The sequence below is a fragment of the Bubalus bubalis genome, chromosome X (assembly GCF_019923935.1).
Source record: "Bubalus bubalis isolate 160015118507 breed Murrah chromosome X, NDDB_SH_1, whole genome shotgun sequence".
In the NCBI taxonomy this organism is placed as follows: domain Eukaryota; kingdom Metazoa; phylum Chordata; class Mammalia; order Artiodactyla; family Bovidae; genus Bubalus; species Bubalus bubalis.
Window position 1 is genome coordinate 140679901 of NC_059181.1, and position 72089 is coordinate 140751989.

The window sequence follows — 72089 nt, forward strand, 5'->3', positions numbered from 1 at the left end:
GTTTAGGCAGAAATTTCTTCTACAAAGACTAAAGTATGGTATTTAGCTCTTCTGATTAGCACAGAGAACTGAGAATGTGACCAGAAGTCAAAGTTAGCCAGTTCTTTGGACATATCCCCTCTCTTCACACCAGTTTGTTCTTCTGGAAAATGAGGACATATCTAACAGTGCTTCTGTATCTGACCAGGCAATGCCAGAAAATGTACCATGAAGTCCCATGAACTGTTTTAATATACCCTTATATATGCAAGACATTTCCTTTTATGTTCTTTTTTTTTTTTTTCTTAAAAAAATTTGCCCCTTACTCTATGTCTCAGGAGGATTTGGTTCTCTTTCCCCCTATGGTTTCCAGAATGTTTCAAAACTCTTCAAATGAAAATATGCGAGTCATGACTTGCGGGTAGCAAGTTAGGACTTGTGGGGACAGTTAGAGGGGAGGGCGAACTCTGAGATCTGCCAGCAATTGTTTTCCCCCGTGATTCGAACGAAGGAAAAGATCATGTTATTTATACAGCATAAGGTTCCAGATTTTCAGGAATGAAATCTGAGCCCAGCATGTCGACATATTGGTCTGGTCTGTCTTGGAATCTACAGTAGATGGATTTCTTTGTGCTGGGAAACATTAGGAAGGTCAATATTCTTTTCTGATTTTTTTTTTTCTGTTAAGAAAAGGGTTCATTCTCACACTCTAAAGCGGTGGTATTAGATATCATCCAGATAATACACTCAATGGTCGTGCTGCCTTTGGTTTCAAACATAAAGCCCCAGGGCAAACAGCTTTTCTGTATTCAGTTACATGTTCTTTACTTCTCAGATAATGTTTTGCCACAAATACTCCTGATTTGGGAGAAAATACAGAAGTGAACAATCAAATGAAATAAAAATAATAGTAATGTTAATAAGTCCCAAATTGCAAAGATCCCAGAGATTGTGTCAACCTGGGCTTCCCAATCAAGGAGGAATTGTCCTGGAAAGGGGAAGTGGATAGAAGTAGCAGATTGGGCAGAAGCCTAAGGGCAGAGGTGGGTGGCAGCCCTGGGTGGGGGAGTGGAGAGCGCCCGGCCAGCTAGGGATCACAAGACTGGGCTTCAAGTCCTGCCCTCCTTCTGATGAGCTCTCCAACAAGGTATAATCACTTTCCCTCCCTGACTTTCAGGTTCCTCATCTTCAAAAGAAAGGGGTTGGCCTAGACCTAGAGGAAAGGGCACAGCTCTGGAGTCAGACAGCTGCAGGTCTGCCTCTTGGCTTGGCCACTGGCCGATGCCTAACGTTGGACATTCTCTGAGCCTCAGTTCCCTTGCCTGGAAACTCAAGGACCATAATACCTTCCTGACTGAGCTATCCTGAGGATTCAAGAGATACTGTTTTCAAAGTGTCTGGCACATAGTAGCCAGCATTCAGGAAACTTTTGTTCCTTTCTGGCATAAGTCCCTTCCAGCCCTAAAACACTCTGGCTCCGATCCAGTTCCTTTGTCTTCCAAATCCAGTCCATGGCTTGGAAAAAGCCCTAATTCCCAATCACTGCGGGAGCACACACACCTGAATTGCTTCTTTCAGTTTTACAAATGGCCACTAAAACTTTCTTCCTGGGAAGTATTTGCCCCAATTCACCATCTCTTAAGAGTGTAGAGTCACCGCTTTTTCTTCTCTGACTCCACTAGGAATTCCCTGCCCCCAGGCGTTGAGAAGGGGGCGGGGAAGGGACAGCCCCGGGGCTGAGCTCCTCTCGGCCTCCTATTCCCCATCCTCCAGGTGTCTGTTTGCAAAGCCCAAGATGTAGCAAGTGTTTCCCGTTGAGGAAAGCACAGACCTAGCTCATCTTCCAGGCTCTGGCTTTGCGATTTAGTGGAGCCCAAAATAGGGTCCCTTGGGGGGCTGGTTTCTTGGTGGTTTGACCAACCTGGCTTGGGTTTGTTTGTGGTGGTCCTTTTTTGGGAACTTCTGGTTCTGAACGCCTTAATTCCAGGGAAGCTTCAGCTATATATTATAAATATAATGTAACATATAAAGTAACATAATGTAATTTTTATTTATTTATAATAGTAATATAACCACATGACAGAACCTTTGAAAAGCAGAGAAAAAGAAAATCCCTCCCTATTCAGTATTAATAACTCTTCAACGCAGACACTGGTAGTACTTTCCTATTTTATTTTTTAAATTTTAAATATTTCCCTATTTATTTCTACACACACACACACACACACTTTGTTGTACTTTGCTTTTCATACTATACACTTTTCTAGGTAGATACTTCATAATTATTATTTTAATACCTGTGGAATACACCTGGGGGATTCCCTGTCACTTCCTTTACACTTTTCTTGTTGGCCCCTTAGGTGGTTTCCAACGTTACTCTATCTTAACTAACACTGAAATGAATATATATTAGTGTAGCACCTTTTCACTCAAATTTCTTACTATTTCCTTAAAGTCATCTCCTAGAAATTGAAATACGGGGTTAACGAGCAGGAACATGTTTATGGTTCCATAAATCTTGCGCAGTTGCTTTCCAAAGGGTTGAGCTGATAATATACTCTGACCTACAGCACGTGATAGTTTTTTCATCACACCCTTCCCAGCACAGGCTATCAGCTTTTAAAAAAAAATGTTGATTTTTTTTTTTTCAGGGTAACTATGCTCTGATTGACAGTGAGAGGAAAAAACACTTTCTTCCTTACCCCTTGAGTTTGACTGGACTTCCCTCCTGGCTCAGCCGGTAAAGAATCCGCTTGAGTTTGATTACTAGGTTTTTTTCTGGTTTTATTTTTCAAGCAAGCCTTCTGAAGTGAGTGGGATTTAAATGAAGAAAGATGGCTTAGTGAATAGAAACTGGGAGGTTGTCCCAGTAATGATGTTAAAGGAGAAATGGCGAAGTGAATGAAAGTTCTCCATGGAAAGGAAAGGACAGGGAAGTCAGGCATGAGTTTGGGAGGGGCTGTACAGTGGAGCCAGGTCCTAGCCGCAGGTGGGAGAAAGATGTACCCGGTTTAGTAGCAGCTGCTGCTGCTGCTGCTGCTAAGTCGCTTCAGTCATGTCCGACTCTGTGCGACCCCATAGACAGCAGCCCACCAGGCTCCCCGGTCCCTGGGATTCTCCAGGCAAGAACACTGGAGTGGGTTGCCATTTCCTTCTCCAATGCATGAAAGTGAAAAGTGAAAGTGAAGTCGCTCAGCCGTGTCTGACTCTTCGCGACCTCATGGACTGCAGCCTACCAGGCTCCTCTGTCCATGGGATTTTCCAGGCAAGAATACTGGAGTGGGGTGCCATTGCCTTCTCCGTTAGTAGCAGTGGTTTGGACCAATGGAAAGCAAAAGAGGCTGGACTCCAGACATGAAATCAGCATCAAGGATTTGGCGAAGAAATGAAAGAGAAGTATATTTTGGACTAGTTGAAGAAATAACGGAGTCTCTCAGGTACAGAGAGGAGGGAATCCCCCACTCTCTCATTGATTGAACGCATTCCCTGAGCCCAGGGAACTTTCTAGAAGCTGTCTCAATGACTCCTCACACTAAACCAAGGAGAGAAGTCATATCACTAGCTTCATTTTACAGATATGGAAACTGAGGATCTGAGGGGTTCAGTGCAGCAGCCAAGGCCTCATATATTTTACGAGTGACCAAAATCAGGGTTTGAAAGCATGCCTTTCCACATCAAACCTAATTCCTTCAGGATCATGAATAAGATTTGGACAAAGGAGGGAAGAGAAACAGCATTTATCCAGATCATGAAAGCCTGGGGGTCAGGCTCACATCTCCAAATTCTTTGAGGAGTAGGGGCTCAGAGCTGTCAGAATCCCAGGCTGCATCTGAGTACGTTGGCCCTGGTGGCCACTGAGCAAGGCTGAACAAGACTTCTGATTTCCAAATCCTCAGTTATTTGAAGGCCAGGTGCCTTAGAGCTTTGTCACTGCCTCATTTGGGATGCCAGCTACTCTTTGGACCAGTGAGATTGCAAGGATTCTTGTTTGCCTAATAGGCTCTCCACTCCACTAGATCAGTGAGAGAATGTCTACTGCTCAATTTCAAGTACCTCCTCTCTCTCTGAATTAAAGTGGAAACTGCCCAGCTTTATTTCATGACTTTCTATTGTGCACAGAGTCTTTGAAAGTATGATTGTGCAACACATATCACTTGGTGATCTGAGTGACAGAGGCGAGCCATGGGACCAGGGAAATGTCTTAGTTGGGCTGCTTTCAAGGTCTGTGTTTCGAGAACCCCCACATCTCAGCAAGGAAGGAAATCCAGCTTGCCCATTGTCTTCAGAGACAACAAACTTTTGTGTAAGACAACAGAAATAACAGATAATTATTATGACCTTCATATTCATTCTGTATCTGAAAGGAAATACTCCAAAATGTTAGCATCAACATGTTACATTGCTGGGTGGTGGTATTACAGCAAAATTCTTCCTTTTTTTTTTTTTTTTTTTAAGGAACAAAAGCCAAGTTTGTTATTTGTTCATTTCTTGCATTTGAAGTTCTCCCCCTTGACGTCATCCTTGGCCTGAAACTCTGCTCAAGTCCTTAACTACCACACGACGGCAACCAGCTACTCCAGGTGGGTTTGCCTCTTGTCAGTTTTACACAGGTCTACCCAATCCCCTAGTTACTTGTCCTCAGCAGCCTTAATTAGGCTGCTTTGGTGTTCAGCACAAAGGGCCTCCATCAGCTGACAGACACAGGCTCATCCCAGTTGGATGCAAGCTCACAAAAGGAGGCTTTAGCAGTTTCTTGAATTCCATTTGCTAGGCCATCCCCAACGGGACAGTCTTCAGCACCCCTTGTAAAGCCATGGCTCTGGGTTTCTAGGGGAGCCAAATCTTGAACTCACTGGAGCCTTCGGGTGACTGAGGGTGGTAGGGAAAAGAGCTAGACTTCTCATTAAGACCTTCCTGTGTTTTGCCCAAATTTCCAAAACAAGGATAATTTGCTTTGAAATTTGGCAAAACAGTAAGAAAACAGCAAGAGTTATTTATTGAAAATGCATTTTATTCAGGAACATTGGGGTGATCAATCACCTAACATTTTTTTAATTTAGCATTTAAAATGTGATGGCTTGGAGCTAGGCACTGGGGGTAGGGAGATTCAAAGGGGAAGGCGTGACTGTTTCCTGGAGGACCAGTTATTTACTGGGTACAATTTTTCATCCTCCAAGAATCCTGGGAGGTAGGTTTTCACTAGTACTGGAAGACCTGGGTTCCATCCCTGGGTTGGGAAGATCCCCTAGAGAATGGAAAGGTTACCCACTCCAGTATTCTGGCCTGGAGAATTCCATGGACTATATAGTCCATGGGGTAGCAAAGAGTTGGACAGGACTGAGTGACTTTCACTTCAGTACTACAGATGAGGAAACCAAGTCACTGAAGGTCTCTGAAAGGGCTTGTTATGGCTAAGACCACATTGTAAATTACTGGAAATTCTGAGCCCACAAGGCAGGTCTGCCTAATTTAGAGTTTGTGCTCATTAATGATATATCACTTTTCTCCTGATGTACACACTCATACAATGTGATTCCTGACCTTTTAGCCCTTGTAGTCTAGTTGAGACGATGAGAAATGCAAATAAAAAACAAATACAAATACTGGCAGTCACTGGTTTATGGACACTCATCACAATCACAAGTCCCTTCTGTATCTCAGCTGGAATCTCCATGTCTGGAGTTTTGGAAGGCTGGGCTGGGCTGTAGGCAATTTGGCTTTTATCCACACCAGCCTTACTACTCAAGTTTTTCTGCTTGGGTCAAGGCTGAAATCCACCATTGCTGTCCTCAGTCATCAAATTGCAAATCTAGGTTTCCTGCCCTTCTGCCTTGAACAATTAAGGCAGTACTTCTCAAGCTTTGACGTGGGGAGGAATCACCTGGGGATCTTATTAAAATGCAGATTTTGAATGCGTAGGTGGAGGGGTGGGAGCTGACAGTCTGCATTTCTAATAAGTTCCCAGGTGATGCTGATCTAGTTAGTTTCAGATTGGGTAGAAGACACGAAGGAGTTAAATGAGCTTGCCTAGCCCTCAGTTTTGTCCTTCCAGCCCCAGGCAAAGTGGTGAGCATCTCTCGACTTCCCTGTGGGCCCAAGGAAGAGGGACGGCCCATCTCTGAGCCTCACCCCACTGAAAAGCAAGCAGTTGACTTAGGTCTGGCTTTGATTGGGGCTAAAAAGGCAGCCGTGTCCCAGGAAAGCCACCAGGCTCCCTGTGGCCTCTGTGTGGGCCAGGCCCGCCCTTCCTCCAGGCCTCTGCCCCCTGCAGCCCCTGCCACTAGCCACAGACCAGGGCACGGGGACGCCCTCTTCCCTGTTGGGTCTAGGAAGCACTTCCTTCCTGTCGGGCCAGTTCACCTCTGTGCCAGGTGCCCAGCTGTGCTGGTGGCCTCTCTCTGGACACCTGTCGTCACCTGTCAGGGTGGTCCGGTCCCAGACAGCAGGCCTGGCAGCAGGCCCTGGTGGACAGGCAGCCTTCCTGGGATGGAATGGATGGATACAAGCCCAGGAGGCGGTGCTGGAGGATTGGTGCAGTCAGAACAGAGGGGCACCGTCTATACTGCATCTCTTTATGCCTAATGGATCATAATTATAATACTTGGAATGTATGTGGGGCCTGCTTTCCAGAAGCGCAAAGCCCAGTAGGGTACTGTGCACGCCTTTGCTAGTCTGGCTACTATCTGTAATGTCGTTTCCATGGGAAATGCTTTTCAATTCCCGCAGTGCCTGATGGCATGTGGGAACTGGCTACACAGGGAGGAAGCTCAGTGTGTGAAGTGATTCCTCACTGAGAGTCAGAGGAGTTCGGAGGAGGGAGGGAGGACCATGGGCTGGGTGTTGACAGAAAACTTCCTAGAGTAGGAGAGCTTGAGCTGTGCCTTTCAGGAGGAAGAGGATTTTGGTAAGTGGGGCAAAGGCACGCAAAGCACTGAGACAGGAATGGGGAGGGGGGCTCATGGGGAATGCTGGGAAAATCGGATCAAGGCATTTTCCTTGTAGTCATGGGATGTCAGGCCAGGTGGGATTGGAAGAAGCGTTGTCTGCAGAGCTTTCAAATTAGAGAAGGAAGGAAGGAGGTGGATAGGAGAAGAAAAACAATTTATAATTAGTACTCTGGGCCAGGTGCTTTACCAAGGGTTTCTCTATTCCTCATAGGACCCCAGAAAGATAGGAGGTATTGCTTTGATGAGGAAATAGCTTCATAGAGGTTAGTGAGGTACTTTCTTTTCTTTTCTTTTAAATTTCATTGGAGTGTAATTGATTTACAATGTTGTGTTAGTTTCAAGTGTACAACGTAGTGACTCAGTTATACATATATTGATTCTTTTCCTGTGGTACATATATACAATGGAATACTGCTGTGCTGTTTTTTCAGTCGTGTCTGACTCTTTGTGACCCTATAGACTGTAGCCCACCAGGCTCCTCTGTCCATGGGATTCTGTAGGCAAGAATACTGGAGTGGGTTGCCATTTCCTCCTCCAGGGGATCTTCCTGACCCAGGGATTGAACCAGTGTCTCTTACATCTCTTGCATTGGCTGGGAGGTTCTTTACCACTAGCGTCAGTTTCCCTGGCTGGGAAGCCCCACAATGGAATACTACTCAGTCATAAAGAACGAAATAATACCATTTGCATCAATATGGATGCAACTAGAGATAATCATACTAAGCTAAGTCAGAAAGACAAATATCATAGGATATCACTCATATGTGGATTCAATTTTTTTAAAATGATAATAAATGAACTTATTTACAAAACAGAAAGACTCACAGATATTGAAAACCAAACTTATGATTACCAAAGTGGAAATGTGGTGGGGGGGAGGGATAAATTAGGAGCTTGGAATTAACATACACACACTATTATATGTAAAATACGTGAGGTTCTTGAATCCATTCAGGTATTAAGTGCTAGAACCAGAATTTGAATTCTAGTCTGTGTGATTCTGTGACACTATGCTTTTCTTACTTCTTCACATGCCCCTGACTCATGTGTTGGGCTTAAAAATATCAAAAGGGAAGTCTATGTTTCTGCAAATGTTCCAAAGTTCCCCTGACCCAGGTCCTTAAAAAGTCAGAGGCCACAGTAACTGTCTTGAAGTCTTACGGCTGTGATAAAAAAAATTCCTATAAACTGGATATCTTAAAACAACATTTTTTTTATGGAAATGTATTTTCTCACAGTTCTGGAGGCCAAGGGTCTGAAATCATGGTGTCAGCAAGGCCATGTTCCTTCTGAAGCTTCTTGGGGAAGATCCTGTGTTGGGGTTCTCCAGAGAAACAGAACCAATAGGACCTGTTGATCCATTGCTGTATCAATCAATTAATTATAAGGAATATGGAGGCTGGCAAGTCCAAAGTCTGCTAAGTGGGCTAGCAAGCTGAAGACCCAGGAGAGCTAATGTCCCAGTTTTGAGTCTGAAGACAGTCTTCTCTAGAACCAGGAAGATCCAGGGTCTCGGATCAAATCAGAAGGCCATCTCCTAGAGAACTGTCTTTTGGTTAAGGGAGTCTAGTCTTTTTGTTCTGTATTCAGACCTTCAGCTGATTAAATGAAGCCCATCTAGAGTATGGAAGGCAACTTGTTTTATTCTAATTCCACCAATTTACATATTAATCTCACCCAAAACACCCTTACAGAAATACCCAGAATAATGTTTGGCTAAATATCTGAGTATCACATGGCCCAGCCAAGCTGACACATGAAATTAACTGTCACACCTTCCTGGCCTCTTCTAGCTTCTGGTGGCTTCAAGCATTCATTGTCTTTTGTCTGCATGGCTCCAATCTCTGCCTCTATCTTCACATGGCTTTCTCCCCTATGTGTCCCAAATCTCCCTCTGTCTCTCATAAGGCCACCTGTCACTGAACTGAGGGCTCCTCCTAGATACGGGATGCATTCATCTCAAGATCCTTAGCCTAATTACATCTGCAAAGACCCTTTTTCCAAATAAGGTCACAATCACAATTTCTGGATGTTAGGACATGGATGTATATTTGGAGGCGGGGGGAACCGTTCAACCCACTACTGTGGAATTCTGCCATGGGAATCTGAGAAGTTCTGGCATGGCCACTTCCCTAACTTCAGGTTAAAAGAAAAACAAACCAAACAAAACTGCCTCACAAAGACTCCAGACTATTAATAATCAACCCAGTGCAAGGAGGTAAGTTGATGACCATCTGGGGTGGATATTTTAAGTATGGTGTCAACTTGGGTGGGGGCCAGGAGATGCTGCTGCCCACTCAGGGGATTTGCGTGGCCTGTCCCTAAGGAAAGTGAGAATGGGGGAAAATGACCAGAGAGTCTTTTTATTTTCTTTAAAAATTTACTTTCTTTATTTTTACAATGTATTTGTGGTTTATTTCACATAAACCTTTCCCACAGTAGCCAAATATAGAAGGCTTCACTTTTTATATCTTCAATTTTTTTCAATTCTATAAATATTGAAACATTTAACATAAGAAAATTTGAAGTACAGAGATAAATGCCTCCCAATTTCTCTGCCCTAATACAAGTGGTTTCTTTTCTTCATGTTCTCTTTTGTCATGGTCTATAAACGTCTTAGCCACTTTGTGAAGTATTTCCTTATTTCTTCATCAGGCTTTCACATTCCTTTCCCCTCACAAAAGCATTTTACGAATTACAACACCTTTCAGTTTGTTTGTAAAATTTCCACTTAGACTGAATCTCCTTGAAAGTAGGGGATCATGTCTTTTCCCCTTTGTGAAAAGCACTATACCTGGGACATATTAAGTGTTCAATAAGTGTTCTCAAAGCAATTAATACATGTATGTGCATACTCATGATAAACATGTAATTTTATAATTTGCTTTTCTTAACATCACAGTACACATTTGTACATTGTTTATTTTTCACATAATATACTTTAATAGTTTCCTAATAGTCCTTTCTATTCCATTAATGGACAGTCATTTGCTAATCATTGCCCTGTTAATGGCAATGGTTGCTTTCAGCCTCACACTGTTCATAATTACACTGAATCGAATACCTTTATACACCTGTTAGTTTTTGCAGTGAATGAAATTTCCAAGACTGAGATCAACATTTCTTTTTAGTTCTTGGTAACATGTTGCTTCTCAAGGAGGTTAAACCAATTTGCATTCACTTTGTATGGAGGTGACAATTTTAACCACAATTTTGTCAGCATTGTGGTTTTTTATTTTAGTATTGTTTTAAAATTATGTTTGTAATTGTTTTCAAATATTATCTCATTTTTCATTTTGTCCATCCCATTTCAATAAAATTTAATGAGTACATTTAATTTGAGTTCTATATGTAATTCAGAGCTTCCCTGGTAGCTCTGATGGTAAGGAATCTGCCTGCAGTGCAGGAGACCTGGGTTCGATCCCTGGAGAAGGGAGTGGCAATCCAGTCCAGTATTCTTGCCTGGAGAATTCTATGGACAGAGGAGCCTGGCTGGCTATAGTCCATGGGGTCGCAGAGGGTCAGACATGACTGAGTGACTATACTACTTTACTACTTTCATGTAATTCACACTCTTCACTTTTTTTTAATATTTATTTTTTCATTTGGCTGCTCTGGGTCTTAGTTGCAGCATATGGGATCGAATCTGGGCCCCTTGCACTGGGAGCATGGAGTCTCAAGTCACTGGACCACCAGGGAAGTCCCTCATCTTCACTCTTGAAGGATCCTTTCACTGGTTACAGAATTCTGGGTTGACAATATTTTGTCTTTAGCACTTTAAAGATGTTGTGCCACTGCCTTCTGGCCTTCATGATTTCTGATAAGACCATGGTCGTTTGAATAATTATTCCCCCATATATAATATTTTGTTTCTCTCTGGCTACACATAAGATTTACTTTTTATCCTTGGCTTTCATCCACTTGATTATGCTGGATTAGACATAAGTTTCTTCATATTTATTCTGTTTGAGATTCACCAAATTGGAAGTTTCTGGTCATTACTAAATTTTTTTCTTCTCTCCGGGGCTAATTACCTGTATATTAGATCTTTTGATAATGTCCCACAGATCCCTGAGGCTTTGCTCATTTTATTTTCTGACCTTTATTCTCCTTTGGATTGGAGAATTTCTCCTAATCTTCCCATTCACTGACTCTTTCTCTGTCTTTCCATTCTGCTTTTGAGTGCATTGAGGTTTCTTTCTAGTTTCAGTTTTAGAATTTCTTAGATTAAAAAACATAGTTTCTATTTTCTTTCTTGATTTCCTTCTTTTCCTCACTCATGAGCATATTTTCCTTTACCCCATTGACTGTAGTTAAAATAGCTCTTTTAAAGTTCTTGTCTGATAATTTCAGCATCTAGGTCATCTCTGTGTTGAACTCAATGGGTTATCTTTTCTCTTGAGAATCAATGGGTCACATTTTCCTGGTTTTTTTTTTTTTTTTTTTTTTGTATGTTGTGTAATTTCATATTGTATACCACGCATTGTAATTGTTAGCTTGTGGATACTCTGGATTATACTATATTCCTCCAAAAAGGGTTGACACTTTTTTGTTTTAGTAAGCAATTAACTTAGTTAGCCTCAGACTGCAAACTCTGCCTCACCTATGGAGGTTATCAGCTCAATTAGCAGTTCAAATCTTTTAGCCTTAACTGTGAAAAGACTTGAGTCTACCCCCAGGAATGCATGGTTCAAAGGCCCAGGGTTCAGCCAGAAACCTTGGCTGAGTTTATGCATGGAATATGGGGACTTCCTATTCTGCTTCTCTAATTTATAGGGTTCCCATGGCATTTTCAGATGGCTATAGTTACCCTGGGTTCTGACATCATTTGGTTTTTCAGGGCAGAAAGATGGCAGAGTTTCTGATGAAGTCTGTGCTCAAGGTCAAGCTGTAAAGATGGAAACTCACCCCATATCCCAGGCTTTCCTTTTCAGCTTCCATCCAGAATATGCCCCTTTTTTCTCTCTCTAGAATCTCTAGATTTCTTTTTTTTCTTTTTCTTGGTCATTTTCCTCAGAGTTTATAGTTGATATCTTCAGGGAGGTGGTTCTGTTAATGACTTATTCTACCATACTGGAAGTGGAAACTTTTCAATTTTTGAATAAAAAAGGACATTGGAAAATTTACCTCTAGTTAAAAAATTAATATACATGCATTTAAAAATGACATGACATAGAAAAACACAAAGAAGAAAGTAAACCTACTGTTAACATTTTGGTATATTTCCTTCCAGTTTTTTTTAATGTGTATATATATCCAATGTGCTTATTTAAGCATAGAAATATGTATATTTCTTATAACTAAAACAGGAACATACTATAGATATATTATAACCTGCTTCTCCTCCCAAACCAATATAGCAATATATAATAAACACTGAAAAAGAGCTGTTTAGGGTTTAAGAATAAAGAGTTGGTGAGCTTACTGAAGACAGATTGAAAAATGAGAACTTTGATCTAAAAGGGCATGGTGCTGAGAGGTGGTACCTTTTGAGGATGAGGTCCACAGAAGGGTCTCAAGACCCTGTCCTTGCAGGCATAATAGTATAGAGGGAACAGTGTCTTTTCTCAACCCTAAGTACCTGGGGAGGGGCTGAGGATTTGGGATAGGGCTGTGGTTTCTTCTGCTGACTCCTGGCTGTTAGAGACTGATGGGAGGAAGTCCCAGCCCTCGAGTTTGTGGTGGATTAGGCAGGCCACACAGGCAGATCTGTAGGACACTGGAAGCCACCACAGTTCCTGGGTGGCCTGTCCAGCTGCAGGTCCTGACCATGCAGTACTAACTGCACATGGAGGAGATGAGGAGTGGGGTTCTGAGTTAGTGGAGCTGAGCTAACATTTGCTGCATTGATTAGAATTTTCAGGTGTTATCAACTATAGCTGAGGTGGACTTCCTTCAGATTCAAATTATCCGATGAGAATCTACTCCTTGTTCTTTAGAATCAGTCTCCCTTTGTATCGATTTGACCTGAGATACTCACTACTCTTCACTGCTTATCCATTTTTCATTAGATTGTCAGAGCTCCACTCAATTTTGTTAGCCACTGACTTCAAACTCACTGTATTCTAATCTGAGCTCATCATTTCCCTTCAGCTTATTGGGTTTCCTATTTTTGTTTAGGACACTACCCATAGGTCACCCAGTTGCCAAGAATCTTTGCTAACTCTTCCCTCTCTCCCAGGCTTCCATCTTCCAATCAGTTGCTGCATCTCAATGACTTTGATTTCTTGAAGTGGAGCCACTAAAGTCTTTTCAGTAGAGGGTAGGATGTGATGAGCTGTGGGCTTTATTAATAGTATGTAAAAGAACTCTGTGTATGTGTGGTGGGAGGAGAGACAGATGTAAGGCAGAGAGTCCAGTTTAGAAAACAGCAAAAGACTACAAAAGAGATGAGAATAGAAACTGTGACATGGAGGAGAGGATTTCAAGAGGCAACTCATAAATGAAATATGTAAACATTTTCAAAACCAGAAGAACTCTTAAAAGTTGAAAAGATGGTTAATGTAGTTCAAGATATACTTATTTAAAGTACGTTTTTAAAGAAAGTATAGTATACACATGAAAAGTGAAGTGTCATCTTGATGAACTATCACAATCTGAACACACCTCTGTAACTATTACCCAGATCAAGAAACGGCGCATGACCAGCACCATAGAAGCCCCCTTAATGTCCCCTTCCAGTAATTTAGTCCCCCTCCAAGGTTAGTCATTAACCTTGGCATTAACTAATGCCATAGAATAATTTTGTCTGTCTTTTAACTTCATATGAATGAAATTCTATAGGGTAGATTATTTTGTCTGGCTTCTTGCATGCAACAGTATTTTTTTGGTGAGATTTATACATGTGTTGCTGTTGTTGTTTTAATAGAAATAGTTCTTTGCTTCTCAGTGCTGCTGCTAAGTCGCTTCAGTCGTGTCCAATTCTGTGCGACCCCATAGACGGCAGCCCACCAGGCTCCCCGGTCCCTGGGATTCTCCAGGCAAGAACACTGGAGTGGGTTGTCATTTCCTTCTCCAATGCATGAAAGTGAAAAGTGAAAGTGAAGTCGCCCAGTCGTGTCCAACTCTTAGCAACCTCATAGACTGCAGCCTATCAGGCTCCTCCGTCCATGGGATTTTCCAGGCAAGAGTACTGGAGTGGGGTGCCATTGCCTTCTCCGTTCTCAGTGCTACATAGAATTTAATCTATTGCTTATAATTATTTATGTTTCCAACTGGAAACTATTATGAATAGTGCTATATGAACATGCTTGTATATGTCTTTTTGGTACATGTGTCTATACACTTATGTTAGGAATATATTTAGGAGTGAATTTTGCTTGTTTCATAGGACAATATATATCTATATTTATGATACTGCCATATACTTATCCAATGTATTTGTACCAATTTATACTCTGCCTAGCAATGTAAGAGAATTCCAGTTCCAACACTTGGTATTATCTACCTTTTATTTTATTTTAGCCACACAGTGTGGCATGTGGATCTTAGATCCTCAACCAGGGATCAAACTTGTGCCTCTGCAGTGGAAATGCCAAGTCCTAACCATTGGACCACCAATTTAAACAGCTGAGTATGGCAGAAGCTGACACAACATTGTAAAGCAAGAATCCTGCAATTAAAAATAAATTTTAAAAATTGAAACCAATATTATCTAATTATCTTTATTTTTAAAATATTTTATTTTTTATTGACCTATAGTTGATTTACAATATTGTGTTACTTTCAGATGTATAGCACAGTGATTCAGTTATATAAAAATATATATTCTTTTTTTCAGATTCTTTTCCCTTATAGATTATCACAAAATATTGAGTACAGTTCCCTGTGCTGTGCAGTAGGTCCTTGGTGTTTGTCTTATCTGCCTTTTAAAATTTTAGCTATTCTGATAGTGTCTTTTGCTGCCCTTTTACTAGAGACAACCAAGCAGCATCAAATGTATTCATTTGCTCTGAATTAAAAGTGAGTCAAATTAAAGTGAGAGCCTGTCCTCAAGCAGCTCTCAATCCAGTGGGAGACTCCCTGACATGTAAACAAATAATTGCAACATAAAATATGTGCTACTGTAAGTACCAGAGTGGAGGCAAGATAATGTGTTTTGTTAGTATAGAGGAAGTAGTTGGCTGTGTTCACAGTTGGAGGCCCAGACTGGAGGGGCCTAGAAGAAAGAAGGATACAAGTTAGTTGACTATTAAAATAGAACAACTGGGAGGTGAATAAAAAAACAAAGCCACTGGAACTGTCAAGTAGTTAGAATTGACATGACATGACTAAATAAATGACTACTAAGACATGGGCTTGCCTGGTGGCTCAGAAGGTAAAGAATCTACCTGTAACACAGGTGACCCGGGTTCAATCCCTGGGTCAGGAAGATCCCCTGGATAAGGAAATGGTAACCCACTCCAGGATTCTTGCCTGGAGGGGCTTCCCTGATAGCTCAGTTGGTAAAGAATCCACCCACAATGCAGGAGACCCCAGTTTGATTCCTGGGTTGGGAAGATCCGCTGGAGAAGGGATAGGCTACCCACTCCAGTATTCTTGGGCTTTCCTGGTGGCTCAGCTGGTAAAGAATCGGCCTGCAATGCGGAAGACCTGGGTTCCATCCCTGGGTTGGGAAGATCCCCTGGAGAAGGGAAAGGCTACCCACTCCAATATTCTGGCCTGGAGAATTCCATGGACTGTATAGTCCATGGGGTCGCAAAAGATCAGACACGACTGAGTGACTTTCACTTCACTTCACTTCATTCTTGCCTGGAGAATCCCACAGACAGAGGAGCCTGGTAGGCTACAGTCCATGGGGTCGCAAAGAGTTAGATACGACTGAGCAACTTTCAAAAAATGAATAGGGGATGGAATTAACAGACAGTGATATTAAGGAAGCAGAATGGACAGGGAGACATCCCGTGCAATATGGAAAATCAGAAACTTAATCAATGGCGACTCCAGGTTTTGGATCCAGGTGTCTGAGTGGATGTTATTGTTATAGGTGAAGAAAGAGCTTGAGAGTGGGAGGTGGGAAAGATATCTTCAGTTTGGACATGCCGAGTTTGAAAGGCCTGTGGGCTGTCTAGGTGGAGCTATCATCAGTAGACATTTGGACATAGGGGCTTGGAGCTCATAAGAAAGTGATGGGAGAGAACTGTGGATATTTTTGAACATTATTTACTTGGCTGCACTGGGTCTTAGTTGTGGCATGTGGAATCTTTTTTTTTTTTTTCTTTTTAATTGCCCATGTGGAGACTTTTAGTTGCTGCATGTGGGATCTAGGTCCCTGCTACTGCTGCTAAGTCACTTTAGTCATGTCCGACTCTGTGTGACCCCCATAGACGGCAGCCCACCAGGATCCCCCATCCCTGGGATTCTCCAGGCAAGAACACCCTGACCAGGGATCAAATCTGGGCCCCCTGCATTGGGAGGACAGAGTCTTAGCCACTGGGCCACCAGGGAAGTCCTGTGCTGTGGATATTATTTGAGGGATATTTGGTGTTTTGGAGTATCTGAACCATGGGAATGCATGAGATCAACAGGGAGATTGTGAGCAAGCTTAGGACAGAACCCTGTGGAATCTCACCTTTAAAAGGCAAATGGTAGAAGATGACCTTCTCCAAATTGAGGCTTCTGCATACTTCTAGGTTGGGGACAGGAAGCAAGCACAGAGGGAAAGGCTGAAGACACAGGAAGGAGACATGATGAGCAACGACTCAGAAGTGGGGAGGGACACCTGTTGCTGACCCTGGGGAAGAAATGAAGAAAGGGTAGGTTTGGAAACATGTACCTATAAATAAGTTTGAAGACAAGGGAAGAAATAAAAAGTTCATACATTATGGCGTGTATCTTGGTGAGGACATCTGCCCAGTGTCCTGCTAAGAGTGAAGGCGGCAGAGCTGGGGCCTGGGATTTGAGGAGTGCTAAGACCTGCCTCTTGAGAAACCTGTATGCAGGTCAGGAAGCAACAGTTAGAACTGGACATGGAACAACAGACTGATTCCAAATAGGAAAAGGAGTATGTCAAGGCTATATATTGTCACCCTGCTTATTTAACTTATATGCAGAGTACATCATGAGAAACGCTGGGCTGGAGGAAGCACAAGCTGGAATCAAGATTGCCAGGAGAAATATCAATAACCTCAGATATGCAGATGACACCACCATTATGGCAGAAAGTGAAGAAGAACTAAAGAGTCTCTTGATGAAAGTGAAAGAGGAGAGTGAAAAAGTTGGCTTAAAACTCAACATTCAGAAAACTAAGATGGCATCCGGTCCCATCACTTCATGGCAAATAGATGGGGAAACAGTGGAAACAGTGGCTGACTATTTTTGAGGGCTCCAAAATCACTGCAGATGGTGATTGCAGCCATGAAATTAAAAGACGCTTACTCCTTGGAAGGAAAGTTATGACCAACCTAGACAGCATATTAAAAAGCAGAGACATTATTTTGTCAACAAAGGTCCGTCTAGTCAAGGCTATGGTTTTTCCAGTAGTCATGTATGGATGTGAGAGTTGGACTATAAAGAAAGCTGAGCACTGAGGAATTGATGCTTTTGAACTGTGGTGTTGGAGAAGATTCTTGAGAGTCCCTTGGACTGCAAGGAGATCCAACCAGTCCATCCTAAAGGAGATCAGTCCTGGGTGTTATATTGGAAGGACTGATGTTGAAGCTGAAACTCCAATACTTTGGCCACCCGATGCGAAGAGCTGACTCATTTGAAAAGACCCTGATGCTGGGAAAGATTGAGGGCAGGAGAAGAAGGGGGTGACAGAGGATGAGATGGTTGGATGGCATCACCGGCTCAATGGACATGGATTTGTGTAGACTCCGGCAGTCGGTGATGGACTGTGCTGTCGTTCATGGGGTCACAAAGAGTTGGACACGACTGAGCGACTGAACTGAAAGTTTGGATTAGTCATTGTGGTGAATGGGAGGTACAGAGGACTCCTATCAACAATAAGATTGCAGAGTAGCCTTGAAGTCTTTACAAGGTCAGCTACCATGTAAGTCAAGGTTCCCCAACTCAGGGAGAGCCTTGGTTAAAAACAAGCAAATAACCCTCCTGGGGCCAACACCCTAGGAATCCACTTTCTGCTGAGCTTCAGGACTCTTCCATTTTGCTGAAGGGGTATCAGGAGAAGTGGCTTTTAGTGGAGATTAAGGAGGACTGGGGGAAATTCTCAACATGTCATTGAGTGATGGGAAGAGGAAATGAGGCCCTGTCTGGTGTGATATCTTTCTGCTAGGTTTCTCATCTGTCTCTGCTCTGGTCACTTCTCTCTCCTGCCTGTGGCTGGATTCCCTTACCTTGCTTTAAGTCTTGAGATCCAGCTGCGTACCTTTGTGCCCATCCCTGGTGGCAGCCAGCAGTGAGGTACTCGGTTGGCCAAAAATTCGTGCAGGGTTTTCCCAAGCAAACTTTTTGGCCAACCCGATAGTAGCACTCCCAATTTTCTTAGTTGACACCTGGGGAATTTGGGGCCATCAAGCCAGAATGAATTCAGTCAGCCTTTGCCTCCACCTTGTCTTTGCTTTTTGTGCTGCCTGGAATTCTCACCCAGCCATCAGCACATCCTGTTCTTAGATTTTAAACCAGCTAGTGCAAAAGTGAAGGCAACTTACAGACCATAGGTTACACTTGAGAAACACAGGCCTAGAGGCATCATCTTTCCAGTTAGATGAGGGGTGGAGCTCTTGATCCAATGGGACCTCCAATGAAGATCCCATTACAGTGTTAGCAAAATGTTGGATGTTAACCAAAAACTGTCCATCAACTTGCAACTCCAGCAATTATAGCTTCCACATGGGAATTTTTACTCTAGATGGGACTACATTTCATCCAGGGAGGGCTATCTGGATGGCTCTTATTCAGGATGCAGGTGTGTTGGGTGATTTAAGTAGTTAACATTTGTGAAACATGTCGTGCTTTTTCAATGCAAGGTGGTTTGAGAAGAGTCTACTATTGTTAACATTGTCTTCTTTTTGAGACACTCCAGAAGTCAGAGTGTTTTTGCACTAATTTCAGGATTGGACCAAGTTAATCCATTTCTGCAAAATGCCCAAGGAGCCAGAATGACTTGGAAATGAAGGACAAAAGGGACCCTCTGAAGATTCAAAGACCTCTCAGGACAATTGATGCCAAGAAATGGTAAGCAAATTAGCACTTTGGCTAACTAAAAAATAAATACTAGAAATAGTCAGTGAAAATGGCCCATCACCTTGATAAACAGTCAGTCTGTTTGAGTAGCATTTCCAGTGTTAATTGGGGTCTGGTGACTCAGTGCCTTGGTGGCCAAAAATCAGTTGTGGAAAAAAAAACAAAAAACAAAGAGAAGGTACTGAGAGGCCAGGCCCAGGGCCCAGGGCTTCTCCCATCTGCACGCAGCCCCCAGGCCAGCCCTTTGGAACACCAGATGTTTATGCTCTACTTCCTGACCTCCCTTCCAAATGGCAGTTCTTGGGGTCCCACTGAAGGGCTTTGCAGGCTGTTTGTTATTTGTGTGGAGTGCTGTGGATTTGATTTTTTCCTGAAATGACTTCCTGACAGACTTGTTTCCCAAAATGACAGTATTTCACTAGGAAATGGTTTGAAATCAAGGGCCAAGAGGTGGACAAGTTCTCCACTGTTCTCCACAGGCCTGAGACCCCAACAGTGGCCTGGGCCTATGGGCAGGGAGGGAGAGCGATCTCTATGAACTGAGGAAGATCTTCGGTTTAAAGCAGCGTATTTTTTAAGAGTCCTTGAGGAGACACGAGCTTGGGAGTGCTTTGCCTTCCCCAGTGTGGAAACCATGCCAAGGGTAACGAGAGGAGTAAACGAAAATGTTGAGCCTGGCAGCATGAAAGACTGAGTAAGCCCATAATTCAGTCATTTGTGAAGTGGCTGGAGAAATCGCCTTCTTGTTGGCAGAGCAGTCCCATGTAGGTGATGACATGTCAGTAATAAAGTGCCTGTCACTCCCACTTGCGTCAGGCCTCTGGTTCTGGATGCCACAGGGAAGAAGGGACTGCTTAATGGCACAAACAGAACCATTGATTGAAAGGCCTGATCCAGTGCTTTCAGCTCTCTGAACAGCCAGCTCTGGCTGTCTTTGAGATGCTGGCCCTCGCTGTGGACAAAGTAGTGGCTTCTATATGAGTCACATCCCTTCCCATAAGCCCGCCTCTTTGGGGAAACCCCATTAGCTTGGCGCTAAACAGACTCAAGTCAAAACTGGTCAGAAACTACAAGCCCCATATTCTGTACCCAATATGGTGCCAGGCAGACAGGGGAGAAGTAGTACATCTGCTTACTGTGGGGAGAAGAGAGACACACAGTACACATAGAAAATGTTAGGACGGGCATAGACCCAAGCAGTGGAATTTACTGCAGGAGAGGGTTCACAGCTTTATGGAGTCACCAGTGAAGGTTTGTGAGGGAGATGAAGAGGGTGGAAGGAGGTCCAGTGGAGGATTAGAGTGTGAGCAAAGATGATGAGGCATGTGCAGGATCGATGAGGATGAAGTGAGGGAGGGAAATGGTTGGAGACAGGTTGGAGTTAGAGTTGGGCTCAGGGAGGATTCAGTGCCACAGTGAGGCCTTTGGAATGTGATACCTGGGCAATATAGAGGGCCCTGGGGCCCTCTCTTTAGGAAGACAGGGGCTTCCTAAAGAGAGAATTGTTTGTGGCAAATGCCTGTGGCTCTGTGTGCAGGACTTGGAGTTGTGGGAAGGGGACATCGCAACCACGCAGCGGTTAATGCTTAGCCTAGGCTGAGGGCTGGGAAGACTCGAGTGCGTGCTAAGTCACTTCAGTCGTGTCTGACTCTTTGAGACCCCACGGACTGCAGCCCGCCAGGCCCCTCCGTCCATGGGATTCTCCAGGCAAGAATACTGGAGTGGGTTGCCATTCCCTCCTCTGGGGTGGGGAGGCAGGGAGGATGCAAGACAGCATGGCTATGGCATAGGCCAGAACTCTTAAACCACACACCTGGGTTCCAATCTGCCCATTCACCACTTGAGCAACAAACCTCACCTCTTTGAGCCTCAGTTTCCTTCTCTGTAAGCTGGGGCAAAACCCTCTTGCTTGCGTCATGGGAAAATGGCCTAGATACAAAGAAATATGTCTCTAGCACACAGGCTATTAAGCAGTGGCTTCACATGTTCATACTCATTGGAAGAGACTTTTTGAGAAAGAACCAGCAGGACTGGGTACCAGCTAGGACTAGACTTGTGGGGGATGGTGGGACGGGAGTGGGGTGGGGTGGGGGACAGTGGCCCAGATGCCTGAGCCTGGGGAATGAGCTGGTTCTGGGTGGGGGTGGTGGCAAGCCAAGTCATTTCAGACAGCGTCTGCCAGGGTAAGAGGAACTGCCTTCTAGTCATCTGTTTCATATGTATATTCATCTTCGCTGTGCTCAGGCTGCAAGAGGGCCTTGTTTAGAGAAACAGTGCGGCAAAGCAGAAGAAGGTATATTTTAAAGTGACAGGTCTAAAAATACTGCTGTCTCCTTGCCCTTTCACAGCTGCAGATTCCCAATCCTGATCCTCACTGGGAGAAATAATAAAATGCATATGTTTATAATAAAAATCATATTTCCCTCTTCCTGTGATGTCTCCCAGTTGTAGGTTCCCATCCGTTTGCTGTTTTACCTATCATTTAACAAATGTATTTTAAGAAAAGTAATCTTTTCCACTGACATGTCCTATAAACGTCACATCCTCAGCTTTGGTTCTCATTGAGGAACCGAGATGCATGTTTTGAATATTTCCAAAAATGCTTTTCACTCCATTCCCAGGCAAGGATTTTCCAATCTTTGGTTAGAGATCAGATATACAGAGAATGCACTATATAGTGATGTGGGTCCCTAGGGCTGGATTATCAGCAGATGATAATAATTATCAGCAGGATGAGAATTTAGGTTCTGGGAAAATTAGCTACTATTGGCAGCTGAAATCCAGGCCTTTGTTCTTCTGTAGGTCATCCCCAAGGTGTCCTCAGTGCGAGGTATCCTGAGAAGTCAGACCTGGGGGCTTACAACGAGTGGAGTGAGGTGGACGCTGGGAGGTTTCTTGTGAAGGACTGTGGAAGGCAAGGCTGAGATAGGACAGTGGGCAAGTTCAGCATTCAGTGTGTGAAGGGCAGGGAAACACCCCTTTCCTTGGTCTGAGGGAAGAGGCTCAATCTGAGGGCAGGTGGATGATAGCTGGCTTTGGTCACAGATGTGTCATCCTGTGGAATAAAGAAAGTGTGTAGCATGTACTTAGTATGATGCCAGGCACATAGTAGGCCCTCGAGCAAGCAGGAGATGAGGGCTGTCAGTGGCCCTGCCAACTGTGCTGCAGGTCCAGGCAGGCTTGGGTTAGGGGCTGGAAATAGGGAGGCAATGCAGAAGAGTGGTATGAGGGAGAAGACAGACAGAAAGGACTTGGGGGAACCAAGCCAGGGACAGCCAACAGGATAGGGGAGAAAGGTAGAGAAAGAGTAGTGATTAGGAGGCTGGCAGGGAGCAAGTTCTCCCTGGTATACTTGGTCATTTCATTGATTCATTCATGCATTTAGCTAACAAGTATTTATTGAGCATCTACTGTGTCCTAAGCCCCGATCTAGGTGCTGGTGATTCAGCAGCAAATAAATTAAGAGAGGGACCCTTCTCCAACAGAATTTACAGACTCATGGCAATAGGTGACAAAGGAGGTTCGGGGCTGGGCCTGGAGAGCCATAGTCCAAAGCTTACCTACCCAACCTGTGGAACCCACCAAATGGGAGCCCAGAAGTTGTTCATCTCAGTCCTTCTCAGTGGTGATCTGCCCTGAATAGTGGGGCCAATCCCACCCCAAGCTCCTTGACAGGGCCGGTTCTACCTGGAGGCACAGGAGACCCCTCACACTGAGGACTATTTCTGGGGGGAAAAGTCTGTTTCCTGCCCCTGTCTCCTGTGGCCAGAAATGCCTCCCACAGAGAAGAAAGCCTAACTTTCCCCATCTCAAGATCCGAATACACTAGGGAAAGTAAAAACTAAACTAACTAAATGATGAATGCTAATCACTAGGGGGAATCAAGCAGGGGAAAGGGAAGGGGAGTGTTGGGGGAAGGACCCTCAATTTACACAGGGGAGTCAGGGAGTCATTTCAATAAGATTCCATTTCAGTGGAAAACTGAAGGAGGAGAGGAGGTGAGCCACGTAGATCTCAGGTGGGAGAGAGAATTCCAGAAAGATGGAACAGTCTGAGCAAAGACTCTAAAGTAAGATTGTACCTGGCATTTTCTTTTTATTAGTGAATCTTTTTTAAAATTTATTTTTATTTATTTATTTTACTGTACCAGGTCTGAGTTGTGGCATGTGGGATCTAGTTCCCTGACCATGGATTGAAACTGGGCCCCCTTCATTGGGAGCATGGAGTCTTAGCCACTGGACCACCAGGGAAGTCCTTGTGCCCAGCATTTCTGAGAAACAATCTACAAGTTGTGGCTGGAGCAGAATGTGTGAGAGGGGAGCAGAATACGCTGGCATGATGGGAAGCCAGACCACGTGGGGCCTTGTGGACCACGGTTAAGACTTTGGCTTTGACTCGGGATAAAATGAAGAACTGTGGCAAAGTGTTGAGCAGGAATGACATGGTTTGATCTGCAATTGAAATAGTTCAGTCTGGATGCTGTGTTTTATGTTTCCTTTTATTTTTTTAAAGAAAATTGAAGTATAGTTGATTTACAATATTGTGTTTCAGGTGTATAGTAAAGTGATTCAGTTTTATATACATTTATTTTTTCAGGTTATTTTCCATTATAGGTTACTATAAGATATTGACTAGTTCTCTGTGCTGTATAGTAAATTAAATCCTTATTGTTTATAGGTAGTAGTGTGTATCTGTTAATCCCATACCCCTAATTTATGCATCCCTCTTACCCTTTGGTAACCATAAGTTTGTTTTCTATATCTGGGAGTCTATTTATGTTTTACAAATAAGTTCATTTGTATCACTTTTTTAGATACCACATATAAATGAAATCATATGGTATGTTTTTCTCTGACTTCACTAAGTATGATAATCTCTAGGTCCATCTATGTTGCTGCAAATGGCAATTTTCATTCTTTTTTAATGGCTGAGTAATATTCCATTGAATATCTATATATCTACATCTATCTATACCACATCTTCTTTTATATTGGGTTATAGCCAATTAACAAGATTGTGATAGTTTCAGGTGAACAGAGAAGGGACTCAGCTACATATACATGTATCCATTCTCCCCCAAACTCCCCTCCCATCCAGGCTGCCACATAACATTGAGCAGAGTTCCCTGTGCTATATATACAGTAGTGTGATGTATCACATCTTCTTAAGCCAGTTGTCTATTGGTGGGTAGTTGGGTTGCTTCCATGTCTTGGCTATTGTAAATAGTGCTTCACTGAACATTGGGGTGCATGGATCTTTTCAGATTAGAGTTTTCATCTTTTCTGGTTATATGCTCAGGAGGGAGATTGCTCAGTCACATGGTTTCTCTAGTTTTTTAAGGAGCTGCATACTGTTTTCCATAGTGACTGCAGCAATTTACATTCCCACCAACAGTGTAGGAGTGTTCCCTTTTCTCCACACCCTCTCCAGCATTTATTATTTGTAGACTTTTTGATTATTGGCTGCTACGTTTAGATGAGAGTGTGGGAGAATAAAGGTAGAAGCATGGGGGGGGCTTATTGACATAGTCCTGGGGTAGAGATGATGGCAGCTCAGGCCAGGATGGCAGAGGTGGAGGAGATGAGATGTGGTCAGATTCCAGATAGAGTTTGAAAGTGTTGAAAATGTTAGTCACACGGTCACGTCCAACTCTTTGTGACCCGATGGACTAAAGCCCACCAGACTCCTCTGTTCATGGGATTCTCCAGGCAAGAATATTGGAGTGGGCTGCCATTCCCTTCTCCATAGAGTTTGAAGGTAGAGCCAATAGCATTTGCTGATGGATTGGATTGAGGGCTTAAGAGAAAAGGAGGAATCAAAAATGATGCCCAGGACTTGGGTTTATGCAATTGGAGGACCAGAGTTGCATTAGAGAGATTGAGAAGGTTGTGAGTGGGTTTGAGGAAGGAAGTAGACACAGGTCAAATGTTGGGGTTTTGGCATGTTGAATTTGAGAAACTTCTCTGGTATCTAAGTGGAAAGGTAGAGTAGATAGTGGAATAGATGGACTTGGAATTGATGGAATAGGCCTGAGTTGACCTTTAATTGGCAAAGGATAGGGGTCTGGGCAGCTACATGGAGGCAGGGCCCCAGCTATCTCCTTCACTCCGTTCTCAGGGCTGCAGCTGGATCAGGTATAGGATGCATCTTTGGACAAAGCTGAGATTCTCCCTTCCTTTGCTGTTTCCTTGGCTTGTATTGGTTTGTCTTCCTCAGGTCCTAGGCTCCTTGTACTACTTTGGCTGCTCAGAGTTCCACACCTCTTGGCCCCTCTCACTGTCTTTTTCCTATAGCTCTGGGAAAGAAGGAGCAGGCTAGACTCCAAAGTTGGGTGGAGGGTAGGTTGGTTGCAGTCAGCCTGAGGTTCCCTTGGGGTCACTGGCTATTGGCATCAATTTCAGAAATAACTTACAAGAATAAAGTGCTGGGAATACTGCAGTTAGTATGTTCTTTGAACCCATAAGTACAATTAACATCTTCTTTGGAGGTTACATTTCTCATGTTTGCAGAAGGGATTTTTTTCCTTGTGATGGTGTAGTAACACGTACAAGTAAAATAGTGCATAAATACTAGAGTCTTTCTTGGACATGTGCCTGAGTCTTCTTTTCTGATTCTCCATTTTCTATCTTGGTGCTGTCAGGTCCCTGGAGGGTACTACCTGTTCCCATCTGCTTCTGATGCAGAGGGTCACTTAGGTTTTCCAAACCCAGAAACCCTCAGATAACTTAACTTCTGTAATTGCTTAGCAACCCCACTTGGTACCAGTGGGCTGGAGAGTGAGCTACTGTTTCCCAGGTGTGTGGCAAGATCACAGATGTTCTTGGCATGTGGCTAAGCAGCCAATCACAGACAAAATCAAATTTGGGTGCCCTGGTGCACATGGAGAGGCTGTAGTTATTAACCAGAATGAACCCTCTTCTTTCCTTGATAACTAACACTATTCCTTAACCTTGCTCTTATGGACTGCACATTGTGTACATGGATATACTGGCAGGAAGCATGGAATTATTTATTTTCTCATCACGTTCTTCTGACATAATTGCATAGAAACCTTATGGCGCTTTGGAGATCTTCTGTTTATGAGTCACAGAAATTAACTTTCTTTTCATAAGAGGTCTTTATAAAAAGGAAAAATAGAGCCAAATGCCTGTTCTTTGAACTTAAGTTGCCTTTCTTGACTCGCTGAAACCTGAATCTGGATGTCTGTTAGTCTTAGCCTTGCTTTAGCTTTGAATTTCAATTATTCAGCCTCTGTACCCAAGAGAATGCCTGAAACAAATGTCCCAACCTGGATCTCACCCATTACTGAACTCAATCATTTTTCTCCCCTGTCCCTGTTGCCTAGGTAGTCCCGAAGGGACTATGGGGAATCCACAGAACTCTGTAATGAAATAGCCACCTAGGGTTTTATAAAAATGTTTGGAGACCCTAGGTATGGAGGAGATTATAGTGTCTCCTGATGCTATAGGTTAATCAACTGAAAAATAATATTAAATTGAAAATAAGTATAAGGAAGCCCAACAAAGTTGTTTTTTCCATAATGATTATATAATTCAATTCTATTTCTGAAATACCAAACCTCAGATGCTTTCAGCTACTTTTTTGGGGGGCGCCTAGCTTCATAGGAACCCTAAGCATGGGATGAATTTGTCTATTGGGTAAACCATTTCTGTTGCCAATGAATATTTTGTCACCATGTTTAGCTCCAAAAGTAACTGGGGGTAAAATGTGTTCTTGGGATGTTAATTATCACTTTATAATTCCTGGAACAACCTTTAAGAGAACTGTTTTCTATTTAAAAGGACTGAGCTTACAGCTTGGTCTCATTGCCATTAAGAGAAAGAAGGTACTGGGAATTCCTTGGCAGTCCAGTGGTTAGGACTCTGTGCTTCCTCTGCAGGGGGCCTGGGTTCAATCACTGGTCACGGACTAGCTTCTCTCAGAGCTAGGACCATAGGCAACTGCTGATCATTGAATGGGTTGGGAAAGATCAGACTTTCAGTTGAATTGGAGCTGGGCTGCTGGAGCAGGGGGGTGAACTAGAGTTCAAAATGCCCAGGACAGCATGTACAGTGGGGCAAAGCCCAGAGAGCCCGGGTCAGGGTCCACACCAGTCTGGTGCTGAGCGTAAGCCATGAGAAAAAGCAGAGGGGTATATTGGAACCCTTCCCAAAATGAAAAGGAGAAGGAAATGGAAAGTAGTTCTTGGGGACCACAAGGTAGGGACAAGAGAGAAAGTCAGGAACTCATTCAGGCAAGCATTTGACTCAGCAAGCATAAGACTCAAATTAGGAGACCTAGGGATTTCCTGGTGGTTGAGTGGTTGGGCCTTGGTACTTTGACTGCTGAGAGCCTGGGGTTTGATCCCTGGTCGGGAAACTAAGATCCTTCAAGCTGCATGTCATGGCCAAAAAAAAGAAAAGAAGACCTAGAGAATGTACAACAAATATCAATTTTGTCCAAAAGTGCCTTATATCCATTGGTACTGCAAAAACTGGCCCCAGGATATGCACAGCCCAAAATAGACAGGTGTGAGCATCTAAGTGGTGGAGTCTGACTGATGGTAAAGCTAAGGGATCAGGGGGAGGAGCACACGGACTCGGATTCACTTGGTCTGATGAGCCCAATGGAAAGGTGCACGTTTTATCCGAGACAGATGAAAATGAATAGAGAAACTCTTGTTTGTCCAGGCCACCTTAGACTATGGGATAGTCCAGGACCTGAGTGGTAACCAGGTGCCAACCTTGTTCACAAAACGCCTACTGGCAAAGGTGCTGGCTCGTCCAGTACATAGACTCAATGCGTGGTTAGAGCATATGGCTGAGTCCCACCCAATCTCAGATCTGGATCTCTAACCCCTGGACTTCTGACTGTCCCGGGGTCCTGAGAGGTTCAAATTCCTCTTTGTGTGGCCATGGGGATTTGTTGTACTCCGCAGTTCCATTGTCTTACTGTATTCCTGAGAATGCTTTCTTGTGCAGCTCCTAAGATCAGTTAAGAGCAGGAACCTCCCCCTCCTGCCCCCACCATGATTACTGCCAGCTCTCAGCCAGCTTTTACTGGTCTCGTCTCACAAGTCATGTTTGGGCATCCTGGTAGCTTTAACTTTTAAGTTTTGCAGTGCCATTCTGTCAAAAGGACTGAGGGCAAGGTCCCCAAACACCGGACTGGGTGCCCTTGAAAGACCCCATGCATGTTTGTGCTTGAAGCATTTCCTCCTGACTGACGGTCTTCAGGGGTCCCACACAAGCCAGGAGGCTTCTGTTCTCTCCTCCTGCAAATGGAGTTCTTGTTTTCCTGATAATTAGGGTCACTTTCCTCTCCTTTCTTTGTTTGGAAATCCTTATTTCAATTGACCCAAGGACTTGCTTCTTAGCCCCCCAAATCATTTTTACTATTATATTCACTATATATGGGTTAAAGATAGTACTTCTTTTTACTATATTTTATTGCAATTCAAAATAACATAGACTGCCATTTTAGCCATTTTAAGTGTACAATTCAATAGCATTAATCACATTTACAGGGTTATACAGCTATCATTTTAAAAATATTTCATCACCCCAAACAGAAACTCTGTACCCATTAAGCAATAACTCCCCATCCCCCACTCCCTCCAGTCCCTGGTAACCTCTAAACTAATCTGTCTCTATGAATTGATGTATTCTAGATATTTCATATAAGCAGAACCATATAAGCTTTTTATGTCTGGTTATATAATTTATAATGTTTTCAAAGTTCATCTAAAGTTGCAGCTATGTTTTAGAACCTCATTGCTGTATAAAACTGAACAATGTTTCATTGTATGGATTTTCTTTATTCATTCACCTGCTGATGGACAGTTGGGTTGTTTCCACCTTTGGGCTATGGCGAACAATGCTGTTATGAATGTGGGTGTACAAATATACGTTTGAGTTCCTGTTTTCAGTTCTTTGGGGGTATATACCTGGCAGTGGAATTGTTGGATCATATGGCAATACTACTTTAGAGGAACCAGCAAACTATTTTCCACAGAGGCTCCATCTTTTTATAGTCCCACCAGCAATCTATGAGGGTTTCAGTTTCTCTACATCTGTGCCAACACTTACTATTTTCCATTTTAAAAATTATAGCCATCCTGCTGGGTATGATGTGGTATCTTCTGTGGTTTTGAATTGCATTTCCCTGATGACTATTGATGAGCATCTTTTCATGTACTTATAACCCATTTATATATCTTCCTTGGAGAAATGTCTATTCTAGTCCTTTGCTCATTTCAATTAGGATGTTTGTCTTTTTGTTGAGTATTAGTTTTAATATCCTTCAGGATATCAAACCCTCATCAAATATATGATCTACAAATGTTTTCTCCCATATGTGAGTTATTTTTTTCCCACACTTTTTCCCCCCTAAATGTCTATTTCATTATTTACATCTTCTTTTTCTTCACTGAAACTTTCTATTTTTCCATTTATGTCAAGAGTTCCAGATTTCTTATTGGAGCACCTTTTTTTTTTGCCATGCCACATGGCTTGCTGGATCTCAGTTCCATGACCAGGGCTTGAACCTGAGCCACGACAGTAAAAAATCTAGAATTCTAACCACTAGGTCACCAGGGATCGTCCAGAATTCTTTAAAATTAGCTTGGGGATAGATGCCAAGTCTAGTTTTGCTTTTTAAGCCTATAGCATCTGGAATTCTCAGGTGGTCTCCCACTGAAGTACCAACCAGGCCCAACCCTGCTTAGCTTTGTAGATCAGATGAAATTCAGTGACTTCAGGGTGGTATGGCTGTAGTTTTTACACTCTCTTGATAGAGTGTTGATGCAAAAAAAACTTGAAAAGATGCTTGACATCAAGAGTCATTAGGAAAATACACATTAAAACCACAGCAAGATCATACTTCACACTCACTCGCTCAGTCATATCCGACTCTTTGACCCCATGAACTGCAGCCCGCCAGGCTCCTCTGTCCAAGGGGATTCTCCAGGCAAGAATACTGGGGTGGGTTGCCATGCCCTCCTCCAGGGGATCTTCCTAACCCAAGAATCAAACCCAGGCCTCCTGCATTGCAGGCAGATTCTTTACCAACTGAGCCACCAGGGAAGCCCCTCACTAGGATGGTAATGATCAAAAAGACAAATGCAAGTGCTGGTGAGAACTGTGAATAAATCAGAACTCTTATATATTGCTAGTGCAATGGGAAAATGGTGCCATCAATTCGTAAATACAGAAATTCCTCAAAAGATTACACATAAAGTTACTGTTATGGCATAACAATTCCAACCCTAGGTATATATCCAGAAGAATTGAATACACATATCCATAGATCCATACAGACATTGTATAGGAATGTCGTAGCAGCATTATTAGCAGCAACCCAAAGGAGGGACTAATCCAAGTGTCCATTGAGGAAAGAATTACAAAGTATGGAATATCCATACAATAGAGTATTATTTGGTCAAAAAAAGGGATGAATTCCTGATACATGTTCCTCATTTATGAACTTGGAAACACTATACTATGTGAGAGAAGCCATTTGCCAGACACATATTTTGTGATTCCATTTGTCTGAAATGAACAGAATAGGCCAACATATCTAGAGCTTAGGATGATGGGGAAAAGGGAATTATGGCTAATGGATACAGGTTTGTTTCATTTTGTGGTGATAAACATGAAAAGAAAATTATTATAGTGATGATTGTACAACACAGTGAATGCACAGAAAACCACTAAATGATAGTTGTTTTTTAAATTTTTGGCCACACCCCATGGCATGTGGGATCTTAGTTCTCAGACCAGGGATCGAACCCATGCCATCTGCAGTGGAAGTATGTAGTCTTAATGACTGGACCACCAGGGAAGTCCCTAAATGATATACTTTAAATGGCTGAATTGCATGATATGCAGATTATATCACAGTAAAGCTGTTTAAAAAATGAAAAGAAAGAATATGCTAGGGACCATATGTGATCCATATTTCCTGTTGTTAACTAGCTAGTCCCTCCCAGAAAAAGTTTGCTGACTCCAATTTGGGCCCAGCACTCTCAGCTTACCTCTAAGGAGGCTAGGACCTGCTCATGCTTCGCCCTGCATCTGCTGCAGACGCTCTAACCCATCCCTTGTTAACACACAGCAGCATCCCGAAGTGAGCAATCTGCTGCCTAGAGGATTTTGAGATGAAATCCCAAAGCCCTGTTGCCCAAGGTTTCCCAATCTTAAGTAATAAACTCTTGGGGAGACTCCAGGGCAATGAGAAACCTCCTCTTCCCATCAGATGGCCCCAGGGCCTCCTCCTAGCCCTGTGCCCCTTGGGATTTCAGAACACAGCTTCTTCTCTGCACTGAAACCGACTTCTGACACCCTGCAACATTTACAAATTGCTTCAGGACAAGAAATCCTTAGAAGGTACATTAAGTAAGACTTTGTATCCCTTATCATAAAACATTTAAAGTAAAATTTAAACATGGATTTGAAACAGAGATTGTAGGGTGTTTCATCTTGCTTCTTCAGGATTAAAGGTGCGTATGAGCCTCTTGCCATGAAAATAGCCCCGTGGTAATGCTTTGCTTTGCTCGAAGGAATGTTGGTGAGAGGTCTTTGTGCCTGCCTCTTCGTTTCTGGTCTTTTGTTGGGTACTTTGGGGGTACTGCTCCCACAAATGAAACTGTGATCTCTTTCTTGGAAGCAGGAGTATATGCTTCAAAAAATACAATGTGCTATAATGTGCGGGTGATGTGACTGTCTTCACCAGGGGTGCATCCTTCCTTCACGGCACCCTTTCTCCACAGACAGGGCCAGGGGCCTGGGAAGCAGAGCCAGGCCTGAAGGGCCCGGTGTCTGTGGAGCCCCTCCAGCTTTGTGTCTCGCACACGTCCTGGCCTCTACCCTGGTTTGTGGTGGGCATCCAGGTTGTCCTCGTTCTCCAACCCCCTTTTTTGTTCCCCTTTGTAGCAACTCCAGTCCATTCTTTGTAGCAGGCTCCACCTTGGCCTCCAGGACTGGATCCAGGGTCCGGGCCTGGGTCCCTGATTGTTGGCGGAGAGCTCCCACGGCAAGTACTCACCACCTCCTCTTGCTGGTGCTGAGTTTCTGAAAACGAAGCCCAAAAGTGTGGCCCAAGCTCTCCAAAACAGGAAATTTGCTCTTGACCCTTAATTCTAACAATGTGTGTGTTAGTTGCTCAGTCATGTCTGACTCCTTAAGACCCCATGGACTGTAGCCCACCAGGCTCCTTTGTCCATGGAATTCTCCAGGCAAGAGTACTTGAGTGGGTTGCCATTTCCTTCTCCAGGGGATCTTCCCTACCCAGGGATCAAACCCTGGTCTGCCTGCATTGCAGGTGGATTCTTTACCATCTGAGCCACCAGGGAAGCCTAAGTCTAATAGGATGCTGACTCTATTAGTCCCTTCTCTCTTTTTCTCAGGAAGTTTTTGTTGGAAAATTATTCACCGCCTCGTTGGAGTAGTTTTGATAGGTTTGGTTTTTCATTTTGTTGTTTTCAAGACAAAGGACATGCTTGACTCAAATCCATCCCTACACAACAAGAGAGGCCAAGAGATGTAGGTCCAGGTAGGGCTGAGAAAACCTGTTCTCCTGGGGCTCTGCCTGGCACTTGGGTAACCTTGAAGATCACGGCAAGCTGTTTGAAGCACCCTGAACCCCAGTAGAAAGCCTCAGATGCCAGACTCAAAATGTTCATTTCCCAGTGTTCAGTCAAGTTGCCCAGCCCATTTCTGAGGCCAGGAAACCCAGAGACAGTGGAGCTATTTGTTCAGAGATTCTTCAGTGAAGTTGATGAGCCACTCTCTTTCCAGGAGTGCTTGAAAATGCCAAGAAACTTCATGGATCGTTTCACTGCGCTTGATTCCCTCCCGGGTCATGGTTGGCCTTCGTCCCAGGCCTCCTCTGGTAGCCAACTCCCTCATTCCAGCAATCATTTCTTTGCAGGAGTTTGCTTCTAACCTTTCAGCGTGTGTCCCAAATATTTAGGGATGGACTCAATCCAGTAGAATGATTTCTTTCCTTGAACTCATTGAAATGACTTAGGATAAATGAAAGCTGTAAGCTGAATAAACATTGCCGGTGTCTCGGCCCAGTCCCTGCTGGCTAGAGCCTCCCCAGTCGAGCAGTTCCTGGGGCCCCTTCCGCTCTCTCACCTTCCTTGCTGATCCAAGGGCACCTGGGATGGAATGATCCAGGCCCACGTGTAGGGCTTCTTTGTAAGGTGCCAGTCAACGCTGCTCCTGCAGCAGTCAAGCCTGGAGGTTTCTATATGTGTCTGTCTGTTTCCTTCAAGTTTATTATGGGGCGTGACACCTGTCATTGATTATCTGACCGTGTAGCCTGGCTTGGCTGTCTGAGGAGGGAAAGAGTTGGCTTCCCTGTGGATGGGAGCAGGGCCCAGGGCTGGCACGGGGCAGGGCTACATCAGGCTCCCTGGCTCTGTTTACTGCTTGCTATTTTGAGACTTTCTTTGCATGGAAATGTCGCATGGCTCCAATGCTCGAAAGAAGTGTGAGCTGAGAGCCATGTGAGGGAAACATTTTGGATGTGTTGACACATTCTGTTTATCTTCCAAAACTCTCTTCAGTGGTGTCTGCTGCCCAGGCAAACTGAGGAAAAATGGAGGTCTGTGGAGATTAGATTACCTGACTCTTCAAGGCAAAAAAATAAAAAGGAAAGGAAAGACAGGATAAAGAGAGAAAAAAAAAAAAAAAAAACCACTCAGTCCCATTTTTCGTCACAGTCCATGGGAACATGTGTATTTAGAGACCTAAATTGGGTCTCTGCTTTCATTCTCCTCAGTGCTCAATGTGTGTGTGTGGAAACTGTCCCAGAAGCCCTTTCTACTTAGGGGTTATTACAATGGAGTCTCTGGGAAGGCTATGAGAAGAGGCCCTTTTTGCCTATACGATGGTATTATGATTTTGAAGAGAGATCCATTTTCTTCCCAGAGCCCTGACTGCTTGTAAAAGGGGAAACACACACCCAGGATTTGCAAAGAATGTCTTCCAGTGCTGGAGGAAGGACAGGGAGCCACAAGCAAGAAGCAAATGGCCCAGAGTGCCCACGCCCACCCCCCGGAAAACGAGAAAGTGTATTAAGCACAGGAAGGAGCCATTGAGGCCAGCTTTTCCATCTTTGGAGGATTTACTTTAATCACATCTTTCAGTCCTCTCTCCATCCCCAACGCTTCCTGACCTCTCCTTGAACAGACCTAGGTGTCTCTCTCTCGAGCCAGCGCTGTTCTCACACGGGCTCTGTTGCCCGGCCTCTGATAAGCTGTTCCATATGCCTGGGCCCTTTGTTCTCGCAGTGCTAGGTTTTACAGCTTCCCAGTAACTTGGAGTTTTCTTAGTTTGGCAATGGGCTCTTTGGGGATTTGCACCTCCGGCTAATGTACGAATTATTTTCCCCGTCGCATCATGTCCGTTCCTAATTTTGCAAACATCATAAAAGGACCCACCAGAGGGGAACAGGAAGGAATATAGAGTCTTGATTCCCCAGGCAAACCTCTCAGGCACCATTTCGGACAACCTACTCAGAAAGGGAAAGGCAAAACAGAAAACCCAAGACTTTTGTCCTCATACATTAAGGAGACACAGAAATGCCCCACCACAGCTACGAATGTTTAGGACTCACCTGTAGTCTGCTCACCCAGTAGATAGGCGGGCTTCTAGAACTGAATGCAGTGAACAGGGAAAGCACATGACTCAGAAAAATGAGCTGCGGAAACTTCAAGGGGGTGGGAAGTTACAAGGGAATATAGGTGGCTACCCTCGTTCCCTCATCAGAACAGGGGACTGCAGGCTTTGTCTCTCCAGCACTATTCATTTGATGTTAGTGCCTTTAAATAACTTGCTTTTTGAAGCAACCAGTGCTACAAATATACAGAGGGCCTAATAGTTGTTTTCACATCTATGCTGGCCTAATATACCTTGGAAACAGCATGGTACAAAGCAGTGGTTTTACTGCTGTATATTAGATTCACCTGGGGAGCCTTTACAACCTACCCCTGCCTGGAGCCCACCTCCAGGAACTCCACTTTAATTGGCTGGGGTGGGGCCTGGGTGTTGGGAGGCTTGAGTGCTCCCCAGCTGATTCTAATGTGCAGCCATGGTTAAGAGCCACTGGCTTAAATGAAAGGACATGGTCTTTGGGATTAGTCAGAACTAGGTTCAAGTCATGCCTCTCCCCCTTAATAACAGTGGAGTCTCTCGAGCTTCAGTTTCCTTGTCTATAAACTTGGGAGAACAATCCTTCAGCTGTCAGAGGGAATGAGCTAAATGTATACAAAGCCCTTCACAATGTCCAGTGCATGATAGTCACTAAATAAATGTTACTCTGCTGAACACATGTATGCTATCTTTAAACCAGTAAGCCTAATAGTTTGTAGAAATGATCCTTATTTAAGTTTTATATAGATGAAAATGGACTTCCCATGAGGCGCTACTGGTAAAAAAATAAATAAATAAAATAAAACAAAAACCTGCCTGCTAATGCAGGAGATGTAAGAGACACTGGTTCAATCCCTGGGTTGGGAAGATCCCCTGGAGGAGGAAATGGCAACCCACTCCAGTACTCTTGCCTGGAGATTTCCATGGACAGAGGAGCCTGGCAGGCCATAGTCCATGGGGTTGCACACATAGATAAAAATATGTGAGGTAGGAAAAAACTAAGGTTGTGGAAGAATACTTCACTGAAGGTTTACCATTTAGACTTAGGTTTTCTGGCCTAGAAGAATTTGATGGCATCTTCCTCCAGGAATCAGACCTTAAAAAGTGGGACCCACATGAAGTGCAGTACAGAGTTTATAAATATTTGGTTGTACGTTTTTCAGATGAAGGAGACAGTTTGACAAGAGATCATATAAAAAAGATCTTGGGGGGGGGGGTCTGAGCTAACCACAGATTAAAGAAGGGCAAACAGTGCCATGTGAGTGCTGAGAGATGCAGCACGCTCTCATAACATCCAGAGGAAGGAGCAGAGTAAGTCCCCTCCAGAGGATGCACCCACTTCTGGACATAACAGGGACTTCGGTGAATCCACAGGAGGGCAATGAAGTTATTGAGTGGAAGGAGTGTCACGTGGAGGGTGGTTGAAGGAACCAAGGATTTGCAGAGGCTCCATTGACTGTCTTCAAATCCTTATCAAGTGGAAGGGTTTGGCTGCTTTGTGTAGTACCAGGGGACAGGATTAAAATCTCTGGGTGGTAATTCTGAGCACTTTTAGCTTATCATTGGATGCTGGCTCCAGGGAGATCACACTGGTCATTCTGAGAGACTGTGATTCTAGAAGGTTACTATATATATGTATTCTTTAGTGTTCTATTTGTTTATTTTTTTGCCCTTCCATGAGGCTTGTGTGATCTTAGTTCCCTGACCAGGGATTGAACCTGGGCCCTTGGCAGTGAAAGAGCCGAGTCCTAACCTCTCTTGGATGGCTGGGGAATTCCCACATCCTAATTTCTTTTATTTTTTTAGTGATAAGAATAAATAATACTTACATTTTTTAATTTTATTGAAGTATAGTTGATTTAAAGCTCAACACTCAGAAAACGAAGATCATGGCATCCGGTCCCACCACTTCATGGGAAATAGATGGGGAAACAGTGGAAACGGTGTCAGACTTTATTTTTCTGGGCTCCAAAATCACTACAGATGGTGACTGCAGCCATGAAATTAAAAGACGCTTACTTCTTGGAAGGAAAGTTATGACCAACCTAGATAGCATATTCAAAAGCAGAGACATTACTTTGCCAGCAAAGGTCCATCTAGTCAAGGCTATGGTTTTTCCTGTGGTCATGTATGGATGTGAGAGTTGGACTGTGAAGAAGGCTGAGCACCGAAGAATTGATGCTTTTGAACTGTGGTGTTGGAGAAGACTCGTGAGAGTCCCTTGGACTGCAAGGAGATCCAACCAGTCCATCCTAAAGGAGATCAGCCCTGGGATTTCTTTGGAAGGAATGATGCTAAAGCTGAAACTCCAGTACTTTGGCCATCTCATGCGAAGAGTTGACTCAGTGGAAAAGACTCTGATGCTGGGAGGGATTGGGGGCAGGAGGAGAAGGGGACAACAGAGGAAGAGATGGCTGGATGGCATCACTGACTTGATGGATGTGAGTCTGAGTGAACTCCGGGAGTTGGTGATGGACAGGGAGGCCTGGCGTGCTGCGATTCATGGGGTCGCAAAGAGTCAGACACGACTGAGCGACTGATCTGATCTGATCTGATGGTTGATTTACAATGTTGCATTAATTTCTGCTGTTCAGCAAAGATTCAGTTATACATAGATTTTTTTTTCCTATTCTTTTCCATTATGGTTTATCACAGGATGTCGAATATTGTTCTCTGTCCTATAGAGTAGGACCTTGTTGTTTATTCATTCTATATATAGTAGTTTGCTAATCCCAAACTCCCAATCCTTCCCTCCCCCACCCCCAATACCCATTGCTAACCATAACCCCAATACCCATTGCTAACCATAAGTCTGCTCTCTGTGAATGTTTCTCTTTCATAGATATGTTCCTTTTTGTTATATTTTAGATTCCACATATAAGTGAAATCATATGGTATTTGTCTTTCTCTTTCTGACTTACTTCACGGCTGGTATCAAAGGACTCTGGCAACAATATTTATTGAGCAGCTACTATGTATTAGTCACTGTACTCAGCTATTTCTGCCGCCTAGGACATTACTGATTCACAGCATTTCCTCTTTGTCATGTTCACCACAGCCTCCCCAGATCATCGCACTCTAAGCCTAGGTGACAGAATGGAACTAAAGGAACACCCATAGGGTTTTTAAACCAGAACACTAGAAGACTGAGGAAACTTGCCTGTGTGGTTTGATGAGGCTAACTGGGAATTAAATCCAGATTTATCCCTGAAGAGGATAAATGCTCCATAGAAGAGGGTTTTTAAGAAACTCCATCATAAGCTGCTTTTCTATATAAGATTTGTGGATCAAAAGCATTTTCTACACATGCATATGGGTATATTATGTAGGCATATAGCAGACTTTGGGAACCTCTGGTTCCATGCCTAATTATATCCAGCCCTGGCAAAATTCAGTCAAAAGTTTGTAAATCTGTGGGAGGGGGACAGGTTAGATTGAGTTTGCTAGTGAATTGCCAAGTACTCTGGGGCAACCATGAAGTACTATCTGGAGCAATCAGCCTTGAGGGGCCCTAACAGAAAGATAAACCTGGAGTTGGCCTGAATCTCTCTCAGTCTAGAGTTGGTGGAGTGGATTGAGTGAGTCTGGCCCAGAGTGAGCCAAGGATCAGCTTGCCCTGGGGGAGACTTAGTCCATCTTGCCTCCAATTTCCCAGGAACCTCTGACTTTTTTTGATTTCCACCTCTGTGCTCAGAACTGGCAGTGGACATGTAGATGAGCTCTGAGGAGAAACAGACATCCAGCCTGTTTTGTTTCCTCCTTGTAGCTAAGGGAATCCATCCACGGGCCACTTAGGAGGACTGGGCCCATTGGCCTCAGTCAACCCAGTGGTTCCAGGAGCCCCTTCTAGGCACCCGGCACTGTTCAGTACCTTGTGGACCTGGGACTTCCGGTTCTGATGATCTGTCAGTTGCCTGACTTGGTCTTATGAGATCTGAGGCTTTCTGTTTTCCTTCCTAGATTAAGATTCATCATGTAACTTCTTGATTGAGTGAACAATGTCTGGTTCTCCCAGAAAGCCTGGTACCTAGGCTGCCATGCTCCTGATCTGGGAGTCTAGAGACTGGAGTCCTAGCCTCAGCTGAAGAATCAACTGGCAGCAAAACTTTGGCCAAATCACTTCCCCTTTCTGGGCCTCAGTTTTCCCCTCAATAAAATTAAGGAGTTGGCCTGGCTGATACTATTTCTATTTTCTATTTCATTTTCTCTCCCGTTTTGTATCTTTCTGTCCCTTTTGTGTACTACACAGATTTGTCTTTCTACTTGCCTTTTTTTTTCTTTTTCTCAGCACTCCCCTCCCCCACTGCCAACCCCTGACTCGTCCTTTTATCATTGTTTTCAGTCGCCTTCTATCTTCCATGTCCCTCCCAACTGTCTTCTTCCTGTACTGCTATTCCCATTCTCCTACATGCCCTCTGTCTTTTTCTTAAATAGCCACCGGAAGGAATGAAGCATATTTGGAAAATAGAATTCAGTGTTGAATTGAGTGCTATGGTCCATTCTCTCAATTATCTGCTGTGGGTTGCTTGAAAATAAAAACAGAGCCCCAGGACCTTACCCTTCCTTAAGAAGCAGTCACTGCAAACAGGAGTTGCCTTTGATAACTGTGTGTGACCTACAGTCGACATTGGTTTTGTGGGTCAGTAGCCACCATGGAGGAGAGGTTCCCTGCCCTTGACTGTGGCATCTGACCCACTTGGTTAGCTCAGGCTATCAGCAGGGCATTGCTAAAGATAGCTGGACCAGGTGGGGGCCTCTCATTTGAAGCCTGGGACTTGATGAACCTGTGAGAAGAGAAGGGGTGCCTTGCTTGCTATATCAAGCACTGGCCTTACACATCTCAGCTTTCAGTTTTCATGAAGACAAGAGTCCTTCCATGATGCCCAGAAATTCCTGAATCACTCAAACTTGGGGGGAAGGGTACATAGACTTTCTGAAAAATACTTTCAGCTACTTTTTTAGAAGCTCCTCATCAAGAAACAACTGTTAGAACCAGACATGGAACAACAGACTGGTTCAAAACTGGGAAAGGAGTACGCCAAGGCTGTATATTGTCACCCTACTTATTTAACTTATATGCAGAGTGCATCATGAGAAATGCCCAGCTGGATGACTCACAAGCTGGAATCAAGATTTCTGGGAGAAATATCAACAACCTCAGATATGCAGATGATACCACTCTAATGGTAGAAAGTAAAGAGGAGCTAAAGAGCCTCTTGATGAACGTGAAAGAGGAGAGAGAAAAAGATGATTTAAAACTCAACATTTAAAAACCTAAGATCATGGCATCTGTTCTCATCTCTTCATGGCAAATAGATGGGGAACAAGTGGAAACAGTGACAGATTTTATTTTCTTGGATTCAAAAATCACTGCAGATGGTGACTGCAGCCATGAAATTAAAAGATGCTTGCTCCTTGGAAGAAAAGCTATGACCAACCTAGACAGCATATTAAAAAAGAGAGACATCACTTTGCTGACAAAGGTCCGTATAGTCAAAGTTCTGGTTTTTCCAGTAGTCATGTATGGATGTAAGAACTGGACTCTAAAGAAGGCTGAGTGCCAAAGAATTGATGTTTTTGAACTGTGGTACTGGAGAAGACTCTTGAGAGTCCCTTGGACAGTAAGGAGATCAAACCACTCAATCCTAAAGGAAATCAACCCTAAATATTCATTGGAAGGACTGATGCTGAAGCTGAAGCTCAAATATTTTGGCCACCTGATGCAAAGAGCCAACTCACAAGAAAAGATCCTGATGATGGGAAAGATTGAGGGCAGGAGAAGGGGCAACAGAGGACTAGATGGTTGGATGGCATTACCAACTCAATGGACATCAGTTTGAGCAAGCTCCAGGAGATAGTGAAGGACAGGGAAGCCTGATGTGCTGCAGTCCATGGGGTCACAAAGAATCGGACATGACAGCAACTGAACAACAACCGCAGCAGCAGGAAGAACATTCTGGAAGTCAGTGGTTAGACTCGGGGCAGAGATCATATCCTGGATGAGCAGCACTAGGAGGGTGGGGACCAAGTGCTTCACAAAGTCCTGAGGGTCCCCAGATTGGAGATCTCCCTTCTGGAGACACTCCACATGGCTAGCCATTCTTTTCTGGCTCATCCCCACTTTCCCCTTGAGAGTCCAAAGGTCAACATTTACACAGCCTATCAAAACTATTGTAATTCTAGATTTACTGGAGTGGGAATGAAGCTCGACTCTGTATGCTTTCAAACTGATTACTCCCAGACCCTTTCTCTACTCCCAATCCCCAACCTCTGAGGTTTCCTGAAGCTGCAAGTTCCTTCTACCCTAAAGGAAATTGTGCACTCTTGAGCATTTAGAATTCCATTGTACTCCATAAGGCTCACCGGCTCTTTCCACCCTGGTGTCTGCTACATTTACAAATGTCACCTTAGCATCCTTCAAAAACATATTAGCTCCTCAATCAGATGTCCTGAGAATACAGTCAACAGAGGAGTCTGCCAAAGGGAGCAGAAATAACTCAAGTTTTCCGCTATGATGGGAGCTTGTGATACATAGGTGTATACTCATCAAAATGAACCCATCAAGTGGCTCTTTTAAGCTTTGTGCATTTCCTGGGTGTACATTTTACCTCAAAGAAAGAACAATAAACACATTTTACACTCTAGTTAATGCTATGAATGCTAGGAGTTTAGGAGTAAAGTGTACTCGTGTCTGCAGCTTATTATGAGGTGAATCCAAAAGATAAGATGGATTGAGGGGTAGGTAAATGGATAGAAAGCAAATACAGCAAAGTACTAACTGAAAATGAAGTTGTCACCTGGGTGGGTTTAAGACTTACATCGAGGCACTGTCTTGTCTTCTCCTCACTGCCATCTCACTCAGGCACTGGGTGATGAGTCCCCAAACCAAGATAGAGGACACTGGGTCCTCATCAGCCCTCACCCAGCTGGCAGGGCACCTCTTTGCTTCCCAGTGTTTGTCAAAACCATTGGTCCAGTGCATCGGACACAAGTTGAGAGATGCTTGGGCAAGGTCAGGTACGTCTCCTCAGTCTTCTCCTGACCTGATAGCCAAATGTCAACCACAGAAGCAGCATCTCCCCTGTACTCCCTCCTTGCCACCTGCCCGGCTTCAGTACTCCAATAACTAGAAGTGAAATGCACATGTTATTTACCAAATCCTGTTTTGTCATGCTTTTCCAGAAACATGTTCACTCTGATTGTGCCAGAACTGATTCCAACATGATGCTGGTGACAAGGTGACAGTGTTGGCCTTAATTGTTTGTAAGCCTTTTTGGAGGAACTTTGACCTCTGTTTCTTGATGCCTTCTTCTCTCTGCTGCCCTTTCCCCCATGCCTATTCTGTGTCCCATCTCAAAGGCTCTGAGATCCTTAATAGCATCACTGAAAACAGCCACCAGTCTCATTGTCTTGTTAGCCCTCTCTCATGACTGTGGTCACTGGACACCTGCCCCTCATTTCAGTGACAAGTATTCAACAACCAGGTATCGGGCACCTACTCTATGCCAGGCAGTAAGTAGGTGTGGGGAGATGGGGTGCTGACACAAGCAGACATCAGCATCTACCCTTGAGTTGCGCTCAACCTAGCAGTTGAGCTACACAAAGAGGGGGTGAGAGGGAGTTTCCTGATGGCCCACTGGTTGGGACTCCATGCTTTCACTGCTGGGGCGTGGGTTCGATTCCTGGCTGGGGAACTAAGATCCTGCAAGCTGCTTGGTATGGCCAAAAAATTAAAAAAAAATTTTTTTAAAGGAGTGAGAGGTGAGACTACAACAGTCTGTGGTAAAGGGATCATCTGCAACCAGTCTCCTTCCCAGACTTACCATCCATTCGATGTCAAGGCATCTACCACCATTAAGTGCTGACATCTTCCAGAACTGTCCCCGCCCCCTACCTCACAACTCTTCTCTGACCTTCAGACACTTAGTGTTTCCAGGTGCCCATTTGATATGCCCTCCTGGATGAGTGGTCTGTAGGTCCATTAAACTCAACACATCCTACATCAAACTCAATTCATTGCACTCTTTTGGTATCTTTATTTTTTGGCCATGCTGTGTGGCATGCAGGTTCTTAGTTCCCTGACTAGGAATCAAACCCATTTCCCCTGCACTGGAAGCTTCAAATCTTAATCACTGGACCACCAGGGAGATCCCCCTTCTCCTGCATCTTCAGTCTCACATTGGAGTCTCTTTTGAGACACAGCTCATGTTTCCTTGCATCCTGACCTCTCCAGGCAGGTTTACTGACTGCCTCCTGGGTGTTTCTATGGCCCTTGGTGCAAACCCGCAGCATGTACTGCACTGTCCTGTGATGACTTCCTCACCTGGCCTCCCTAGCCATTCTGTGGGTTCCTTTGGGGCAGGACCTGTAGACGTTCTCATTTTGTATCCTTGTGCCTCGCACTGTATAACATGTAATGGGAGCTGAGTGCGTGTCAGCTGAATGAGATGGAACCGAGTGACTGATTCAACAAAGCTTTGCAGAGGAGATTATGTTTATACTGAATCTTGGAGAATCCAAGTTGGTCAGTGGCTGAGGGAGTGGAGCAGGAAGGGAAGAAGGGAGGCCTGGCTCCTCCTAGACAGACAGAACCAGAATGTGTGCAAGGGGTCAAGCTGTCATCGAGTATGTTCTTGGCATGGCAGGTGGTTTGGGGCCGCTGCAGGGACAGTAAATGAGTCTGGAAGACTCAGGATGGACCAAATCATACAGCATCTTCAGTGCTTGCCTGTGAGTTTAGATTTTAGCCTGTTTGTGCGGTCAAAGGATAATCACTGAAGAGTCTTTCAAACAGGTGCAGCATCATCAGAGCGGTGCTTCTGGAAGGTTACCCTGTTGTCAGTGTAGAGAATCAGTTTCAGGATTGGGGGCTCTGGAGATGGGGAGACCAGTGAGGAGACTTGCCATAGTCTAGGTGAGAGACAGCGCGGGCCCAGACCAGGGATGAAGGGGTCGCTAGCCTGGAGAGAAGTGATATCAAACCCAGAAATTGGGTCCTCACCTCTCATACCTGATCTAGGGGGTAGATTTCAGGCAAGTCAATTACTCATTTGAACTGGAAACATTTTCTGAACATGATCTCTTTGAGTATTTTATCAGCTAGAGTGCTAAGTCAATAAATAATTCAAAGTTTTGAGTCTTTGTTGGACTTCTGGTCTATTTGGAAACATTTGCAAAACTGAATCTATAGGCTGTTATGCATGATGAGAAATTTGGGATCAAGAGCCTAAGAAGACTGCAGGGTCTTGGGCCCGCGGCACTGAGTGGAGGAGGAGCAGGTCTGGAATGGTGGGGATGGGGTGAGTGCTGTCCGAGCAGAAGTCAAGTGTGTGAGGTACTGTGAGACGTCCAAGTGAAGCCACTGGGGGAGCAGCTGGAGGTATGGGCCTGGAGCCTAGGAAAGAGGCTAGGCTCTAGAGGAAGGTCTGGAAGTTGTCAGTGTGGAGACAGAGGTGAAGCTATGGGCAGATGAAATCACCCAAACACAGTGGGTGGAGTGGGGAGGAAAAAGCACTTGGGATGGAACCCCAGGGAAGATCAGATTTAGAGGTGGACAGACAGAAGGGTAGGAGCCCATGAAGGAGACTAAGAAGGGGAATAAGAAGCAGGGAGGAAGGGGAACAAGACAGTGGTAGGAGGAAAAAAAGAGAAAGGAAGAGGGCAGATTTGTGGAGAAATAAGCCTACTAATAGCCAAGAAGCACTGGAAAAGATGCTTAGTAGCATCAGTCATCAGGAAAATGTGACTCAAAATCACAGTGAAGTACCACTTTACATCCGCTAGGATGACTGCAATTTTTAAAATAGGAAACTAACAAGTGTTGGTGAAGCTGGGAAGACATTGGAACCCTCAGGTATCACTTGGGATGTAAAATGGTGTGGCCATTATGGAATACAGTTCCCTGGTTCCTCAGTAAGTAAACATAGAATTACCATGGGACCTAGCAATCCCTCTTCTAGGAATACATCTGAGACAACTGAAAACAGGTATTCAAACAAAACCTTGGAAGTGAATGTTCATGGCAGTAATGTTCACAGTCGAATAATGCCTTGGTTGGTTTATGTGAGTAAGTGGATGGGATGCCATTTGGTGGTGCAGAACAGATGGTGGGGAAAGCGAAAATAAATCCATCGATTCAACAGGTCAAGGGAAGACATCAGTGAGGAGAGAAAATAGTAAGTCTCGGTTCTTTTGTCTGAGGTTCTAGAGAGAACCTGGCAGGGGTTGTGGGTGGCAGGCGTAGGGCTGGGAGAAGAGCTGAGTAGGCTCGTGTTACTTTGGAACAGCTGGGATCAGAAACGAGAAGGACGGGTGTGAGGTTAGTAGTAGGTGCTGTACAGTTAAGAAAAATGGGATCTTAGGATGGGTCCTGAGCTGGGGCCTCTTGGACTAGAGTCCATTGTCACATGGGTCCACATACAGATTTGGTTCTCTGGTCATTCCACTGGCATTCGAGACAGTCTCTGGCTCTTTGTAGCGCACAATTAAAGAGAGCCGTGTCTAGGATTTGTTGGTTTTTCCCATCACCCTTCAGCCAGTAAGCCATGGTGTTGCTCAGTAACAGCTGTAGAATCTTCCTTAACAGAAGCACTATTACTCTTCTGAGTGAGCATCTTTCAGCTGGTGTCCATAGATAGTATGTCCCTAGTACAGCACCCTTCTCTCCTCCTTCTGAATAAACCGAGCTAAAGTCTGTGACTGTGGAGGCCAGATGCACAGCACTAAGAGGTAGTCAAGGCATTGAATAGTGTCCCCCATAATCTTCTCATCTCAGCAGGACCTCTGACCTCAGAGAGTGCCTCTTTGTGGGATGGATGTCTCATTCGTTCTGTAGAAGGCTAGGCAAAGAGAAAGAGAGCACCAAGCTTATCAGTTGGCGTTAGAACCTGGTTTGGATGGGACCAGCGAGGTATCGGAGAAGGCAATGGCACCCCAGTGCAGTACTCTTGCCTGGAAAATCCCATGGACAGAGGAGCCTGGTAGGCTGCAGTCCATGGGGTCGCTAAGAGTCGGACATGACTGAGCAACTTCACGTTCACTTTCATGCATTGGAGAAGGAAATGGCAACTCACTCCAGGGTTCCTGCCTGGAGAATCCCAGGGACGGGGGAGCCTGGCAAGCTGCCGTCTATGGAGTCGCACAGAGTTGGCCACGACTGAAGTGACTTGGCGGCAGCAGCAGCGAGGTATCTGGTGTAACAGGGAACAGGGCTCATTCAAGGGACTTCAGGGGCTGGTACCACAACAGCGACATCTGTCTTGAACCCTACAGGGTGGATGTGAGGTCTCCATCAGGATAAGAGACAGGAGTTCCGGAAGGTGGGGACTGTTTGGGAATTGGGGCAGGGACATGGCAATCCCTGCCATGTTGGCCCTTGGCCCTCAGCTCACTGGGGAGCTCTGCATGCCTGTTCCCAGGCAGCCGGACCACTATGATGCCCTCTGATCCTGCCTACCTGCCTGGCTCTGTGCATCCCTTTGACCTCAGGTGGGTGTGGTGAGACTCCTTTTCCCTTCCTGTATTTTTTTCTCCCATCTCCCTCTCCTCACACATGTTGGTTTTCTTCCTTCCTCCCTTCCTTTCAAAACAAGTATTTGTTCCTCTTTATCATAATCTTTTTATTATGAAATGAAACTCAGATACAGAAAATCACATAAAATGAAGGGATGGCTCAGTGAGTAGCTACTAAATTTGGTAGCCTTGTCACCACCACCTAGGACACAAAACAGCAATTTGCCCACCACTCCAGAAGTCTTTCCACACGCCCTGTGCCAATCACAGCCCCTCCTTCGGTGAAAATGCAACCACTGGAATCTTCCTTTGTACAGAGAGACAGAGTTTCCATGTATTGAGCACTTCATTCCTGTTAGGGCTGTACTAAGCACACTTCATGTATGATCTCTCATTTAATCAGTACAGCTACTCTATGAATTAGGTACTATTATTCCCATGTTGGGCTTCGCTTGTAGCTCAGTCGGTAATCTGCCTGCAACGCAGGAGACCTGGGTTTGATCCTGTGTTGGGAAGATCCCCTGGAGAAGGAAATGGCAACCCACTCCAGTATCCTTGCCTGGAAAATCCCATGGACAGAGGAGCCCGGCGGGCTACAGTCCACGGGGTCGCAAGAGTCAGACACGACTGAGCGACTAAACCACCACCACCACCCATTCCCATGTTAGAGATGCAGCAAATGGACTTCCGAAGGGCATGAAAATGTCTTCAAGGTCACATGCTGCTGGAGTCATGACTGTCACCCTAGTGGATTTTACCTCCAATCCTGTGTTTTCTTCCCCCACCCTCCCATATGCTGTACCTCCCAGTTGAGTTCCGAATAGTTCCCTATCTAGGAGGATGCCTGACTTTGTGAATTTAGCAATTGTCACAGAGCTAAATGCAGTGGCCGGCCACACTGGTAGGGGGGTAAGAAAGCCAGGGCAGCCAATCCTCACTGGCAAAGAGGCTCTATGATATTGAATCTTGCCCTGGGGGCTGAGGCAAGCCTTTTCTGGATTCCTTAGAGAGAAGGAAAGCCACTTGGCACAGAAAGAGGGAGAGATGGGGAAAGAGAGGGAGAATCATCAACACATTTGCAACTGCCTGTATCCTCTCCTTGTCATGTGATGCTAACTCCTTCCATTACCCAATGGGAAAATAAACAGTGAGTGGCCACACCAGTTAAACTGTTGAATTACGTAGGTTGGGAAGAATGACATTTGTGTACATTCCCCAAAGACATGGATTAAAGCAATGACCTTTCTCTTGGTGTGAAACTAATTTGTTGTGTTTTGGAACTCTGATCACTGCAGTCAAGCCAGGCATTTTGTTGCCCCCATGTTTATGTCTAAGACTGAATATGAGGCTGAATGAAGCTCCATGTTAGGCTAGACTGACTTACATGTTAGCATTTTTGAAAACCTCCCACAGCTGATACGTATTCCCAAAGAAGTATGTCTTCCTGTAGTGATCTCTGGGATTTTGTGTACTTGTTTGAATGTAAATGTATCTGCAAACATCAAAGGAATAAGAAAAATGACATTTACTAGGAGTCACAGAGTGGGAGAAAATGCCCATTGATCAATAATGACTGCTAAAAAGAGAGAGGAACATCATTTATGAGGCTGGTGCTGTTTTTATAGTTAAAAAACATCTGGAACCAGAAAAAAGAAATCATGGAACTAAATGTCAGGTATCACATTGTGAGAGCTTTATTAATTGCTAGTTAGTAAACTTCTGTAATTCTTAATTAACTTCATTATAATGTTTCTCTCGGGTGTATTAGGGCTCTGTTAGTTTAAACACAAACCTATTCAGATTATATTTTCCTTCACTGTTATTTTGAATTGTATTGTTGATATTTCCATAGTTATTGAAGTGTTTGAAACATTTGAAAAATGCATGTACCAATTCCACTTCTATTTATTTAGGTTCTGGGAACTTTGAGTTGATTTCTCTTTCACGGGTACAAAACAAATCAGTTAAAATTGGTTATGTCCATGAGGAAAGATTTACTGTTAATGTGTACACCCTTGAATTTCAAAGGAAATGTGGTATGTCAAGCTCCCCAAACCTCAAGTTTCAGGAGGAAAAATAATGGGGATCAAATATAATGTGACTCCAAAGCTCCAATGAGTCCTACCAGCAGACATGAACCCCCGATTCTCATTCAGTTCAGGGTTTGGGGCTGCAGTTTGGATTTTTTTTTTAATGAAATGTTTTTGGGGAAGAGGATAAAAATTCCCAAATAAAATCTATTTGATGTGGCATTTAAAGAGAGAAAAACTCCCAAGAGATTCCCCATAGACAGCAACCAGCGGATTTCTAGTGAAATAAGATCAGATGTTTATTTTCCAAAGGATCTAAACTCTGAGCAAAATATACTCCATTTGATTAACAGAAACTTTCTTCAACAACAAAATCGCTAGTTGTATAAACATGCCAGGAGCTGTTCATCTGCTTCTAAGATGAAGCCCCTTACCTCAGCTGAGGGGAATGCCAGAAAGTTGTAACCCAAAGAGATGAGTGCTTCTTACATGCTCTGCTTCTCTGCCTGCTGATATCACCCCCAGCCTCCCCCTGCCCCTGCTCCCCCATGGGATCCTTTTTTTCTGATCCATGTCTCCCAGGACACAGCAGTGGGCCCAAGGTGGCTGTACTTGCTGTATCTAGTCAGGAGCTGGACGGAGCCAGGCCAGATCCTATGATTTTCTCCATCTTCAAAGCCCTGGTGTTCCTTCTTGGTCAATGACTTCCAAGCAGATCCCTTGGCTCGCACTGAGCTCCCTGGGAGAGTCCTGAAACGTTTGTCTTTGCTGACACATTCTCTCCTCTCAAGTTGGGCTGGAGAGACACAGAGGAGTTTGATTTTCCCACACATTCCTGACTGAGCCCCCTTTCTCTCCAAGGACTGCTTCAGCTCCATTATTCTTGGCTGCCTACAGAAGACTCAAATCCACCTTTTCATTATTTGGACTCCAAGCTGCTCTACTGCATTTATATTTTCCATGATAAACCAGCGCTGTTGGTACCGTGGATCAGGTAGCTATAAAACACAGACAAGAAAGGAGCAGATTTGGTCATGTTTTTTTTTTTCAGATAGATCTCCTTAAGGGCTCATCTTCCTCACCTCTGAAGCTAGACTGGTATTTGCCAAGGTCACAAATTTCTCAGGCATGAAACTCTGCTATGAACGTCAGTTACTTAGTGGATAGCATTCATTACTCAACAAAGCCAAGAGCCAGGAAGAAAAGGAAATGGCAACCCACTCCAGTATTCTTGCCTAGAGAATCCCCATGGACAGAGAAGCCTGGCAGGCTACAGTCCATGGGGTCTCAAAGAGTCCCAGACATGACTGAAGTGACTTAGCATGCATTCAAACAAAGTTTAGTGTTGATCAAACCTCACAACCCAAGCAGATCATGTGACAGTTTTTACACTCAGCTCTACAGGACATGATCTATGCTATGCTATGCTAAGTCACTTCAGTTGTGTCCGACTTGGTGTGACCCCAGAGACGGCAGCAGGCCAGGCTCCCCTGTCCCTGGGATTCTCAAGGCAAGAACAGGACATTATAACCAAGTGTAAATGATAGATAGCTCACAGAAATGGCAGTGAATACTCATTCTGTATAGTCACCATAATTATTCTAGGAAGAAAACTCTGGAAACAGAGAAGGAAGGAGAGTTTGTTGTCTTTAGTCTTTTCTGCTGGAGGAGGTAAGTCATGCCCCTGACAACACCCTACAGCAGCTTCCTATCAGGATAAATGAGCCCAGGGATGCCCCTATCTGGTCTAGGGCTTGTGTCATCTTAAATCAAGCCAGTCCCATGACTCTAGGTTCACTTCCAATCCAAGGGAACCATTAGATGCTTCTGTAATGCCCCCCAGAGAGAGAGGTTCTCCAGTCTGCAGGCAGTCCTGGGGTTCTCGTGTAGAGGTCTTTGGAGGAGCCTCTGAAGATCTCTTGGTTCCACTTACTTTTTGCCTCTCTCTCCCTCTTTCTAGCTAGGTTGGAGGTGAGATCTTCAACGAGCCTTTGCCTTTGTCTTCTTCTATCCTGACCTCCCAGGGTTGCACTATACAAGGTGGTGGAACAGGCTGAAGGTTAAGACTTAGGCAGCAGTCCTCAACCTTGGCTGCACGTTGGCACCATCTGGAGAGCTTTAATAATACTGATACCTGGGTCTCATCCCCAGAGATTCTGATCTAGTTGGTTTAGGTTGTGGCTTGTGTGTTGGGATTTTTCACAGCTCCCCAGGTGACACCAGGATACAACCAAGGCCAAGAGGAAGAGTTTGTATTTAATAAATAAGTTTATGCAAAATACTTTCTGGTTAGCACTTTCTGAACCACTTGCCAGGAAGATTTGGGAAGCATCAGAACCAAGATCCCCACAGTTAGGCCTTGCCAGTGAGTTAGCTTGGAGTTCTCAGTGCTGTTACAAAGCATTTCACCACTCTTGTGTCCTCTGTAAGCTCTAAATTTCTGTGATTTGAAATAAAGTAATCCACTTTCTTCCCTGGGCTTCCCCAGGATTCCTGGGCCTCAAAATCTCACTCGAAGGAACCGAGGCCTGTGTTGGCCCTGTTGGTCTCCCCTCTTTGGTTTGTCACACAGGGAATAGACTTTGCCTTAGGGGCCAAGTGACATCCTCAAGCAGGAAGGAGTCTCGCCTGAAGCTGAGGCGCATCCCTCCTGTATTAGTTTCCTGTGTGTGCTGCAGCAGGTTAATATAAACTTGGTGGTTGAAAGCCACACAATTTCTACTTTCATAGTTCTGGAAGCCAGAAGTCCAAAATCAGGGGCCAGCAGCACTGTCCTACCTCCAGAGTCTCTAGTTCCTTCCTAGCCTCTTTCTGCTTCTGGTGTCTGCCAGCATTCCTTGGCTTGTGACTGCATCATTCCAATATCTTCCTCTCTGGTAGGTCACATTGCCTCCTCTTCCATCTATCAAATCTCACTTATCTCCTTCTTTAAAAAAATATTTATTGCTTATGTATTTGGCTGTGCAGGGTCTGTATGACCTTCAATCTTTATTGTGGCATGCCAGATCTTTTAGTAGCAGCATGAGGAATCTTTAGCTGAGGCATGTGGGATCTAGCTCCCTGGCCAGGAATTGAATCTTCGCCCCTTGTATTGGGAGCTCAGAGTCTTCGTCACTGGACCACGAGGGAAGTCTCCTCACTTTCTTAAGGACACTTATAATTGCATTTAGAGTCCACTCAGATAATCCAAGATAATTTCCCTATTTTAGGACCCTTTCCCTGGTGGCTCAGATGGGAAAGACTCTGCCTGCAATGTGGGAGAGCCAGGTTCAATCCTTGGATCAGAAAGATCCCCTGGAGAAGGGAATGGCTACCCTTTCCAGTATTCCTGCCTGGAGAATTCTATGTACAGAGGAGCCTGGCGGCTACAGTCCATGGGGTCACAAAGAGTCAGATACAACTGAACAAGTTTCACTTTATTATTATTTTATTTTTAAATTGACGTATAGTTGATTTACAATATTGTGTTAATTTCAGGTATAAAGCAAAGTGATTCAGTTATATATATATATTTTTTTTCAGATTATCAAATATAGTTTGCTGTGCTATATAGTAAATTCCTTGTTGCTTATCTATAAAACCTTTACTTTAACCATACCAGCAAAATTCTGTTTCCATCTAAGGATATATTCACAGGTTCTGGGGATTAGGATACAGATATCTTTCAAGGGGCCATACATCATCCTACTGTATCTCCTAAAGGCAAGAGAGGATGGCACTGAGAGGGTAAGCTGGTGCTGGCATAGGTGTATATTCCAGAGAGGTTGTCAAAGGCTGGGTGAGGAGCTAGGGTACAGAGTTAAATGGAGGTCAGAAGTGAAGACCAACAAGTTTGTTCTAGACAATTCTGTAAACAGAGATGGGGCTCTGTGCAGGGAGAGGGGAGGAGGCAATGCCTATAAGTGGATGGTACCTCTTTCTAGTCCATGCTTCCAGGGGCCACAGGGGAAGGCCCTAAGAGGAATCAGTCTCTCAGGAGCAGACTTGATGTGTTTATGTGAGTGTGCAGAGCCGGCAGGGAAAAACCCACTTCTGCCTTGTGTAGATGGAAGGGCATGGGCATCACCCACAAAAGAGAATGAAATAATGCTATTTGCACCAACATGGATGGACCTAGAGATTGTCATACTAAGTGAAGTAAGTCAGAGAAAGACAAATATTACATGAGGTCACTTATATATGGAATCTAAAACAATACAAATCAACTTATTTACAAAAAGAAACAGACAGACAGACATAGAAAACAAACTTATGATTACCAAAGGGAAAAGGAGAGGGAGAGGGATAAACCAGGAGTTTAGGATTAACAGATATACACTACTGTATATAAAGTAGCTAAACAGCAAGGTTTTACTGTATAGCACAGGGAACTATATTCAATATCTTATAATAACTTATCATGGAAAAGAATCTGAACATTTACATGTGAAACATATATTAGTTTACTAAATAAAAGTTAAAAGTTAAAAATTTTTTAAAATTAAACTATTTACTTTCAGTCTTGATTTCCCTGGTTCTGGACATTTTATTAAAATGGAATCAACTAATACATAACCTTTTGTGACTGGCTGCCTTTACTTCTTTTAAAGTTTATTGAAGTTATTGCACATATCATTACTTCATTCTTTTTTGTGACTGAATAATATTCCATTGTATGGATATACCATTTTCATTCATCCATTCATCCACTGATGGGCATGTATTGTTCCCACCTTTTGGCTGTTCTGAATAATGCTGAAATAGACATTGGTGTACGAATACCTGTTGTGTCCCTACTTTTAATTCTTTTGAATATATACCCAGAAGTGGAATTGTTAGATTAGATTATATGGTAATTCTATGTTTGGCTTTTGAGAAACTGCCAAATCATGAACAAGTTTTTTATGTGGACATATGTTTTCAATTTCTTAGCTATATACCTAAGAGTCAAATTGTTGAGTCATATGATGTTTAACATTTTGAGGAACTGCCAGATTGTTTTCCAAAATAGTTGCACAAGTTTACATTCCCATCAGCAATGTAGAGGAGTTCCAATTTCTTTACATTCTTGCCATCACTTCTTTTTTTCCTTTTTTTTAAAAAAACTAGTCATCCTAATTGGCATGAAGTAGGATGTCATTGTGGTTTTGATTTGGATTTCCCTAATGGCTAATGGTGGTATTGAGCATCTTTTAAAGAATTTATGGGTCATTTGTATATTTTTAAAGGAATGCTTATTCAGATCCTTTGCCCATTAAAAAATTGAGTTGTTTGCCTTTTTTATTGAGTTGTAAGAATTCTTTATATGTTTTAGATACATATCCCTTATGAGATATATGGTTTGAAAATTTATTTTCCCATTCTGTGAGTTGCCTTTTCATTTTCTTAATGGTTTCCTTTAAAGTACAATCTTTAAAATTTTGATGTGATGTCCGATTTATCTTTTTTGTTGTTGTTGTTGCATGTGCTTTTGATGATGTATCTAAGTAACAATTGCCAAATCAAATGTCATAGGATTCACTCTTACGTTTTCTTCTAAGGACTTCCCTGATGGGTCAGATGGTAAAGCATCTGCCTACAATGCGGGAGACCCGGGTTCAGTCCCTGGGTGGGGAAGATCTCCTGGAGAAGGAAATGGCACCCCACTCCAGTATTCTTGCCTGGAAAATCCCATGGACGGAGGAGCCTGGTAGGCTACAGTCCACGGAGTTGCAAAGAGTCAGACACGACTGAGGGACTTCACTTTCACTTTAGCTCTCATGTTTAAGTCTTTGATCTATTTTCAGTTAATTTTTATATATGGTGCAAGGTGGGGGGAGGGTCTAGCTTCACCCTTGTGCATGTGGCTATCCAGCTTTCCTAGCACCTTTTATTGAAAGAGACTATTCTTTCCCCATTGAATGATCTTGGCACTCTTGTCAAAAATCAGTGTATAGGTTGATTTCTGGACTCTCAATTCTGTTCCATTGGTCTATATGTGTTCAGTCGTGTCCAACTCTTTGTGAGCCCCATGGACTGTAGCCTGCCAGGCTCCTCTGTCCATAGAAGTTTTCCAGGCAAGAATACTGGAGCAGGTTGCCATTTCTTACTCCAGGGGATTTTCCTACCCAGGGATTGAACCCACCTCTCTTGCATCTCCTGCATTGGCAGGCGGATTCTTTACCACTTGCACCACCAAACAGTATCCATTAGTTTATATGTTACTCCAATTCCAGTACTATACTGTCTTGATTTTGGTTGCTTTATCTTCAGTTTTAAAATGGGGAAATGTGATTCATACAGCTTTGTTCTTTTTCAATATTTTTAAGCTATCATGTGTCCTCATGATTTCATATGATTTTTCAGATCAACTTGTTAATTTCTGCCAAAAAAGGCTAGCTGGAATTTGACAAGAATTGTTTTGGATCTATAGAGCAATTTGGAAAATATTTCCATTTTTACCCCCTTGGGCTTTTTCAATAGCAGTAAGCCCTGCTAACTTCCCTATCAGTGCCAGGCATTTAGGGCAGCAGGTGCTGTAATGACCAAAGAGGCCAGTATTTGTTCATTATGTGAATTTCATATTAGTCCTGGGCTGTACTGTCCATTTACAGAAGCCACTGACCACGTGTGGCTACTGAGCACTTGAAATGTTGCTAGTCCCAATTGAGGAGACATATCTGATTTCAAACATTTGGAACAAAAGGAAAAAACTTCACTAATAATATTGATTATATGCTAAAATGATGATATTTGAGGCATACTAGTTTTAACTAAATGTGCTATTGAAATTTTTTTTACCTATTTGTTTTTACTTTTTAAACATGGCTCCTAGAAAATTTTAAATATCTGTGTGGGTTGTATTGCATTTCTGTTGGTCATCACTGGTCAAGGGGTTCTTAACAAGGAGTTAACTTAGAAGGGCCATGGCGTGAGATTTAGGATGTTCTGAAATCCCCTGAACATCTGTGCAAAATCTTTGTGCATTGCTATGCATTAGCTATTTATTGCTGTGTAACAAGTAATATCCATGTTTTGTGCTATGCTTAGTCGCTCAGTTGTGTCTGACTCTTTGCGACCCCATGGACTGTAGCCTGCCAGGCTCTTCTGTCCATGGAGTTCTCTAGGCAAGGATACTGGAGTGGGTTGCCATGCCCTCCTCCAGGGGAATCTTCTCAACCCAGGGATCGAACCCAGGTCTCCCACTTGCAGGCAGATTCTTTACCAGCTGAGCCACCAGGGAAGCCCTATATTCATATTTAGCAGCTTAAAAATCAACAGTTTATTATCACATGATTCTATGTGTCAGGAACACAGGCGTGGCTTAGGTTCTTTCATAGGCTGCAACCAAGTATTGGCCAGTGCTGCATTCATCTCAAGGCTTGTCTGCTTCTACAGTCACTCACATGATTTTTGGCAAGTCTCAGTTCTTTGCTACCTACTGTCCAGAGACATTCATTTTTTGCCATGTGAATTTCTCCATAGTGTATCTTGCAACATGGCAGTTGGCTTCTTCAGTGAGTGAGCAAGAGAGTGAGCAGGAAGATGGACTCAACAGTCCTTTATTATTATTATTGTGGGAAAATATATATAAGGAAGCCACAATCTATTTCTAACCTAATCCCACCGCTTTTGTCATATCCTACTCATTAGAAACAAATCACTAAGTTCAGTCTCCACTCAAGGGGAAACAGTTACTGAAGGATGTGACTATCAAGGGATTATTAGGGAGCCATCAGAGAGGTTGCCTATCACAGTGTATCTATGCTATTTTTTTAATAGAGAAATCTAAGCCTTCATATGATTTGCAGAGAAGTCTTATACCACCCTCAACACCCACTCTTGCCCCTAGACAGTTTAAGAACTAGTTTGGAGGAAACTGAAATGGAGATTTTGACTAAGGAAGAGATTTTGTTCCAAAATTTCAAAGTTAAATATAAGATCTAACCTCTTTCTCATGTTTAAAGAAATGTAAGGAAAGGGACCCATGTAGGATTAAAAACTCAAAGTTTACTTAAGCGAAATGATTGCAAGGTCTGTTCCACGTCACCCTCCCCCCAGACCCATTAGATTTTCTGAGCTGCTAATATTATGTGTTCCCCCTATGGGAATTCACCTCTCAGAAAGGCCTGGTAGATAGCTCCGTGGTATTCTGTGACAATACATTTAAGATGCAAATATAGATTGCCCTAGGTCAGATGGTTTTACAGTGTCTGGAGGAGCTCAGTTTCTCCCCACAACCTCTCAGGCAGGCTTCTCTATACTCCAGGAGCCAGCAGGCCTCTGGAGAAGGTTTCCTGAGGCCCTAGTTGAGCCAAATCCTTGTGGCCCCATGACTTAGTCTTGCCAGAGTTATGTTTCCAATCCAATTAGCTCCTACTGTAGGGAGGGTATTGGTTTCTCTTCACTTACACTGCCCTGCTTTTGTCAACCTCTCCTTTTGGTTCTAAGAACTGAATGTGTGAACCCCTCCTAGAGCTGAGATTTCCAAAGGGCCTGGGCCAAGCCTCAGTGACAGGGATGGATAAAAGGGAATGCCCAGCCTCCATATTTTGCCAGCAAGTGGAAGTGAAAGCCTTGTGCTGGGCCAGCTATGCTGTTATTCTTGGAAAATAGTTTTTGGAATCAGCAGTTGAATCCTCCCTCCCTATAATAAGGGCTGAGCAATGGGAAAGGCAGATCTACAGACATGCGCATTTGTGAGCTCTCAGGGGATGGGGCAGGAGCATGAGCTTGAGTCATTGCGGAAGAAAAAGACCATGCCATTTGAGCAAATGTGTTTTTTTTCTTCATGGCCCTTGAAATGAATCTCCATCTGTTTCTCTAAGGAAAATTCATGTCTGTTAGGACTCGTAGGAAACACCGATTCTAATAAGCTCTCTATTCACTGCCCTTGCACCTGTCTTCCAGTTTCCAGGCAATTTAAGGATTCTACAAGGTGTTTATTGGTCTGATTCTTGTCACAAGGACTGGTGATAGGAGGGGTTAGAAATTAGAAGTCAGGGACTCGTAAGATGGAGAAAGCTCTAGACTGTAACTTGGCAGATGTGATTTTGGTTTTGATCCTAATCACGGGCTAGGACCAAGAGAGCCTTGGACTGGGGCCAGGAGGCCCTAGGCTCTAGAACAATCCCAAGGTCCCTCACCCCAAGGCCTTACTTTCCCCCTCTATTAGCTGAGGGGACTGGACTAGTTGGCCTCAAGGGCCTGCCTGCTCTGCCCCTGGCTGCAACGTGTAGAGGAGGACAGGCTGAGAATAAGGTACCCATGTTTGAGAGGCATCCGGGCACTTCCTCCCAGACCTGCCAAACTTGCTGGATCATAGCCCTGAGTCCCATACCTGCCGCTACCCTGATCCACAATAAAAAGCCCTTGTGGGGCCTCAGGCAGGAGATCAACACTTCCTGGGAGCTCAAACAGGGCCATCAAATTCCTTTCCCTTTGAAATCTAGCATCTAACAGTGAGTAGGCCCCTCATCATTTCACTGATCCTTTTTTTCCACTCTCACTCCCAAATCTCAGTTGTTACAAGAATGTTCAGTGGGTTTGGAATTATTACAAATAAAAAATGCCAGAAGATTTTTGGATCAGAAACACTAAGCTCTGCAGCTTCCTGAAACATCTTAGAGAAGAAGAATGTGGAAGCACATGAAACCAAGCCTGGCTGGCTGCCGGCTCCAAAGACTTCGGTTTCATCTGGACTTACAGGGACGTGATGGATGGCGCCTCTGAGGATGTCAGGTTCTAGTACTCTACCTTGCCTTTTAGAGCTTAAGGTCAAAAGCAAAATGGGACCCTCAGAAGACCATTGGGCTGAGCTGCATTGGTGGATGGACTCCATCCCACCTGGGAGTATAGCTTCTGGAAGGGCCTGGGCCAGACCATGTGAGAAGATCTGTGAATCCCTCCTTCAGGGCACAGACCAGGCCTAAAAGTGTTCTCTGAAGCCACAGGGGCAGGGCCTATGGGCTGCCAGCCAGGAAGGGGAACCAGCGATCAGCAGAGCCAAGCAGGGAGGAGGGAGTCACCACGGAGCTTTGTTGTGTGAGCTGCAGGCTCCTTCTGGTGGCAGGTGGATGTCCTACCTCACTGCTGGGCAAAGCGACTCTGTACCTGAAGCTCTCATTTGAATTCAGTGGGTGGCTAGACCTGGAGCAGTGGCTGCGCGGTGCTGGAGTGGCAGCTGCATGGCACTGGAGTGGCTGTGAGGAGATACCCCAGGTCTAAAGGCAGAGAAGCCCCAGCAAGACAGCAGGCGCTGGAATGGCAGCTGCGCAGTGCTGGAGCGACTTTGAGGAGATACCCCATGTTGAAGGGCAAAGGAGAAGCCCCATTAAGATGGTAGGAGGGGCGAAATCATGTTTAGAATCAAACCCCATAGCCCCAGAGACGCTCAGAGGGCTCAAACAAACCTTGTGTGCACCCGGACCCAGAGACCTCACAAAGACTGAGACAGAACCATGTTTGAGTGTCTCCTGCGGAGGTACGGGTCAGCAGTGGACTGCTGCAGGGGCAGGGGCTCTGGGTGCAGCAGACTTGGGTGTGGCATAAGCCCTCTTGGAGGAGGTTGCCATTAACCCCACCATAGAGTCGCCAGAACTTACAGAGGACTGGGGAAACAGACTCTTGGAGGGCACAAACAGAACCTTCTGTACACCAGGACCCAGGAGAAAGGAGCAGTGACCCCACAAGAGACTGACCCAGACTTGGCCGTGAGTATCCAGGAGTCTCGGCAGAGGCCTCAGTCGGCAATGGCCTGCTGCAGGGTTGGGGGCACTGAGTGTAACAGTGCCTGCATGGGACTTTTGGAAGGAGGTCACCATTATCTTAATTACCTCCACCATAGTTTGGCCTCAGGTCAAATAATAGAGAGGAACACAACCCCGCCCTTCAACAGAAAATTGGATTAAAGATTTACTGAGCATGGCCCCGCCCATCAGAACAAGACCCAGTTTCCCCCTAAGTCAGTCTCTCCCACCAGGAAGCTTCTACAAGCCTCTTATCCTTCTCCATCAAAGGGCAGACAGACTGAAAACCACAGTCACAGAAAACTAACCAATCTGCTCACATGGACCACAGCCTTGTCTAACTCAATGAAACTATGAGCCATGCCGTGTAGGGCCACCCAAGACGAACAGGTCACGGTGGAGAGTTCTGACAAAACGTGGTCCACTGGAGAAGGGAATGGTAAACCACTTCAGTATTCTTACTTGAGAACCCCATGAACAGTATGAAAAGGCAAAAAGATAGGGCACTGAAAGATGAATATCCCCAGTTGGTAGATGCCCAATATGCTATTGGAGATCAGTGGAGAAATAACTCCAGAAAGAATGAAGAGATGGAGCCAAAGCAAAAACAACACCCAGTTGTGGATGTGACTGGTGACGGAAGCAAGGTCCGATGTTGTAGAGTAATATTGCATAGGAACCTGGAATGTTAGGTCCATGAATCAAGGCAAATTGGAAGTGGTCAAACAGGAGATGGCAAGAGTGAACGTCGACATTCTAGGAATCAGCGAACTCAAATGGACTGGAATGGGTGAATTTAACTCAGATGACCATTATATCTACTACTGTGGGCAGGAATCCCTTAGAAGAAATGGAGTAGCCATCATGGTCAACAAAAGAGTCTAAAATGCAGTACTTGGGTGCAATAGCAAAAACGACAGAATGATCTCTGTTTGTTTCCAAGGCAAGCCATTCAATATCACAGTAATCCAAGTCTATGCCCCAACCAGCAACACTGAAGAAGCTAAACAGTTCTATGAAGACCTACAAGACCTTCTATAACTAAACACCAAAAAAAAAAAAAAAAAAGATATTGTTTTCATTATAGGGGACTGGAATTCCAAAGTAGGAAGTCAAGAAATACCTGGAGTAGCAGGCAAATTTGGCCTTGGAGTACAGAATGAAACAGGGCAAAGGCTAATAGAGTTCTGCCAAGAGAACACACTGGTCATTGCAAACACCTTCTTCCAACAACACTCCACACATGGACAACACGAGATGGTCAGTACTGAAATCAGATTGATTATATTCTTTGCAGCCAGAGATGGAGAAGCTCTATACAGTCAGCAAAAGCAAGACCGGGAGATGGCTGTGGCTCAGATCATGAACTCCTTATTGCCAAATTCAGACTTAAATTGAAGAAATAGGGAAAACCACTAGATCATTCAGGTATGACCTAAATCAAATCCCTTACAATTATACAGTAGAAGTGAGAAATAGATTTAAGGGACAAGAGCTGATAGAGTGCCTGATGAACTATGGACGGAGGTTTGTGACATTGTACAGGAGGCAGTGATCAAGACCATCCCCAAGAAAAAGAAATGCAAAAAGGCAAAATGGTTGTCTGAGGAGGCCTTACAAATAGCTATGAAAAGAAGAGAAGCAAAAAGCAAAGGAGAAAAGCAAAGATATACCAATTTGAATGCAGAGTTCCAAAGAATAGCAAGGAGAGATAAGAAAGCCTTCCTCAGTGATCAATGCAAAGAAATAGAGGAAAACAATAGAATGGGAAAGACTAGAGATCTCTTCAAGAAAAGTAGAGATACCAAGGGAACATTTCATGCAAAGATGGGCTCAATAAAGGACAGAAATGGTATGGACCTAACAGAAGTAGAAGATATTAAGAAGAGGTGGCAAGAATACACAGAACTATACAAAAAAGATCTTCACGACCCAGATAATCATGATGGTGTGATCACTCTCCTAGAGCCAAATATCCTGGAATGTGAAGTCAAGTGGGCCTTAGAAAGCATCACTATGAACAAAGCTAGTGGAAGTGATGGAATTCCAGCTGAGCTATTTCAAATCCTGAAAGATAATGCTGTGAAAGTGCTGCACTCAGTATGCCAGCAAATTTGGAAAACTCAGCAGTGGCCACAGGACTGGAAAAGGTCAGTTTTCATTCCAATCCCAAAGAAAGGCAATGCCAAAGAATGCTCAAACTACCGCACAATTGCACTCATCTCACACGTTAGCAAAGTAATGCTCAAAATTCTCCAAGCCAGGCTTCAGTAGTACATGAACTGTGAGCTTCCACATGTTCAAGCTGAATTTAGAAAAGGCAGAGGAACCAGAGATCAAATTGACAACATCCATTGGATCATCAAAAAGCAAGAGAGTTCCAGAAAAACATCTACTTCTGCTTTATTGACTATGCCAAAGCCTTTGACTGTGTAGATCACAATAAACTGTGGAAAATTCTTCAAGAGATGGGAATACCAGACCACCTGGCCTGCCTCCTGAGAAATCTGTATGCAGGTCAAGAAGCAAGAGTTAGAACTGGACATGGAACAACAGACTGGTTCCAAATCGGGAAAGGAGTACGTCAAGGCTGTATACTATCACCCTGCTTATTTAACTTATATGCAGAGTACATCATGAGAAATGCTGGACTGGATGAAGCACAAGCTGGAATCAAGATTGCAGGGAGAAATATCAATAACCTCAGATATGCAGATGACACCACCCTTATGGCAGAAAGGGAAGAAGAACTAAAGAGCCTCTTGATGAAAATGAAAAAGCTGGCTTAAAACTCAACATTCAGAAAACTAAAATCATGGCCTCCGGTCCCATCACTTCATGGCAAATAGATGGGGAAACAGTGGAAACAGTGGCTGACTTTATTTTTCTGGGCTCCAAAATCACTGCAGATGGTGATTGCAGCCATGAAATTAAAAGACCCTTACTCCTTGGAAGGAAAGTTATCACCAACCTAGACAGCATATTAAAAAGCAGAGATATTACTTTGCCAACAAATGTCCATCTAGTCAAGGCTATGGTTTTTCCAGTAGTCATGTATGGATGTGAGAGTTGGACCATAAAGAAAGCTGAGTGCTGAAGAATTAATGCTTTTGAAGTGTGGTGTTGGAAAAGACTCTTGAGAGTCCCTTGGACTGCAAGGAGATCCAACCAGTCCCTTCTGAAGGAGATCAGTCCTGAATATTCATTGGAAGGACTGATGTTGAAGCTGAAAGTCCAATAGTTTGGCCACCTGATGTGCAGAACTGACTCATTTGAAAAGACCCTGATGCTGGGAAAGATTGAAAGTGGGAGGAGAAGGGGATGACTGAGGATGAGATGGTTGGATGGCATCACTGACTCAATGAACATGAGTTTGAGTAAACTCCAGGAGTTGGTGATGGACAGGGAACCCTGCGTGCTGCAGTCCATGGGGTCGCAAAGGGTCAGACACTACTGAGCGACTGAACTGAACTGAAGATCTGACAGGCGCTTGGAAAATATGAATACCTTTGTCCTTGTGTCTGTGGCCATCTCAGAGCACAGGCTTCAACGGTTCTAGTCAATTCTTGGGAAGCCTAAGCTTTCCTCACAGTTTGGCTCTTTCTTACCTTATCTTTAGAGGCTCCTCATCCCCCTCCCAAAGTCCTGCTGTACACACACATCCCTGAACCGTTGATGGCTTTATAATGAACATAAGCATTCTGAAAAACCTAGACCATGACTAGAGTTGACTGGTGACAAGTGGATTTGCCTATCTCCTTCGGGTGACTGTCATGGATAGGCAGCCCCTTGGGCCTTTCCTCTAGCCCTAGCTAGGGGGTAACGCAAGAGTGACCAGTGAGAGAGATGTTGGAAAATACCTCGCAGGACCTGAGCCCCTAAATACAAAAGATAGGGGACTGAATTTTTACTGCATTGTCAGGTGGAATAAGACCGCTGGTGAGGCTTTAAAAAGGCTCTTTCAGGAGAAATAAAACAAGAGATAAGGCAGGATTGATTAAGAACAATGTTTTACAGTGGTCATACAGGCTCTTGGCCTTGGTCATTCCTGAGTTTTCAATAATGTTTCCTTCAAAAGGAACATTGATTCTTGGGATCAAAAGAAGCCAGAGTGTTCAATTCTTCATATCCATCTTGTTCTCTTCCTTCTGAAGGTGTCCTCTCAACTTCAAGTGTGAAATGCTCGGAAGAGGATGAGGAGGGCAAATGTTCTGAAGCGGTAAGCCTTTTCAAGTGATGTCTCTAAGAGATTCTTTTGATATGAGGACCACTGCCCATTTGCGGCCGAGGAGAGCTCTCATCCTGACAGGTAGGGGCCTGCGTAAGTCAGGTGACACTAGGCAGTTACAAAGGCCTAAGAGAGCTGACAGCTTCCTGCTCTCATGGGGCAACCATAGTGCTCTCTTCCCACCAAAAATGTGGTAGTTCTTTTTTCAAAAACCTCTGATGGATGTGTCAAGCCATTTAAAAGACTTTCCTGTCCATTTCCCTATGTGAGCCTCAGGACGAGCCTGGCAGTAAGCAGTACAGGGCTTGAAGTAATAATTACTATTCTTTTTAGCCCAGTTTTATTGAGTTCTAGTTGACATATGACATTGGCCACGTTTAAGGTGTACAGCGTGATGAATATATGTATAAATAAATGAGTGATCACAATACGTTTAGATAACATCCATCAGCTCCTAAAGTTACATTTTTGTCCCTTATGAGAACTTTAAAAATCTACCAAAATGTTTTTGTTGATACTCTTTGGCTGACCTGATGATAGGCAGTGAGAAGTTGCTAACTAAAACTTCTTCAGTTTTCTATAGGTTTCTCAAAACCAGGTGAGGGACCCATGCTGGGGAGTCATAGATTTTATATGATCCAGTGAGGTAGGACTAAAGGGGCATCTGAAATCACAGGGACTTAGCTCATCAACACTAGATATAACCGTTTTGATGGCACAGGGAATACCAAAGTTTGTCAGCAAATTTAAGGAACTAAAGAGATGGAAGTTTACCCTTGGAAAGGAGGGGTGTGGCAATATATTTCGGACAGATTCTAATTTGTTGGGAGCCAGAACTGTGTTTTAAATATTCATTATAATGGAAAGACAACCTTTAACTAGCAGCTTCTAGACTGAACAAGTTATAATGTGGTAAACTCTTTATAATTATAGATTTGGCAAAACTAAATATGCCATTTTTGTTTTGTGTATGTATATACACAGCTTCCTGATATTCCCAGAATTAAAATACAGTGAAACACACTGAAGGAAGGCATATGGAGAAAGCATTGACTCTTTGATGGTTGAGGACTCTGATCACTCTAAATAGGGCATAAAGAGAAGTTTAGACAGTCCCATGGCCATTTGGAAGTAGCCGTATTTTTGGTGTTGCTCCTAAACAATACTTTTGCCCTGTAGTAGTTTTGCAACTGTAACCATAAACAAGTTCTAGAAAACTGTGGGAGAATAAAACTTTCTTGTTGGTAAAAGGGCAGAACACAAGACGATATTATTCCAAGTTAAGTGTGCCCTAGGTTACTGATACACGGACCCATCAGTAGCAGGTCAGACTTGAAGCTTATGGTCAATGTTCCACGTGGCTGGTGCTTGGTGGCCTTGCTGTATAAACGTGGGAATCTGTGGTACTGTTGTCCGAGGGAAAGTGAATAGTTTCCACGTTATCTGCCAGGGATCTGGCCACTCAAATTGATGTTCATGCCACAAACATCTACGGTGCTGCCGTGTGTAAGAGGTGGACCTCAGTGCGGTGGCAGATCCCAGGCTAAATGATTTTATTGACTGCAAGCCTAAGACACATTTTTATTTGGAATTCTCTAGAAGCTTCTCCTGTTGGCAGTGTGGTGTTGGGGGAGGCCATAGGAGAAGGGTGTACATTTTTTTAATTTCCAGAAGGGTAAAAAATTGTTATTATCTATCAGCACTGTATCCTAATGGCAAAAGTAGTCAGCCCTGTAAATTGTGAAACAGTTGTCATGCTTCTATTTGTTCTGTGATAGTATAAGAATCCAAAGCAGTTTGCATCAAGAGAGTCGAAATAAAACCCACCTCTATTCAATCTGAGTCAGCTTTGCCCTCTCCCTGTATTTTTGTCTTAATATGTATCTTTGCTTATCTAGGGTTAAGTCAGATCTTGAGATCCTCCATTGTGGAGACATGTAAGAACACAGTCTCTGTGATCCATGGAAAAAGAGACTTTTCATCTCCAGTGAAACAGTGTTTAGTGCTCTGGCTAAGACAAAAATGTGGGCAGCAAATTCATCCCAAGGACTAAGTGAGGGTTACTACGGGACTGGGAATATTTTCAGAGATGGAACACTTCCTACCTCCTCTGTTAGTGAATTCAGTCCATCCTGCGGTCGTTTTCATGAATTTTTGGCTGGGGAGCTGGGTGACCAGGAGCTGCTGCCCTTCCTTCCCTGAGAGAACAGCACCAAGGGGGTTCCCCAATTCCACCGTGGGAGATTTATCTGCCTCCTGGATGGTTCCATGTAGGCCCATGTCTAGACTGATTACAAAAGCGCCAACAAAACAAAATAAATACCTAACATCTTACAGCAAAGGCACGAAACCAAACAGTGTGAGAGAGGAGAACAATGGAGCCGTTGTGCCAGGGAGTCTTCCTGAGGAGGATGGAATTCCCGCACCCCAGGTTCCAATTTGTAAGGGCAACACAAAGCGTCTAGAAGCAGGCCCTGGCTTGAACGCATTCATTTGGAAGGGCAATGTGTTTTGTTAGATAAGAGATTTTTTTTTTTTAAACTCACAGTAGGATCAAAATGAAGATCAGTATAACTAACTCTGTATGCACACAGATTTCAGGAAACTTCAGCCTTGACTCTAGCTCTCCAGTGTAACCATTTGTTAATTCTGCTCTTTCCAGGTGACAGGGTATATATAATGTGATGGGAGAGGCTCTGGTTGAGTCAGTACTGACTTTGCACTTACCTTGCTGTGTGACTTTATGCATGTCCCCTAGCCTCTCTGGGCCTCCGTTTCTACATTGGTAAAATGAGGGAGTTAATGTTCATCATCTATCTCTATGAGTTCAAGACTCTAATAAAGCAGAATAAGTATTACAGTTCCATTGCCTAAGGGTATTGGAAATAGGATTTTCACCCCAAAAGAAAGCAATAATTATCTGTCTGAAGGAGCTCTTAAATATATTGTCTCAAACTGAAACTTTGGGGATTCTATGGGTCACTTCTGAATCATCTCCACACGCCACATGATTGAAAGCGCATTTGCTTAGCCAATACTTTCAAGTGACCTGAGGTAGAACGTGTGGACTGCTCATTTGTTCATTCTCTCAATATATATTTACTGAGCACCTACTCTATGCCAGGCCTTGGAGAAAAGATGTTTCTCCCAAAATTCTAAGCCTCCCTCTTTTCCTCTCTTCTTCAAGTTTGGTTTTGTTTGTGACCTCTGGTACAAAAGGTTGAGTTAAAGATAACTGCTCAGTTCAGTTCAGTTCAGTCGCTCAGTCGTGTCCGACTCTTTGCGACCCCATGAATCGCAGCACGCCAGGCCTCCCTGTCCATCACTAACTCCCGGAGTTCACCCAGACTCACATCCATCGAGTCAGGGATGCCATCCAGCCATCTCATCCTCTGCCGTCCCCTTCTCCTCCTGCCCCCAATCCCTCCCAGCATCAGAGTCTTTTCCAATGAGTCAACTCTTCGCATGAGGTGGCCAAAGTACTGGAGTTTCAGCTTCAGTATCATTCCTTCCAAAGAAATCCCAGGGCTGATCTCCTTTAGGATGGACTGGTTGGATCTCCTTGCAGTCCAAGGGAATGTCAAGAGCCTTCTCAGTTCACTGTATATCATCAGAGTTGGTCAAGACAAGGCTCTTTTTCTTGCTCCGTTTGACTTATTTATTCCTTTTTATTCCCAAAGCCCACTCCCCTCCATACAAAGGCAACCATTCTAACGTGCTCAGTGTATGCTTTTTAGTGTGTACTTTTTTTGTAAAATGTGTATTGTCTTCTGTGAATATATCTTCATTCATTGCAAAGGTTAGATGTGATATAGTCCATTCGGTGTCTTGCTTTTTTGCCCATATTGTGCTTTTGAGATAGACTCATCCTGCTGGCTGTGAATACTTCTCATTGCTTCTAACCACTATGTGGTGCTCTGGGTCGTTCAGTCACTATGTCACGTCTGACTCTATGCAGCCCCACGGACTGCAGCACGCCAGGCTTCCCTGTCCTTCACTATCTCCCAGAGCTTGCTCAAACTCATGTCCATTGAGTCGGAGATACCATCAACCATCTCATCCTCTGTCGTCCCCTTCTCCTCCTGCCTTCAATCTTTCCCAGCATCAGGGTCGTTTCCAATGAGTTGGCTCTTCGCATCAGGTGGCTGAAGTATTGGAGCTTCAGCTTCAGCATCAGTCCTTCCAATGAGTATTCAGGGTTAATTTCCTTTAGGACTGACTGGTTTGACCTCCTTGGTGTCCAAAGGAATCTCAAGAGTCTTCTTGAGCACCACAGTTTGAAAGGATCAATTCTTTGGCACTCAGCCTTCTTTATGGTCCAACTCTCACATCCATACATGACTACTAGAAAAATCATAACTTTGACTATACGGACCTTTGTTGGCAGTGATATCTCTGTTTTTTAATACTCTGTCTAGGTTTGTCATGCCTTTTCTTCCAAGTAGCAAGCATCTTTTAATTTCATAGTTGCAGTCACCATCTGCAGTGATTTTGGAGCCCAAGAAAATAAAATCTGCCACTGTTTCCATTTCCCCCCTTCCCATCTATTTGCCATGAAGTAATAAGACCGGATGCCATGATTTTAGTTTTTGAATGTTGAATTTTAAGCCAAACTTTTCACTCTCATTTCACCCTCATCAAGAGGCTCTTTAGTTCCTCTTCACTTTCTGCCATTAGAGTTGTATCATCTATTTATCTGAGTTTGTTGATATTTCTCCCAGCAATTTTGATTCCAGCTTGTGAGTCATCCAACCTGGAATTTCACATGATGTACGCTGCATAAAAGTTAAATAAACATGGTGACAACATGTACCCTTGACGTACTCCTTTCCCATTTTGGAACCAGTCTGTTGTTCCATGTCCAGTCCTAACTGTTGCTTCCTGACCTGCATACAGGTTTTTTTGGAGGCAGGTAAGGTGGTCTGGTATTCCCATCTCTTGAATAATTTCCCACAGTTTGTTGTGATCCACACAGCCAAAGGCTTTAGCATAGTCAATGAAACAGAAGTAGATGTTTCTCGGGAATTCCTTTGCCTTGTCTAGGATCCAGCAGATGTTAGCAATTTTATCTCTGGTTCCTCTGCTTTTCCTAAACACAGCTTATACATCTGGAAGTTCTCAGTTCACATACTGTTGAAGCCTAGCATGAAGGATTTTGAATATTACCTTGCTAGCATGTGAAACAAGCACAATTGTGTTGTAGTTTGAACATTTTTTGGCATTGTCTTTCTTTGGGATTGGAATGAAAACTGACCTTTTCCAGTCCTGTGGCCACTGCTGAGTTTTCCAAATTTGGTGGCATGTTTAGTGTAACAAAGCATCTGCCTACAATGTGGGAGACCCAGGTTCAACCCCTGGGTCGGGAAGATCTCCTGGAGAAGGAAATGGCAACCAGTATTCTTGCCTGGAAGATCCCATAGATGGAGGAGCCTGCTAGGCTACAGTCCATGGGGTCGCAAAGAGTCAGACACGACTGAGCGACTTCACTTCCTTTCACTTTGACACATCATCTTTTAGGATTTTAAATAGCTCAGCTGTAATTCTATCACCTCCACTAGCATTGTTTATAGCCTATCTGACTTTACACTCCAGAATGTCTGGCTCTAGGTGAGTGACCACATCATCGTGGTTATCCAGGTCATTAAGGCCTTTTTTGTACAGTTCTGTATATTCTTGCCATATCTTCTTAATCTCTTCTGCTTCTGTTAGGTTCCTACCATTTCTGTCCTTTATTGTGCCCATCCTTGCATGCACCCTGGAGTCCCACGGGGCCCCACAATGGCCAATAATGCAATAGCTGTGTGCATGGTCCACTATGGACCTGTGTCATACTGCTCTGCCGAAGACACTCTGTCTCCTCTGTGATCTGGAGCATTTCTACAGTTTCTACATCATTTTTAATCAGGGGAAAATTGCCTTACAATGCCGTATTGGTTTCTTCCACACAAAAACACAAATCAGCCATATGTAAATTTCTGTGCTTTCTTCTACACTTTCTTCAAGGGTTATATCCCTTGAAGAAAGTGACATTGACCATAATATGTTCCCCATTCTATGCTCTCCCTCACATCCTGTGTATACTTCTATTCTAATGTTTATATTGTGTTGTAATTTCTTGTCTCCCCCAATAGATGTGAATCCCCATGAGAGCAGGGATTGCTTCCATGTCATGATTATGGTGAATAATGCTGCAATGAACATTGGGGTGCATTTATCTTTTCAAATTAGTGTCTTCATTTTAGGGGGTATATATTGCCAGGATTGGAATTGCTTGATCCTATGGTAGTTCTATTTTTATTATTTTGAGGAACCTTCATATTAAATACTATTTTCCATAGTGGCTGTACCAATTTACATCCCCACCAGTAGTGTATCAATATTCCCTTTTCTCCACATCCTCTCCAACATTTGTTATTTGTCGACTTTTTGATGATAGCCATTCTGACAGGTGTGAGGTGATATCGCATTGTGATTTGGATTTGCATTTCTCTAATAATTAGTGATGTTGAGCATTTTTTCATGTGTCTGTTGGCCATCTGTATGTCTGTTTTGGAAAAATGTCTATTTGGGCCTTCTGTCCATTTTTTGATAGTGTGTTTTTTTTACATATTGAGTTGTCTGTGCTATTTGTATATTTTGTATATTAACTTCTTGTTCATCACATGACCTGCAAATATTCTGTCATTCCATAGGTTGTCTTTTTGTATTGTCAGTGGTTTCCTTTTCTGTGCTAAACCTTTAATGTTTACTTAGGTCCCATTTATTTATTTTTGCTTTTATTTCTTTTACCTTAGGAGACTGATCCAAGAAAATATTGCTACAGTTTATGTCAATGAGTAGTCTGCCTCTGTTCTCTTCTAGGAGTTTTATGGTTTCCCTCTTGCACTTAAGTCTTTAAAGCCTTTTGAGTTTATTTTTGTATATGGTATGAGAGTATGTTTGAATCTCATTGTTTTACATGTGGCTGTCCAGTTTTCTCAGTAGAAATTGTTGAAGAAATTTCTTGTTGAAGAAATTATCTTTTCCCCTTTGTATATTCTTGCCTCCTTTGTTGTAGATTAATTGATCATAGATGAGTCGATTTATTTTTGGGTTATTGGTTTCACTGATCTATGTGTCTGTTTTTATGCCAGTACCATGCTGTTTTAATTACTGTAGCTTTGTTGTATAGTCTAAGTTAGGGAGCATGATACGTCCAGTTTTGTTGTTGTTGTTTTTTTTCCTCTCAAGGTTGCATTGGAAATCTTGGCTCTTTTGTGGTTCTGTATAAATTTTAGGGTTATTTGTAATTCTGAAAAATATGAAAATTTTTTTAAAGGGATTGCATAAAGTCTATAGATTGCTTTGGCCATATGGACATTTTAACAATATTAATTCTTCCAATCAGTGAACCCAGGGTATATCTTTCCATTTCTTTGTATTGTCCTCAATTTCCTTCATCAGTGTTTTATAGTTTTCAGAGAATAGGCCTTTTGCATCCTTGGTTAATTTTATATCTAGGTAGATTACTCTTTTTGATGTAGTCTTAAACAGGATTTTTTTTTCTTTGATTTCTCTTTCTGGTGAAGACTTTAGGATTTTCTCTTTTTTGTTAACTGTTAATTTTATTTTTCTCAACTTTTATTTATTTTTAAATTTATTTTTAATCAGGGGAAAATTGCTTTACAATGCCATATTGGTTTCTTCTGTACAAAAACACAAATCAGCCATATGTATAATTATGGCTGATTTGTGTAGTTTTATGGTAGGGTTTTATATATGTAGTATCAGTTCATCTGCAAATAGTGACAGTTTTATTTCTTCCATTCCAATTTCATAAAGTATATTTTTCACCTTTTTCTCTCTTCTCTTTTAGAGACTCCTATAATGAAAACGCTGGCATACTTTATATTGCTTCAGTTCAGTTCAGTTCAGTTCAGTCACTCAGTCGTGTCCGACTCTTTGCGACCCCATGAAGCGCAGCACACCAGGCTTCCCTGTCCATCACCAACTCCCGGAGTTCACCCAGACTCACGTCCATCGAGTCAGTGATGCCATCCAGCCATCTCATCCTCTGTCATCCCCTGCTCCTCATGCCCCCAATCCTTCCCAGCATCAGGGTCTTTTCCAATGAGTCAACTCTTCGCATGAGGTAGCCAAAGTACTGGAGTTTCAGCTTCAGCATCATTCCTTCCCATGAACACCCAGGACTGATCTCCTTCAGAATGCACTGGTTGGATCTCCTTGCAGTCCAAGGGACTCTCAAGAGTCTTCTCCAACACCACAGTTCAAAAGCATCAATTCTTCAGCGCTCAGCTTTCTTCATAGTCCAACTCTCACATCCATACATGACCACTAGAAAAACCATAGCCTTGACTAGATGGACCTTTGTTGGCAAAGTAATGTCTCTGCTTTTCAATATGCTATCTAGGTTAGACATAACTTTCCTTCCAAGGAGTAAGCATCTTTTAATTTCATGGCTGCAGTCACCATCTGCAGTGATTTTGGAGCCCCCAAAAATAAAATCTGACACTGTTTCCACTGTTTCCCCATCTATTTCCCATGAAGTGATGGGACCGGATGCCATGATCTCCGTTTTCTGAATGTTGAGCTTTAAGCCAAGTTTTTCACTCTCCACTTTCACTTTCATCAAGAGGCTTTTTAGTTCCTCTTCACTTTCTGCCATAAGGGTGGTGTCATCTGCATATCTGAGGTTATTGATATTTCTCCCAGCAATCTTGATTCCAGCTTGTGTTTCTTTCAGTCCAGCATTTCTCATGATGTACTCTGCATATAAGTTAAATAAACAGGGTGCCAATATACAGCCTTGATGAACTCCTTTTCCTATTTGGAACCAGTCTGTTGTTCCATGTCCAGTTCTAACTGTTGCTTCCTGACCTGCA

General features: G+C 43.6%; 1 long non-coding RNA gene and 1 pseudogene across 6 annotated transcripts; one reads left to right on the forward strand and one right to left on the reverse strand.

Moving 5' to 3' along the window:
• Nucleotides 1–809: 809 nt before the first annotated feature.
• On the forward strand, nt 810–23660 carry LOC112582239. Of its 6 annotated transcripts, none has more exons than XR_006548855.2 (6): nt 1136–2133; nt 2631–2719; nt 4435–4559; nt 8165–9144; nt 18942–19064; nt 23224–23660. It is a non-coding gene; the product is annotated as an uncharacterized LOC112582239 (long non-coding RNA). The 6 variants fall into 6 exon arrangements; XR_006548854.2 differs by lacking the exon at nt 8165–9144 and adding an exon at nt 16559–16681 and having other exon boundaries at nt 1847–2133; XR_006548856.2 differs by lacking the exon at nt 8165–9144 and adding an exon at nt 7138–7189 and having other exon boundaries at nt 1854–2133.
• A 6071-nt stretch (nt 23661–29731) lies between these two features.
• LOC112582367 lies at nt 29732–29850 on the reverse strand (annotated as a pseudogene).
• Between the last annotated feature and the right edge of the window lie 42239 nt (nt 29851–72089).